Source organism: Megascapheus bottae, chromosome 6 (genome assembly GCF_031878675.1).
Source record: "Megascapheus bottae isolate mThoBot1 chromosome 6, mThoBot2.hap1, whole genome shotgun sequence".
Lineage (NCBI taxonomy): Eukaryota > Metazoa > Chordata > Mammalia > Rodentia > Geomyidae > Megascapheus > Megascapheus bottae.
Genome location: NC_143514.1, coordinates 19,187,215 through 19,256,271, shown reverse-complemented (window position 1 = coordinate 19,256,271; position 69,057 = coordinate 19,187,215). Strand labels below are relative to the sequence as shown.

The following is a 69,057-nucleotide window of genomic DNA, read 5'->3' as shown; positions in this document are numbered from 1 at the left end:
CAGAGGAATGGTCCATGGAAGTCTGAGGCCACGGACTATGTGGTAGAGCACTGAGTTTGGAAGTGGTAACTGCAGCAGCTAGCACTCTAGTGGGAACAGCACAGTTAGTTCCATTCCACAAGAAAGGAGGGAGGGAGGAAGGGAGGGAGGGTGGAGACTCAGTAAACTGTCACAGAGAGATAGAGGAAAAACAAATCTCACAGAGCGAAATGGAAAATCAAAGATGCTGAGAGAGAAAAACTAAGAAGAGAGAAGTCAAGCTGGGCCTGGTGGTTCATGCTTGTAATCCTAGCTACTCAGGAAACTCAGGGTTCAAAACCAGTCCAGGCAAAAAACGTCTGAAACTCTCATCTCTGGTTAACCAGCAAAAAAAAAAAAAAAAAAAAGAAAAAAACTGGAAGCAGAGATTTGGCTCAAGTGGTATAGCACCAGCCTTGAGCAAAAAAGTCAAGTGAGAGTGCAAAACCCAACTTCAAGCCCTAGAGTACCCACAGAAAGAGAGAAAGAAAGGAAGGAAGGAAGGAAGGAAGGAAGGAAGGAAGGAAGGAAGGAAGGAAGGAAGGAAGGAAGGAAAACAAAACAGAGATCAACAAGGAAACAAGCCATAAACCAGGTTTCCTTTTTCTTTTTCTGGTGGGTTTTTTTTTTCAGTTGTAGAGTTTGAACTCAGGGCCTGAACACTATTCCTCAGCTTTTTTACTCAAAGCTAGTGCTATACCACTTAGAGTGACAGCTCCACTTCTGGTTTTCTGGTGGTTAATTGAAGATAAGAGTCTCACTAACTGTCCTTCCCAGCCTGGCTTTGAAGCGTGATCCTCAGATCTCAGTTTCCTGAATAATTAGGATTATAGGCCTAAGCCACTAGGGCTCAGCTCTGGTGGTGTTTTTGTTTTTGTGCCAGTCTTGGACTACAACTCTGCATCTAGAGCTGTCTCTGAGCAATTTTGCTGAAGGCTAGTGCTCTACCACTTGAGCCACAGCTCTGAATTCCTCCCTCTCTCTCTGACTCTCTTTCTCTCTTTTTTTGTGGGGAGGGTGGTGCTTATTGGAGATGAGACTCTCAAGGACTTTCCTGATCGAGGTGGCTTCAAACAGGGATCCCCAAATCTCAGCCTCCTGTGTAGCTAGGATTACAGGCATGAACTACCAGCCCATAATCCAAATTTTCTAGTGAGTCTTGCCTCAGACCCAATTCCTTTCAAGTCATTCAATTCAGGCAACTGAAAGGAGTTTGCCTAGTTTGTTTGAAGATAAGAATTAACTCAATGCAACCTATTTATTACAGTGGTAGATTATACATAACAAAAATCTACTGTTTTTAGTCTATAATTCAGGAATACTCAGTATATTAACCATGCTTTGCAGCCAACAACCATTATGTATCTCCTGCTCATCCTTATAATTCTAAGCTGAAAATTATCATTAAATAATAATTCCTTACCCCTCTCTCAGGGTTATCTCTGTTTGTACTATATAAATTTGTCTAGTCTGGGGATCTAATGTAAAAATCAAACATTATTTATCATTTTTGACTGGCTTATTTCACTCCTTGTGTCCTTCCCTTTTATGATCATTGGCTAGTTGTGCCACACTTTATCCCTTTATTCATCAATGGATAGTCTACCCTAATGTGATCTTTTCTATGTTGTTCATTTGATAAAAATTATAAACATGAAATAATTTATGGATTCTGAATCTTCCATCTCATGTTCAGCTGCTCAGAAGTCAGTGTGGAGTGAGCCCTGACATCTAGCCAATAGTAACAAGAGAGGAAAAGCAAAACTTTTGCAGTGGACTTTAACAAGAAGGTCTCAAATACATTCACATTAAAGAATTGTGTTAGATGTATCATTTTTTGGTCCCAAAATTTCATCTGAAGCCAGGCTCCAGTGGCTAGCACCTGTAATTTCTAAGCTACTCAAGAGGCTGAGGTCTAGGTCTGAGGACCACGGCTTGGTGCCAATCCATACAGGAGAGAGTCCATGAAACTATATCCAATTAAACATCAAAAAAAAATACTGGAAGTGAAGCTGTTGCTCAAGTGGTAGAGTGCTAGCATTGGGCACAAAAGCTCAGAGACAGTGCCCAAGCCTTGAATTCAAGCCCCAGGACCAGTACAAAGAATCTGAGACCTTAAAAAAAAAATGGATCCTATTGGATGCTGGTGGCTCCCACCTGTAATCCTAGCAGCTCAAGAGGCTGAGATTTTGCTGGTTAATTATAGATAAGAGTTTCTATGGCTGAGTCAATTAACCAGCAAAAAGCCAGATGTGGAGGTGTGGTTTAAGTGGTAGAATGTCAGCCTTGAGTGAAAAAGCTAAGGAACACTTATCCAGGCCCTGAGCTCAAGCCCCAGTACTGGCATGTGTGCATGTGCATACACACACACACACACACTTCAAAGAGAGAAAAGAAACCAAGCTCGACACACTATTTAACTAGAAAGACAGAGACTTAAAACAGGTTAGAAAAATGTCTCAAGGGGCCTACAATTCTGGCCCTAATATTCTGGCACCCAAAATTTTCATTGTAATCTCCAGTGAGGGGAATAAAGTATCTGCTATATTACTGGGGAGTAATGCAAGGAAGTAGCTGAGAGGGACCCACAGATGCCTGCACTGTGATACTTAGTCATGCTTAAATGTTTGTTCCTTTGCTCCTTTATGGCTGTAAGGCCTTTCATCTGTCTACATGGCCTTTGCCCTCATTATCGCTAGATGATCTGTAGGCCTATGCCTTCTTGTCCCTTCCCCTTCCATGTCCCCAAAGTCTCAGCTTTGTTCTTCCCCCAGGGATGACTGGACAGGCATTGAGCCCCCACCTTACCAACCCACATTCTATGATGGCTGGCAGCCTCCAGAGCCCTCCTCCCTGGTAAGAGACCCTCAGCATGGAGCCTTCCAGGTCTAAATCCCAATCATAAGATTAAGGGTTTATGTGGAGGAGGAAGGGTGGGACAGGAGGTAGCTGTGTAGGCTTGGGATCTGATTGCTCTCTCCCTATCACCATCCTGGCTGCCTCCCACTCTCACTCTCTGTTTTTGTCCCTAGCAGGCACCCTTAAGACACCAGGACTCTTTTTCTAGGTAAGCCAGAGCTTACTGGGAACTGCATGGCCATGGGAGGAAGGGACAGGAAGTGCCTTTGGGATCTCAGACACCCTCTGTGCTCTCTTGTAATGAGACACAGACATCTGAAAAGATATCTTTCCCCTCACTGGGTACAAAAGCAGCATTTTTTTGAAACCACCTAAGCTCCAATCCCTTCTGAATGATACTACCCACACAGCTCTGTCATAAACTGTTCAGAGCAGAGCTCAGAGTTAGAAAATTGCTCTTTTGGAAATGTTTTCAGAGACCAACAATATTTCAGACCCCTTCTTTCCTCAGAGTCCCCCATCCCCAAACACCACCAAACACTGCTGTCATCCAATTCTGGGGGATCCCCAAAGTTACCACCAGATTTCCGGCAGGAGACATCAGGAGTTCTTGAGGACTGGGACTGGGGCTGATACTGGGGTGTCAATTCTGGGGCTCCTTCCCCAGCCATCCTGACTTTCCTTCCTGATGAAAGGCCTAGGTTAGGGAGCACCTCCCACTTTGCTCAGGAGGAGATAAACAGCCATGGTTCTCAATTTGGGGACGTCAACCTCAATGCCAGACCTGCCAAGCCTGTCCTGAAGATGCAGGTGCTATATGAATTTGAAGCAAGGAACACACAGGAACTGACCGTGGTCCAGGGAGAGGTGCTAGAGGTGAGGCCAGGGCTCCAATCAGCCTGGAGTGGGTGGTCTGGCTAGGGGGTTTGCCAGGCTGAGTGGCCTACAGAGGAGGAAGGAAAGTGGGAAATGAGCTGGAAGGGTCAAAGCTTTGGTTGGGGATGGGGTGCGGGGAAGGCTGCCAGGACAGAGCCTCAGATGACTAAAGCAGTGACTCTTGACAGGTCTTGGACCAGAGCAAGCGGTGGTGGCTGGTGAAGAACGAGGCTGGACATCGTGGCTACATTCCCAGCAACATCCTGGAGCCCCTACAGATGGGGTTCCCTGGGAGTCAGGGCCAGTCACCCCCTCGGGTACTACATACACTAGGCTGTCTGGAAGCCCTGGGTCCTGAGTCAGAGTAGGGGGAGGAAGTGGGCAAGGAAGACTGTATGACAAGAGGAGGGGATTGCTCTTATGTGATTATTGATTATTGATCAGAATTATTGCATACTTATGGGGTGCCAGGTTCATCACAGAGCCACAGAAGAGAACAAATCAGATGCCTGCCAGACCAGAACAGCAGGGGATAACATGGACCTGGTGTGGGGAACTATGAGATGACATGAGCCTCTGAGCCTCAGTTTCCCTCCTCCTTTTCTAGGCTCCAATGCTTCGACTGAGCTCAAAGCCTGAGGAAGTCACCGCCTGGCTGCAGGCAGAGAACTTCTCCACTTAGTGAGTGGCTAGTTCCATGGGGTGTGGAGGGAGAGCTTTGTGAAGGACTCACACTATTACTGCAGATACACAGAGAGCTAGAGCACACAGTCCAGCCCCTTATTGTACATGACAACCCCATCCCAGGCTACAGAACACAGAGAGAAGGGCTCATGCCAGCCAGTAGTGGCTCACACCTGTAATTCTAGCCACTCAGGAGGCTGAGATAGAAAAGCCCAAACTGGTGCTGTGGCTCAAGTGCTGTGGCACTAACTATTGTGCCCAGAAACTTGAAGCCCCGCCCCTGATAGCCAGAGACCAAAGATCAATGCAAATTGCAATGAGTCGTTTATTGATGAGCTCGAGCACGGGTCTCTGCGCACTGATAGTCGAGTGCAGACCAGAGGCCCCGAGCACAAGATTACAGCCCCTTTTATACATTTTTTGGTAGGGGGAAGGCCCCAGCAAAAATAGCAACAAATCAATACGCCACGCGGGAAATTTATACTATAATTCCATTAAATGATTGGTGCAATACAAAGCAGGAAAGGGGTCGTGGCTAATCATTGGTCAGTCTAGCTGGCTGTCATTTTAGGAGGATGGTTTTATGCCAGATGTGAGTCTAGGGGGATCTCCATGGTAACGGACTTGTGATTGGTTGACATCTGCCCTAGTTTGCTGGCCCTTACAAGTCCGACCTTGTAGGTACCAGATGGCTACTATCTCTAGCTCCCGGCTTGGAATGTGTATACTCCCTGCTAGAGTGTAGCTCAGTCTGGGAACCAAGGACAAATGGGTGGTTGTAGATTAGCCACAAGGACAGCAGTTGCATTTCTCAGGGTTGTAGCAAGCAGATATACAGAAGCAGAAAGGCAAGTTAAGGAAATACAAGTATAACCATCCAAATGAATACAAGTATAAAAATACAAATGGCTAACATAGGTTTATAGAAAATATATAGATATTTTCTATGCTCCTCACTAACCTTGAGGAAAAAGCCCAAGGACAGTGCTCAGGCCCTGAGTTCAGTCCCCAGGATCCTCAAGGATCGTGAACTTAGAATCTCGGCTGCTGGTTCAGCTACCTCTTCCTTCCAGAACATTCTCTTCTGGAGCACTTCTGTCTTCAAACCTGGGAGTCCTGAAATAGGTTGAAGCCAAACCAATTGGCTCCTTTACCAGTGTGTGTGTGTGTGTGTGTGTGTGTGTGTGTGTGTGTGTGCACGTGTGCCAGTCCTGGGGCTTGAACTCAGGGCCTTGGCACTGTCCTTGGGCTTTCTCAAAGCTAGTGCTCTACCACCTGAGCCACAGCACCACTTCTGGTTTTTTTCCATGTATGTGGTACCAAAGAATGTAACCCCGGGCTTCATGCATACTAGACAAGCACTCTACCACTAGGCCACACTCTTGGGCCCCAAACCAATAATCTCCTTTGCTTTTGAATACTCAGTTCCATGAATGTTTCTGTAACCACACTCTCCAAAACCAAAACAGCCCCTACTCTACCCAAATATGCAAGCCTAGCATCCTTTCCACTTCATTCCTGGGTGGTTTCAGCTAGTTTTGTTCCTAGCACGGTGAAGACTCTTGGGACTCTGATGGGAAGCCAGTTACTTCGCATGCGACCTGGAGAGCTGCAGATGCTGTGTCCCGAGGAGGCCCCAAGGATCCTAGCCCGGCTGGAGGCTGTCAGAAGAACACTGGGAGTAAGTGCATCCTGGGATTCTGACTGCCATAAGGAGGAGCTGGTCCCCCAGGACAGGAGAAAAAGTGTGGCATAAGCAAGTCAGTGGCCCCACTTGGGGTGGAAGTGAGCGTGGCAGGTGTTTTGGCAAGGGATATTTCTCTGGGGGACTGCCTTTTTGCACTCAGGTGTGACTTGAAGCACCATCTTATGGTAGTAAGAGCTTTGGGGCTCCCTCAGCTGACACCAGCCCCACTGGAATCCTTTTCTTCCCTCAGATAAGTCATTAGGCAGCAGCTCAGACACCTCCAAGACTCTCAGATGCAAGATGGAGCATGCGGTACCCTTTAGAGCCCCAAGAATTCTTCTTCTGGCTTCCCAGTTCGTAGCAAACCACACATTTCAGCAAAAAGATGACCAGATCCAGATACTGCAGCAAATGATACCCTTCTTGCTGTGCTGGGAGCCCTCCTCGATTACTACTTATTTATTTTGCCCCTAAGCCTGGCTCATGTATGCCCATGCTTGTCAAAAGTGTGTTCAGTCTCTCTTCCCCAATAAAAAGCACCTTCAAACCTGTTACAGCTTCTCTTGGGCCTGATGGGAGGCAAAGAAGGGAAGGGTAGGGGAGAGACATAGCATGTAGCACTTGAACAGCAGCAACTCTACTCTCTAAGCAGACCACTCTCTAAGCAAACTCCAGACAAGGCTCTGCTCACCACCTGTATCAGCATGGCTGAGTGCTGCACTTCAGGACAGCAAAGACCATGTGATCCACCAGGCTGTACTGGACAACTTCTTTCAATGGGGCTTTTGTCTCCTTGGGTTCCGTGAGCTGAATTTCCTCCTGGTGGAAATTAGTGGCAGAGCAGAAGGCACATGACTAGAAAGGGAAAAGTCAGCCTGCTCTGGGAATTCAAGTGTTTTCCATTCCTTGGTTTCCTGTCCTCTCTAAGGTTAAGGGGATATTTTTGGATTGTCTGTGGCTTTTAACATTTTTTAGTGAAGATAGCTGACTTTCACCTCCAAACTTTCATGGAATGACCTCCCAGCTCCACATAAAAGGATCTATGCTTTTATTAATAACATCTATGAAGTTTGTGGTACTTATGGATTTCAGGGCCCCTTAAAGGTTTGGATTTTTTTAAGTGTTCCCTTAAGTATCTCTTAGTTAAATTGCTACACAACCCTAAGGTTGTGTGGGGTACAGAGTGACCTAGATTTAGGTTGCTTATGTCTTTCTGCCAAAAAACTGTCTCTTGCAGCTAGGAGCACAGAATAGGAAAGCAAAATTTCCCCTCATCAAAGAGAAAAAGACTCTTAAGGTATGACTTGAATAGATCAAATTTAATCAAAAGAAAGATTATAGAAGAACATAGAACTTGTTATCCCAGGGCCTCTGGGAGCTGGAGCTAGAATCAAGGACACCAACAAGACCAGAAAAAAATAACAGTATTTAATGTAGTATTCCCCTCCCACCCAACCCAGACTCCACAGAAAAGATTCAGATGAGGCGAGGGGCTGTCAGTACGGCCAAGTTAAGTGGGCTGGACAGACAGACCTCAGTCTGAATGCAGACTCTTCAAGGAAACTTGAGCAACACCCAACTTTCCTGAGCCTCTGTTCTTTTAGATAAACAAAATGGACAAAATACCTACTTTACAAACTTGTTAAACTGAAATTCTAATAAATTAGGCAAATTACAATTCTTGCCTAATATATCACAGGTGCTCGCCTCAGGTGACTGTGTAAGTGGCTTTTGTTATGTTAGAAGGAAAAACCTAGGCATTTTAACTACATGTGTCCCTATGTTGGCATTTGTTCCCTTTGTTCTTTTTATAAATTCCCAGCAGGATGCAGTGGGTCAAGCCTGTAATCCAAGCTATATGGGAGGTGAAACAAGGGATAACTGTTGGAGGCCAGCACAGTCAGGAAAGTTTGTAAGACTTCATCTCAACCAGTTGTCCCGGCCAGCGGGACATCAACTAGGGCCAAGAACCTAGAGGAAGGACAGGAGACACGAAGAAGGCAGCAAGACAAGCGTTCTGACCAAGCTGCAAATTTTATTTTTCACACAGGGGTTTATATGCCTCATTCAGGAGAGGCAGGAGGGGAGGTAGGGTAGATGAGTAACTTCAGGAACTGCTTGGATAAGGTCCAGGTGGTAGGATGTTTGCACCAGATCAAGAAAACCGTCTGTGTAAGCACAGAACTTGCTGCTTCTATCAGACTGTGTCAGACGGTGCTTCCTGGGGTGTGGGACCCATGCAGGCCCATTTCTGAGCCAATAGTTCAGGGGGAGGAGTTTGCGCTCCCGACAACCAGTGATTGGCTACCATTTGGTATTGTCCCAGGAGGACTGAAGCCAAGACAGCCAGGGCATAAAATGAGATCCTATCTCAACAAATAGCGAACACAAGCTGGGTACAGTTGCTCACATTTAGTTATTTGGGATGTAGAAAATCTGGAGGATCAGGGTTGAAAGCCAGCCTAGATTCTTTGGAGAGTCTATCTCCAAAGGAACCATCAAAAAGTATGGTTAGGGGCAAGATTCATGTATAGCTAAACAAACAAGCCAAGCTAGTGAAAGACTTTGAGTTCATACTCTGAACAAAGGCAATACTAATGGTAATTATTATAATGACAAGCCAGGTGCTGGTGGCTCATGCCTGTAATCCTAGCCAACCCAGGCAGGAAAGTCCATGAGACTCATTTCTAATAAGCCACCAGAAAACCTGGAAGTGGCACTGCGGCTCAGAATGCTATAGTGCTAGGTACGAACAAAACAGCTCAGGGACAGCGCCCAGCCCACAACTACCACCACTACCACCACCACCAACAACAACAACAAAAAGAACAATAACAATAACAAATACTAAAACAGGTCTGGTAATGGTTCAGTATTATAGCACCTGCCTAGAAAGTGCCAAGACCTGAGTTTAAATCTCAACACCTCAGCAACAGAAGTTCCCTTCTAAGTGCTGGTGGCTCATACTTGTAATTCTACCTCTTCAGGAAGCTAGGACCTGAGGATCCCAGTTTAAAGCCAGCCCAAGCAGGAGAGTCTGTGAGAGTCTTATCCTCTGATTAACCACCAAAAGGCCAGAAGTAGAGCTGTGGCTCAAGTGGTACATTGCCAGCCTTGAGTAAAAAAGCTAAGGGATAGTGCCCAGGCCTTGAATTCAAGATCCAGTACTGAACCAAGTAAGTAAGTAAGTAAGTGCTTAAGTAAAGATTTGCTTCGGCTGAACTAATGGGAAAATGTGATTTCCCCCTCCTCCCTTAGAGAGAGGCTGGGAGTCCTACAAGGTCATGCTGTAGAGGCTGCATACCCTGCCCCCTCCCCCCTAGTCAGCTCACAAACCCTATCTCTAACCACCCAGCATGACAATGTTACAACTTGGCAGCCCATTTTCCATTCTCATGGCCTCTGCATAAACACAGAAGCTAGCTTCTTCCCAAGATTGCAGGGACTCCTACAGATGGCTTGTTTATTCAAGGTCACCCTTTTGCCCACATTGCTAAATCCAACTGCTCTTAGGCTTCATCTCACTGGATCTTTCAGCCATATGTGATGGCCTAGCTCATTCCCACCTTCAAATGTCTTCCCTTGGCTTCCAAGCACCTGTTTTCCTCCCACAGCACTGTCTACATTTTTACAGCGACCACCTTGGTTTGTTCATTATCATTTCCTGACTTCTAAATGCAAGCCTTCGGAGCTCTTTTTCTTTCTACTGATCTCACTTCCCTGTCCAAATTTAAACCTGAGTTCGAGATCTCCCAACCCAAAACTCCTGAATTCCACACATCAGATTCTGCCAACTTGCCCCCATATGCCAAATAAAGAAACCAAGATGAAAGACAGAGAACAGAGGTTTATTCCATAGCACAGACAGCTATGTGAAAACAGTACTTGAGTTCACCTTCAGCCAACTGTGGAGTACACTCAGGAGCTTTAGCTTTGAGTAAACAAAGAACTTGGGGAAGGGAAAGAGAGAAAAGCATAGCTGTTACACATTCCCATTGTCTCTGCATTGATCTGGTGGGGCCTGGTTAGACCATTATCTCAGTCCTGTTCTCAGGCTAAGGAGACATTATTACCAGCATCACCACTTAAGGAAAGCAAGTTGGTTCCCATGAGATGACTGCCTGCTCTAAGGTGCAGCCTTGTCATTATAGATAATTGTGCTGGGGAGAGGGGGTAGGGAGAGGAGTGGATTTCTGTTTGCCAGATCTGTTTCTTAGCTTCTGTCCCTTTTTCTGAAGATGTTTTCGATGTGCTTCCTAGAATTGAGATGATTACAAAATAAATAGCTTAAAATAAAGGCCATGTATACAAAACTGAGGTTAGGATGACAGTATACTTTCAGTTAATTCATGGGCCACAGTAAGGAGTCAATGCGTCACAATTTCACCTGGTTTCTAAATACTGTCTGCCCAGAGATGACTCTCTCTACTGTTGCTTGCTCTGCCTAGACTTCTCCCGAGTTTTCTGTAACACTATGGCTGGATTCTACAATCGCTTCAGGTCTTTGTTTAAAGTTAACATCTTGGGCTAGGTGTTTGGCCTAGTGGTGGAGTGCTTGCCCAGCATGCAGAAAGACCAGGGCTCAATTCCTCAGTAGCACATACTTAGAAAAAAACTGGAAGTGGTGCTGTGGCTCAAAAGGTAGAGTGCTAGCCTTAAGGAAAGCCCAAGGACAGTTCTCAGGCCCTGAGTTCAAGCCTTAAGACTGGCAAAAAAATATTTAAGTTAAAAAAATAAAGTTAGGGCTAGAAGTTTGGCCTAGTGGTAGAGTGCTTGCCTAGCATGCATGAAGACCTGGGTTCGATTCCTTGGTACCACATACATAGAAAAAAAAAGCTGTGGCTCAAGTGGTAGAGCTCTAGCCTTGAGAAAGCCCAAGGACAGTGCTCAGGCCCCGAGTTCAAGGCCAAGGACTGGCAAAAAAAAAGTTAACATCTCTGCCTGGCACTGATGGATCAGGCCTGTAATTCTAGCCTCTCAGGAGGCTGAGATCTGAGAATCACTGTTAGAAGCCAGCCTGGGACGGGAAAGTCCATGAGACTCATCTCCAATTGACCACCAAAAAAAGCAAAAGTGGAGCTGTGGCTCAAGTGGTAGCACACTAACCTTGAGCACAAAAGATCAGGGACAGTGCTTAAACCCTAAGTTCAAGTCCTAGGACACACAAACACACAGGGAGACACATACACACACATTCCTTTAAAAACACGACTTTCCTTCCTAACCCAGCTCTCATCCTGCCCCCATTCCCATTCCCTGGAGCTCTTCTCTCTTTTCTTTCTTTATATAGGATTTGCATAATTCTTTGACTTATTGTAGCATTCTTTTTTAATTTTTTGTTATTATAAAGCTGATGTACAGATGGGTCACAGTTACATAAGTCAGGTAGAAAGTACATTTCTTTTTGGACAATGTCACCCCTTCCCTTGTTCTCTCCCAGTTTTTCCCCTCATCCCCACCCACAAGTTGGATAGTTCATTTTCAATAGTGTCTAGTGAGTGCCACGGCTGTATTTATTCATCCTTTGTCCCTCCATTTCTGTACCCACTCTTAACCCTCCCAAAGACAAGACAAACAGAAAATAAAATCAACAACAAATTAAAACAACAACAACCCTTGTTTCCATTATAACAGATTCTTAAATGCCCTTTTGCTGAGGGGCACTGCCTCCTTACTTGGATCCAAGAATTAAGTGAAAGCAGGAGAATAGCTTATCCCAGCCTCCATTATTGTAACTGTGTCTACTGCTCTGAATCATTCTCTCCTACAACCACTTTACATTCAGCTTAGAACCCAGTAACAACTAGATTACCTGCTAGGTGACAATGACTCATTATAACAAGGTCCCACTCAACCAATCCTGGATGGTGAACTACCAGACCACCTATGACTACTTCTGCCACCTGTAACCACTGGGATACACCTGTGGCCAGGTTTGTTTATGCATCCCCCTCATCCCTCATTCCTGCTATTGAAACCTAAGACAGATGTCTGTTGAGAAAATACGGCTGAAAATGAACTGAAGTTCTGTCTTCCCATGACAAGTCCATGCCATGACCTCCTTTTCCTTTCTCTGCCCTTTGCTATGTTACATTAATTGGAATACAGAATGGAGTAGTAGGATGTGACTTGTGGAGTTCCAGGAGTTTGAGTCTGGGGTCCAAAAGTCCGGTTTCAAAATCACTGTGAAGTGAGGGCAGCAGAGAAGAGATGAAGTCTGCAGGTTCAGGGTGCTGTGACATAACTTTTAGAAATAGGGGAATAAGAAAGAACAAGAAGAACCTGAGAACACTCTAGCTTCATTACTACAGATTTGTTACATACTCATTTGTTTCTGCCTCTATGTGCTGGAATGTAAATTTCCTGAGGGTAGAGTGTTTGGTGAGTTGATTTCAGTTCTATATCCCCAACACCTAAAACAGTGTCTGCATGTTAACAAACACTGCTGTATAGATGAATAACTGGAGAAATGAGAATATGAAAAATATGGCAGTATCCTTCCATACAACTCAGCACTGATTAGGGTCATTTCACTAGCGGGCTCTGACAAACAACTAATCTCAGCAAAGTATACGAACCTATACTGTTCAACAGACCAGTCAAAGCTGCCTGGAGCCTTCCCTGAGAAGTGTAAGACACACACTGTGTGTGCGCATGCCTGAACTAGCCAGTACTGGGGTTCACATTCTCTCTTTTTTTTTCACTACATCTGGCACTGTACCACTTGAACCACACCTTCATTTAATGATTTTTGGTGCTTAAGTGAAGAGTCTCAAAGACTTTTCTGCCTATGCTGGCTTTGACCACAGTCCTCAGCCCTAAGCCTTCTGAGTAGTTAGAATAACAGGCAAGAGCCCTCAGCACCCACCAATACCAGTTTCCTTTGATTAGAAACAAAACATTTTTAAAATCACACATGTGGCACGCCTATATTTTCTATTAAAGAGTGTGATCTAGACATTTTCCACAGTCTCTTCTCTCTGCTGGTCCAAGTCTTCCACAACCTATTGGCCAAATGCTGTTCCCACTGTCACTCCTCACAGCCTAACCCAATTTTAAGTATGACTATTTCTTTTTTTTTTTTTTTTTTTTTTTTGCCAGTCCTGGGCTTCAGCTCAGGGCCTGAGCACTGTCCTTGGACTTTCTCAAGGCTAGAGCTCTACCACTTGAGCCTCAGCACCACTTCCAGCTTTTTTGTATGTATGTGGAACCAAGGAATCGAACCCGGGTCTTTGCGCATGCTAGGCAAGCACTTTAACCACTAGGCCAAACTCCCGGCCCAAGTATGACTATTTCTGTACATATTTATGCGCTCCATATTCCACTGACCTTGGTCGATGCCTGTCTCCTTCCTCTGCTTGGCCGGAAGTGATCTCCTTTCTTTATAAATTTCACATGATGCTTTCCCCACATCACTTCCTACCTTAGTTTTAAGGGTTTAAACCATTCACGAGTTTTTCAGGTGCGTGTCTGTGTACATGTGACCAACGTCACTCTGACTGTCACCATTAGTGAAGCTAGGTCCCCATCAGTAGGGAAAGCAGAGCCTCAATGTGGGCCGTTGCCACGCCCCCGCTGCGCCCAGCAGGCCCCCCCCCCCCTCGCCTTGGCCCCCTCAACTGAGCAGAAGTCCGGCGAGTGCATGGGATCCTGTGGACTCTCAGAGCGTAGGGCTGAGGACGCGGCGGGGGCGGGGCCAGCGCTCGCGGCTTGGCCCCGCCCCCTCGGCCCCGCCCCCAGCGGAGTATAAGGCCTGCGCCACGCTCTCTCTCGCACCCGTCTTCCGTTCTGCAAGACTTGCAGACAGCCTCATCATGTCGTCCAAGTCGTCGTCGATGGTTCTGGGGTACTGGGATATTCGCGGGGTGAGTGAGGGCCCTCTCCACGGCCCAGCTGCCCGGGTCGGACAGATAGACGCAGAGGGGGCCCAGGCTGGGGGGGGCTGAGGTCTCTGGGAGCAGCAACCGTACCAGGGTGGTCCCTTGGCCGACTCGCACCAGCTAAAGCTGCCGGCCTCGGAGGCCCGAGTAGCCTAGGCCCCACAGGCAGGGTCCGGAGGAGGGGGAGGACTGCACGCTGACGTGCCCCAGAACTTAACGACTATGCTGGTAGGATGCCGGAGCCCTGGCGGAGCCGGGGGACGTTGGCGGGAGGGGGTGGGGGGCGGTGGGAGCCGCGCAGGCGCTGAGCCCCGGCTGCCTCCCCCTAGCTGGCGCACGCCATCCGCCTGCTCCTGGAGTTCACCGATACCTGCTACGAGGAGAAACGGTACACGTGCGGCGAAGGTAAAGTTCCTGGGGGTGTCCGGGCGCGCCTTCGGGCGGGCTGTTGCTCTAGCTGCCCCAGTTTCTTGGGAGCTCTTCTTCAGTGTCCTGGGTGAGGACAAGGGGATAGATCCGTTACTTTGTTCATGGCACAACTCTGCCTTAATACATAAGACAAAGACTGCGGAGTCTGAAATGGTTAACCTGTGGAGGCTGGGAATTGGGGGGAGAGGGGCTAAAACATGTTTTTGTTTTTGTTCTGTCTTTCCCACAAGTGGAAAGAAAGTAAAGAGATTGCTTCCCACTTCTTTCTTACAGCTCCCGACTATGATCGAAGTCAGTGGCTGGATGTGAAATTCAAACTCGACCTGGATTTTCCTAATGTAAGTGATTCTAGTAGATAAGAGGAGTGGGCAAGTGGGAAGGCCTTCAAGTATACCTAATTTTGCTTCTTCCCTCCCTGGTTTTCCGAGGATCTTGGCATGGACAGAATAGTTAGAAGTGGGAGGGGGGGGGGATGTCACGTGTTCATTAGGTGAGGACAAAGGATCTTCCACTTATTATTTTTATTAATTTTATCTATTGCATCTTCTCTCTTACTTAGTACCTCACCATTGTCTTCTTTCCCAGGAGACAGAAGGAGGCAAGAGAGGTTTTTCACTTGTCCTATTCTTTTCCTTCCAGCTGCCTTACCTCGTAGATGGGCGGAACAAGATCACCCAGAGCAACGCCATCTTGCGTTACATAGCTCGCAAGCACAACATGTGTGAGTAGGGGAGAGCTGATGAGGGGGGGTCCTACGTGATTGCCCAGCTGGAGTAAACAGTGATGGTCATCCCTAGAGTAATTGGTCATAATTTGGAGTTCAGGTGGTGATACCGAAGAAGAAAAGATTCGAGTGGACATCATGGAAAACCAAATAATGGACTTCCGCATGCAGCTGGTGAAGATCTGTTACAACTCTGACCACGTAAGTTTCCTTAGCAGGCATTAGCCAAGCAGAACAGTCAAGAAAAGACCCATTCAATGCCAGGTGCCTCCCACTTATAATCCCAGTGACTCAGGAGATCTGAGGATTAAGGTTTGAAGCCAGCCCTGGAAGACAAATCCAAGAGACTGATCTCTCATTGGCCAGAAGAAAAGCTAAAAATGTTCAAGTCCTACAACTGACAAAAAAAAAAAAAAAAAAGGCTAAAAGTGGAAGAATATGGCTGGGAGTGTGGCCTCATGGTAGAGTGCTTGCCCAAAGCCCTCAGTACCACATGCACAGAAAAAGCCAGAAGTGGTGGTGTGGCTCAAGTGGTAGAGTTCTAGCCTTGAGAAAGCCCAAGGATAGTGCCCAGGCCATGAGTTCAAGCCCCAGAACTGTCCAAAAACAAAAAAGTGGAAGAGTAGCTTAAGTAATAGAGTGCCATCCTTAAGCAAAAATAAAGCCAAGCCCAGAGCACAAAGCTCACTTTGAGTTCAAGCCCCAGTATGACACAAAAAAGAGAAAGGAGGAGAGGTGGAGAAGGGAGTGGAGCTGAACATTTAAAAACCTAAGTTATTTCTGCTTCCTTCTGCTACTGCCACCTCCCACAAACTATCAAAATAGAAAGCAAAACTAGTTTGTTTTTGAATGTTTACTCATGTCATTGTGGTACTAACTCTTCCTCCTTTCCAAAGCTTTTCTTCCCATCTTGTTTCTCCCAGATGAAGGCAAGAGAGGTCACCCTGACTGGCCTGTGCCCTGATCATAAACTCTTACTTTTTTTTTCTTTTCAGGATAAACTGAAGCCTCAGTACTTGGAGCAGCTACCTGAACAACTAAAACAATTCTCCTTGTTCTTGGGGAAATTCAGCTGGTTTGCAGGGGAAAAGGTAAGAGGAAGAGAAAAAGAGAGGATCTCTGCCTGTCAGAAATTAGTCATAGACTTTCCAGACCTGACAATCTCACTTTTCTTCCTCTTCCCAGCTCACCTTTGTGGACTTTCTCACTTATGATGTCTTAGACCAGAACCGGATGTTTGAGCCCAAGTGCCTGGATGAGTTCCCAAATCTGAAGGCATTCATGTGCCGCTTTGAGGTAATACCTCTGTTCCTTTCTCTTAGGAAGGGGCTACCCGAGCACTGAGAAGCTCTATTGGGATCTAGATTCTTGCCCAACACCAGCTTTTTGCTTAATATGGTCAATGATTGCATACCTCTGGGTAAGTCCTGTAAAGGGTCTTCTACATCCCAACTTACATCCCAACTTCCTACAGAAAGTGGAAGGAAGGTGGAGATAGGAACATATAAATGTTGCTCCTTCCCTGCAGGACTATCAGGCTGGGCTAGGGGCCTAATACAAGTTTCGTATGCTTTTCTTTCAGGCTTTGGATAAAATAGCTTCGTACATGCAATCTGACCGCTTCTTCAAGATGCCCATCAATAACAAGATGGCCAAATGGGGCCACAAATGTATATGCTGAGCAGGGACAGGCTTTCTTGAAAGCTTTTGTACTGTTTTACTCTGCTCTTTTTAATAAATACCATTTATGTTACTGGTGTCCACCTGGATTTCTCTTGGGTAGAAAAGCCAAAGGCAAGAACAGTTGAGATGAGAATTCAGTCACTGTGATGTTGGCATTCCCTTACTCCCTAACTGAGATCAAAGACAATACCTTTGTGTCCAAGTCTTAAAAAGTGGGTACTGGAGAGAAAGGCAGTATATAGCTGGACAGAGCAATGTTTTCAGTGGACCAGGGGCCTCTATGACCCTGCGAAGAAGTCAAGTAAGTTGTGTGGTTCTGATTAACTGAAGTCCAGCAGATCCATGTGTATGTAGGAATTTGGTGTGATAAAGGCAATATTTCAAATGGATAGACTAGAGCCCATAGAGGTAAGATAATAGCTTATTCACTAAAAGCTTTAGAACCTTATGCTTCACTCAGATAAGCTGTTAAAGTCTTGATTTAAAAAAATGCAAAAATGTGTGAATAGGGGTAGGAAAAGATTTTTTGTTAAGGAAGGGTTTACTAATTGAACAGTACCAAATGCTAAATCTTTTCCATGATAAGGCACAAATAAGCAAACTCAAATGACAAGTGAGACAAGGTATTCCTATAAAAATCTCAGCACTCATGGCTCCTCTTTCCTAGCTACTCTCAGAAGACAGGCCTGAGGAACAGAGTTTGGGGTTTGAAGCAAGCCTAGATAGACAAATCAGAAACTCTTTATTTCCAACTATAACCAGCAAAAATCCAAAAGTAGAGATGCAGCCTTGAGCCAAAAGTCAAGCAAGAGCTTGAGACCCTGAGTTCAACCCTCAGTACCAGCGCACCAAAGAAAAGGGATTATTATTATTTTTTTTTTTTTTTTTGCCAGTCCTGGGCTTGAGCTCAGGGCCTGAGCACTGTCCCTGGACTTTCTCAAGGCTAGAGCTCTACCACTTGAGTCTCAGCACCACTTCCGGCTTTTTTCTATGTATGTGGTACCGAGGAATCGAACCCGGGTCTTCATGCATGCTAGGCAAGCACTTTAACCACTAGGCCAAACTCCCGGCCCCGAAAAGGGATTATTTTTAAAAATTTAAATCAGGGTCAGTGGTAGAGTGCTTGCCTAGCATACACAAAGACCTGGGTTCGATTCCTTGGTACCACATACATAGAAAAAAAAAAGCCGGAAATGGTGCTGAGGCTCAAGTGGTAGAGCTCTAGCCTTGAGAAAATCCAAGAACAGTGCTCAGACCCTAAGCTTAATCCCAGGACTTGCCAAAAAAAAAAAAAAATTGAGTTCTTCTAAATGGGGCAAAATATATAGTTTGCAGACTCTATTATTATAATGAAGAAAATTTACTCTGTGTAATTTGTATGACACAAAAGTAGTAGAGTAAGATCACCTCGGCTTCGATGGGCCAGGGTCAGCTTAGCTTTACTGGGCAATGGTGCTTACATCAGAAAACTGAAAGTCTCTGAGTTTGAACTTAAACCCTAGCAGTAGAAAAAAAACAAAAAACAAAAAACTGGGCTCATTCAACAGAGTTACAATCCCACTTTAAGATTTAAAGATTCATTAAATGAACTCCTGAGTTCATCTGGTTATTGAAAGCATTCATAATCCTTATCATACTGGATGGAGAGCCTCTATTTCTAGCTAGAGGCCACTTCTCCTTGTACCAGAGGCTTTCAAGACAGACAATAGGTCTGTCCCTACTCAAGGAAATGGGATTATATAAGGATGACCACTGGGAGAAGCAGATCTCCTTACAACATGAGGGCTTACCTGGCTTTAGTCCGTCCCTTACTCTAAACATAGGCCAAGAAAAAAAAAAATGCTGCCTCAGTAGCTACCTGCAAGCAAGGGACAGGTTCCAGGGAGAATGAGAAGGCACAAGCTGTTACTCCTTAGACATCTAAATATCAAAAATTCAATACACTAGCTATTAGTATACAAATTACCTTGTAAGTAAAAAGTCCCTATAACAGGTACACTCAGTTCAGTGGAGTAGTTCCCTGAAAGTATAAGGGAGACTCAGTTGTATTTGTTGAAGGTGGGAAGCTGGGTTAAAGCATTTCCCAGACTGATAGAAATAGCTTAGGGGAATTAAAAGAAAATGCCTTGTAGGGCAGGTTCATGGCTGCAATGGAAGGAGAATGGACACTGATACCTATAGACTTCAAGCTGCCTTAAAAACCAGCTTAAGGGGGTATGGGAACACCTGGCCTTTGTATAGCCATTACACATTCTGTCTCAGCTTCAAGACAGGTGGCTCAAATAAACCTTGATGAAATAGACTGAAAATTGACAGTGAAAAAGAGAAATTGAAATGTTTCAGTTTTCATTTATTTTGTGTACACCTGCACAGCTTCTGGAGCTTGAACTCAGGGCCTGATTGCTGTCCTTGAGCTCAAAGCTAATGCTATGCCACTTTGAGCCACAGCTCCACTTCCAGCTTTTTCTTTTTTCTTTTTCTTCTTGGTTGTTAACTGGAGATGCATCCCTTCCAAGGCTGGCTTTGAAACTTGATCCTCAGAGCCTTCTGAGTAGCTAGGACTACAGGCATAAGCCATCAGTGTCTGACCAGAAATTGAAATTTAACCAGTGCCTATTCTTTTCTTCTTTCTTTCTCATTCTTTTCTTTCTGTCTTTCTTTCTTTCCTTCCTTCTTTCTTTCTTTCCTTCTTTCTCTTTCTTTCTGTCTGCCTGTCTTTCTTTCTTTTTTGTTGGTGTTGGTGGAGGCAGTGGTGATAGTGGTAGTTGTAGGGCTTGATCTTGCAGCTGGATGCTATCCTTGAGCTTTTGGGCTCAACGTTAGTGCTCTACCACTTTCAACTACAGCCCCACTTCCAGTTTGCTGGTGGTTATTTGGAGTCTCATGGACTTTCCTTCCCAAGCTGGGTTTGAACTGTGATCCTCAGATCTCAGCCTCCTGAGTAGCTAGGATTATAGACATAAACCACCAGTACCAGCCAACCAGCCCTTTTTCTAATGTGCAATTAACACATAGCTCCTGACTAACCAGTTGCTTTATGGCCTCAGGAAAACAAATTTGCCTCTAGTTACCTCCCAAATGATCTCTGTTTCCTTTCTGTCTTCCTCTCTGGCATATGTCTCCCACACCCCCCCCCCACACCCAGTATACATGTTCAGAGTTCAGCATTTCTCAGTTTCCTAGGAAACAGCCAAATATGAATGGGAGAGACCAGCTGCTAGCCTCTCATCCTGGTTAGCTCTGCCAAAGTCAGTATCTCAGTCTTCACTGATCAATAACCCACGCACAAGTTGTTCTGAGTATCAAGTCAATGTTTCTAGAACCCTTGGGACAATGCAACGTTAAATAAATTTATAAAATGAAATTATCCCAGAACATCTTGTTCTTGTTTATATTTTCATATTTCTGGTTGCATTGCTCAAATTGCCTCTTGATCTCAACCCATACCCTGTCCCGTTTTGCCTAATGCCACCCTCCTCTAACCCAAGCCTTAAAGTCACATCTGATAACCTCTAGGAAGTCACCAGTGATTGACAGTCATCAACATTTCTGATTTGAGGCCATCTGCCAGTACAAATTCATTTTCTCTGCCGATTAAAGAATTAAAAAGGTAAGAAAGTGATCAAAGCAGATCTGCTGTATTTAAAAGTGAAAGTATGGAGAGATGTAGCTATAAGAGAGAAGGGAGGAGGATGTAGCCAAGAATTCAATGTATAGACTACAAAATTAAGAAAAGGAAAGGGGTATGTTAGAAGGGATGGATATGAATATTAAAAGGGGTGGCATTAATCAAGATTCATCATATTCATAAATTGCTTTGTTAAATGGCAACTCCTTTGTAGAACCATTTAAAGATAATTTGGGGGGGGGAATGTTGGTACAGGGGCTTGAAATCTGGATTTGGGCACTGTCCCTGAGCTTTATGCTCAAGGCTGCTGCTTTACCAGTTGAGTCATAGTTCCGTTTCTAGATTTTCTGAGTAGTTTATTGGAGATAAAAGTTTCACGGGAGACTTACCTTGCCCAAGCAGGCTTCAAACCTAGAGCCTTAGATATCAGTCTCTTAAGTAGCTATGATTACAGGCATGAGCCACTAGTACCCAGCCTTAAAGATAATTTTCTTTTTTTAAGTAAAAGTAAAGCAGAGGAGAAAAACAAAGCAGTGAACTAGAGTCTACAGAGAGATGCCTCAAAACTCCAGTCTAAAGGAGTCCTCACAAAGAGCAACTCTTATCCTATGGGGTTCCTCCAATATCTTCCTTGTGCTTTGTGCTGATTGCTTAATGACTTGTGCATGCCACCCTGGAACCAGGTTTTCAGACTCCAAACCTGAAGCCCAGAAGTCCCAAGTTAGATCCAGTCACCTGCCCCCATATTCCAAATAAAGAGGCATGGTGAGGGCAGAGAAGGGAGATTTATTACATGGCAGCCATGGGAGGACAGCCCTTCAGTACATCTTCAGCAGTCTTCAGAGGTACAGTTATTGGCTTCAGGTTAAACAAGGATAGTTGGGGCAAGAGATAAGAAACGTATGTAGAGTTAGAACAGAACAATGCCAGTCATACTTATGACCTTGTTAACCATTAGCTCAGTCTTTGTCCTTGGGAGAGTTCTGGAGAAGTTGAAACTATTTCACTATTGGAACAGAACAGGAACAAAGTGGTCTCCTGTTTTTGCCCTTTTACTTTAAGTTGATAAGAAGAAGGCATTGTTTTTTGTTGTTGTTTTGGATTTTTTGCCAGTCCTGGGCTTGGGCTCAGGGTCTGAGCACTGTCCTTGGACTTTCTCAAGGCTAGAGCTCTACCACTTGAGCCTCAGTACCACTTCCGGCTTTTTGCTATGTATGTGGTACTGAGGAATCGAAACCGGGTCTTCATGCATGCTAGGCAAGCACTCTACCACTAGGCCAAACTCCCAGCCCGAAGGCGTTGTTTATTTGAGGGACAGCATGCTTTCCACACAAGATGATTGTTTGTATCTTCTCTTTGCTCCTGAAAACAGGTAATTGCAGCAGAGAATAGCTCAGGCCAAAAGGCATAGATACACTGGGCACCGTGGCTCACATTTGTAATCCCAGCCACTCCAGGAGGCTGAAATCTGAGGATGGAGGTTGGAAGCCAGCTCCTGCTCCCATGAGACTCTTATCTCCAATTAACTACTCAAAAGCCAGAAGTGGAGCTATGGCTCAAAGTAGTAAAATACTAACCTTGAGCAAAAGCGTTCAGGGACATCACCCAGGTCCTGAGTTCAAGTCCCATGACCTAAAAAAGAAAAAGTTGAAGTGAAAGCATCTTTTAAGTTGCTTCTTTTAAAACCCCAGTCTTTTTCCTTGGTTGAGTGGCCACAAAGCATTACAGAAGGAAGCATTTGAGTGGGAGCTCATGCGAGAAAAAGCACCCAAATGCCTTCATCTTAGTAAGATAATTTTCCCTGGAAATATTTGCTTTTTATTTCAACTCTAGCTATTATCTGTACTGTTTCTGACCAGTAGCTATTGGAGGAATATGAGCCTTGTATAGAAGGAGTTAAAAGAATAAACTAATTATCAGGTGTGCTACTTGTGACCAGGTAGTCACGTTAGGGAGATAAATCTTTGTCGATGGAATTAAAAAGAATAAGATCCCATTTTGAGTGGGAGCTTTCTACTGACTTCATCAACTTCCTCCAACTGTATCTGCCAGCTATCCTATTCCCAATCTTACTTCAGCCACCTGCGATTTAAAAAACAATTGTAGGCTGGAAGTGTGGCCTAGTGTAGAGTGCTTGCCTAGCACATACAAAGACCCAGGTTTGATTCCTCGGTACCACATACACACACACACACACACACACACACACACACACACACACACACACACACACAGAACCAGAGGTGGTGCTGTGGCTCTAGTGGTAAAGCTCTAGCTTTGAGAAAATCAAAGGACAGTACACAGGCTCTGAGTTCAAGCCCCAAGACTAAAAAAACAAATGTGTGAACTTTTGGTAAGAATTAAACTATAGCCACCTTTCTAATCTTGGTAATCAATTATATTTAGAATGTGAGCCTAACTCCTTGACTGGAAGGAAGGACACTTTGATCTGAGATATAATTCTAGTAAATTGTGTCTGCCTGGTGTGCCTGCCGAGCTTTGGGTAGAGTAACAGTATTGTACTCTTTTGTGCAAAATTGCCTTGATGAAATGTCCTATGTTTCTTGTGCCTATTCATTTGTACACCAAAGATTCAATGTGTGTTTCTAATTCACAGGATATTATGAGAAGAGGCACCATGATTGGCCATCTGTTGTACACCAAAGAGTCAATGTGTGTTTCTAATTCACAGGATATTATGAGAAGAGGCACCACGATTGGCCATCTGTTGTCTGACATGGGTCATGTCCACCATTTTTTTTTTGCCAGTCCTGGGGCTGAACTCAGGGCCTGGCACAGTCCCTGAGCTTCTTTTTACTAAAGGCTAGAACTCTACCACTTGAGTCACAGCACCACTTCTGGCTTTTTCTATATCTGTGATAGTAAAGAATTGAACCCAGAACTTCATACATGCTAGGCAAGCACTCTATCACTAAACCACAGTCCCAGCCCAATGTCCACCAATTATTTTTATCCCTAGCTATCTATCTGAGAAGGCCCAACTCTCCTCACTTCCCAATGAGGACAATTCTCCTAGCCTCTCAAACTTTAACCTCATGCTTTGGTCAACTAAATACAGAAATTGCACACATTTTCCAAGTGGGACCATAAAGAGCCAGTGTGTACATGACCATATGGGCCTCCCACCACGTGTGTTCATGAGTCTAGGATCTTGGGCTAAAGCACCCAGTGACATGAGAAGTAAGAAATGCCTGTATATTAAACCATTCAAATTTGGGTTATGCCAATGAAACTCCACTCTACCTCTCCAAGGGTGGTTCAAATGCATTTCTTTTCTTAAAACAATTTTCTGTTCCCCCAGAATTCAGTGATCAGCCCTTAACACAATATACTTGGATGGCTTATTTAAATATCTGTTTCTATCACTAAATCTTAAGTAGCCTGGGAGCAGGAACATGAAGGAGCAGGCACATATTTCTATGTACATCTTCATGGAGGCTGATACAAAGCAGGTAACGAGGCAATAAGTCCACAAGCTAATAAGAAACATAAGAAAAACATTAGTTTCAGGAAAGTGCTTAATGCCCTCGAGGAACTTCTAAAATTCACTATGTTCTTGTTGGGAGACAGAATAACTCAAAGAGGAATGTGCTATTTCTTGGGGTAGAGTTCAAGTAGAAGTGTTTGAAGTGTACTCTGTTCTTACATAGAGATAGTTCAGGTAGAGATGTTTGAAATTGGCTCAGCTTCAGGAGGTCCCAGAAGTCGATGGAAAGCTCTGGAACTCTAGAATACTTTAGTTAATACTCTTTGCTCAGGTCTAGTTGGAATTAAATCCTTTTGAAATCTGAGATAGGCTCAGATAACCTCTTCAGTGGTTTTTGATGGAAATAATCAAGAATGGCTCAAATATGGGACCAAAATACACTAGAAAAGATTAGATGGAGGTGTGGGTATTTTGATTTTGGGTTTCTTGGGGTAATTTTTCTTTTTTCCAGTACTGGAAAGTTTAAGGAGCAGCCTTCCTGCTCTGTGTGCTTGCTTGCCAGATTTTTGGCTGATGGTGTACCCTTCTTGCCAAGTTCCTTTTGAGTTAAGTGCCCAACATCCTGAGCCACTTCTAATAAGTAGACTGCTGGCCTTGAGCAAAAAACTAAGGACAGCACTCAGACCCTAGTTCAAGCCCTAGTCCCAGCACTTAAAAAAGAGAGAAAAGAAATAACTAAATCTTAATCCACTTTTTCTCCTCCCACCACCCCCACCCCATACCAGGGCTGTTACACAATAATAGTTTCACAAATTCAGAATACATCCTTAAATCATCCCATTTTCTGTTTTTGATTTTTTAGTAGACTTGTCAACTGGAATTCTCCCTAAGGGGCAAGACGGACTTAGCGATTTTCATTCTTAAGCCAATTGTAACAGAGACCTCCTTAACACCTAGATCCTCATACTTCACATATCTTTAAAAGTCCCTGTCACAAAGGACAAGGAAATTTTACCGATTAGTTGTGAATTGTTTCCAGTTTTCCTGTCTAGAAAGAAATGGCCTTAGCCCAAATAGTTCAAAAGAACTCAACAAAGAAATGAGGCAACAACCACAGGATTTCAAATTTTCTTGCCAAAGAAAGCAGCCTATTCAAAAACCGAGAAAAACAAGGCCCAATTATTCACTATTGGAGAGGATTTAACCAGGGACCCAAAAAGCCCTCCAATTTGATTTGTTTCTGTCACCTGTCACCAAATGGTGTTTTAAAAAAAAAAATTGATGATGGTCCGAGCGACATCATTATAAGAAGAGTGTCATTGGGGGCCAGGAGTTTGGCCTAGTGGTTAAAGTGCTTGCCTAGCATGCATGAAGACCTGGGTTCGATTCCTCGGTACCACATACATAGAAAAAAGCCAGAAATGGTGCTGAGGCTCAAGTGGTAGAGCTCTAGCCTTGAGAAAGTCCAAGGACAGTGCTCAGGCCCTGAGCTCAAGCCCAGGACTGGCCCAAAAAAAAAAAAAAAAAAAAAAGAAGAGTGTCATTGGTGAGAGGCACAAATTCCATCTCTCCTTTCTGTCCCATGTCAACTAGCTGTCAGTGGCTATAGCTTCAACAGGACATATTCTTTTGATTGACTAACCAAAGCTTAAACCAGATTTTAGAGCCTGGCTTTTGGGCTTGAACTCAGGGCCTCATGCTTTAACTGGGCATTTTCACCTCAAAGCTGATGCCATACGTCCATTTCTGAACTCTTGACCTGGATATTTGTATCCTTCTTGAGGATTGGGAACGTTCATGTTATTATCTCTTAACATTTTCTATCCTTTAGGCATTGTCAAGCCTTTTTGAACCTCAATAACTCAGATATTTGTTCTTTGGATGCTGGCTCAAGTCCCCATATAGTTTCTTCATTCTTATTTTTTTCTTTTTTCCTCTATGTTCAAATGGTTTATCTCCAAGTTTTCAGATTCTTCTGTTTACTCATTTTGACTTTGATGCCTGCAATTACAATTCGCTTTGAGTATTTTTTTTGGGGGGGGGGTCAGCTGTAGGACTTCTATTCTGGGCGTGGGCATTGCCCCTGAGCTCTTCAGCTCAAGGATACCACTCTACCCGATGCCTCACAGTGCCACTTCCTGTTTACTGAAGGTTAATTGAAGATGAGAGTTTCGTAGACTTAAGTGCCTGGGATGACTTTGAACCCGGAGCATCAGATCTCAGGCTTCTGAGTAGCTAGGGTTACAGGCATGAGCCACATTACCCAGCTAGAGTATTTTTTATCTTGAAGATTGCTAGGTCTTCTTGCTTGCTTGCTTGCTGGTTTCTTCCATCAGTCCACTAAGTCTTTATATTAGAGAACTGTTTCTCCATATTCTCTTAAAGTTCATTTACTGTCCTTAAACAGCAGTTTCTACATGCAAAAGTTCACCTATACTGCTCACTTTATGTCCATTTCTGGTGCATATCTTTGACCATTAGATGAGGTCAAGATTTGCTGAAAGTAGCTGATATTGGTTGGTATGTGACATCATCTGGATATTAAAAGCTTAGGTACTTAATCCAGTTTGTGTAATGTGGCTTTGTCTGTGTTAGCCTTTCCAGAAACTTAAGCAGGCTACTATGTTTTAGGGGTATGTTTGTTTTTTAACTTTGAGACCATGGGCACTCCTCTATTTCTGGAGTAGGTGAGGACCTAAGCCCAGGCTGGCCGTGGGACCACTACTCATGACTTACTGATAGTTGCTCACTAGCAAATAAGGGAAGCCTAGAATTGTCCCAGACATGTACTTTGTGTGCTGTGCAGGGTGAAAAAGCTAAGAAACAATTCCCAGGCTCTGAGTTCAAACACCCAAAACTGGTGGATGTACAAATACACACACAGAGAGAGAGAGAGAGAGAGAGAGAGAGAGAGAGAGAGAGAGAGAGAGAGAGAGAGAGAGAGAGAGAGAGAGAGAGAGAGAGAGAGAGAGAGAGAGAGAGAGAGAATTGAACTCTGGCCTAGTTGTTGTCCCTGAGCTCTTTCACTTTGAGAGACAGCTCTATTTTGGGTCTTCAAGTGGCTAATTGGAGATAAGAGTCACAGATTTTCCTGTTTGGACTGACTTTAAACATGGAACCTCAGATCACAGATTACAGGCTTAAGCCACCAGTGCCTGGTATAGAGATAAATTTTCATCACACAAGTTTATTAAGTTTATAGTCCATGACTTCTCACCAGTTTTGTATATTTCACAAGGCATTGTTTTCCACAGTGACTTCTAACATGCTGCCTCAATTCCCTTGAATTTTCACATCAGGAGACAAGGCAGCAGAAGCCCATCAATGACACAATGAACAAATGCCCATCAGGCCCCTCCTTGGATCTGCTCCATATTATAGCAGGGTCTCAGGCAGTGTCTGACCAAGGCCAGAGCCCAAGATTCAAACTGCTGTTTGCCCACCACATGCTTCTGCCATGAATCCCACTGATGTAAAGCTCCAGCACCTCAGACCACACACCTCTGTGCTGGGGCTGCATACACTGGCCAGTCCACCTTGAATCACACTCTTGTTAGAGCAATCAGGGCTTCAGTGTTGGTAAGAGAAAGAGCTCCTCAGACTCTAATCTCTTACATGTATAATCTTATCCTCCTTAGGGCTATGATTATATATATTTCCAGAGATCGAAACTCCATAATGACAATACAGGGTTCTTGTGGGGGGGGAGGGTAACTTTCAAATTTCTGAATTTCCTGAACATTGGCCATATGCCAGGCACTGTCAAACATATAGGAGATGAAATGTACAACAAGGTTTGGATTCCCTCCTAAATCAAATTATCCCTGAATTGAAGGAAAATACACACTCCAGCTATAAATTGGCAGGAAAAGTTTATGTGCAAATATCTTCAGAAAAAAGGATGACCTCCAGATCAGAGAAGGCTCCAAGAAGGTGGTTGGCCCATGGTGTTTGAGGCCCCACTGGGAAGCATGATGCAGACTGGGCATGGCCATGGAAAGAACCATGTGCTCCTGAGCCAGTGAGCTCCTGGCACAGAAGGAGCATCTTCTGCAGGAAGCAGCATTTGGACACAGAGACATAGAAAGAGGACGGCAATGACCTCGACACAATACATCTCCTCCCCCAGCACAGCTGTGGACAATGAAACAAGGACCCCAATCTCAGGAACACAGCCAAGAGGGAGTGACAGGGTTGGGCAGCCTGCACACTGGGAATCAATCAAGTTCAGGAACTTCAAAGGACTGGGATCAGTCAAGCTTCTCTCAGTAGACAGAGGCTATGTGGTTAGATGCAGTGCAAGAACAAGTAAGTGGAAGAGTTTGTGGAAGAAACAGGGATCTGAAGCTTCCAGAAGCTCAACTGCAGGAGGGTCTGATTATAAGGAAATAGTAGCCCTTGCAGAGAAGACAGAAGAAAGAACAAAGGATTGAGAAGATTGAGGCAGCAGTGCTGGTAGTCAGGCCAGAGGGTCACAGGTGCAGACAGATCCTGCCTGTGAGCCTTGCCATTATGGGGCTCTTACTTGTTACCCCAGGTGGCCAGTTTTAAAAACAAAGGCTTTCTGATACAGCGGTTGGTCTTCATGTAGGCAGAAATCTTCTTCAGTCCCTGAATTGGGAAAGAAAAGCAGAAGCTCAGGTCTGGGGATCACTGATCCAAGCAACTGCCCTCCAGAAGAAGCCTATGCATGGGAATCAAGCCCAGCCTGCTCAGCTCCCCAGTTCTGGGCAGGGAGCACTGGAGTTTCCTGCAATGAGAGGGAGGCTGGACATTGGGCAAGGTACTGTACATGCAACATCCCCTAAAGGCTCACAAAATCCACTTGAGCCATGAGCTGGTGACTCAACACCTGTAATCCCCTTTATTCAAGAGGCTGAGATCGTGATTTGAAGACATCCACCTATGAAAGTCCCCAAGACACTTATCTTCAATTAATCACCAGGAAAACAAGAAATGGAGCTGTGGCTCAAAGTGGCAGAGTACAAGCTTGAGCAGAAAAATCTCAGGGACAGCACTGGGAAACTGAGTTCAAGCCCCATGACTAACAAAATGAAAACAACTAAAACAATCCGCTCAACATTCCTGCAGGATAAAACCTGTCTTCATCACTAATCAGAAAAGAACCTAAGGTCTATAGAGATCAAACAACTCCCTTCAGGGTACAGAGCTATCTGTCTGTCACTGTGCTTTCTGTGCTCATTCCTCTTCCCTTCCCACAGGGAGGTTCTCCTTTACAAGTAAGTTTCTGCACATCTGCATCTGCACACTGGAGAAAGGACCTAGAAGAACAAAGGAGCTGAGAACTTGTCAGCATTGCATGGAAGAGAGACAAGGTCTCACCCCCCAACCCAGCAAACCTTGAGTGAAAGTGTTGAAGGTGGAAGAAGACCTACAAGGAAAGATAGAACAGGCTCCTGACCAGTCCTCTGAGAGCAGAATGTTCAAATTTCTCTACCTAATACGTGAATCCAATCTCACTGTGCCTCCACCCGACCTTATAGCCAGCCATAATACAGGGACTGGGCCAAATGACAGTTAGTTAGTTGTGTTGTGTGACTACTTAACCAAGGTTCAGCTCCCAGGTAATTCAAAAGAATTCAGAGATACAAGGACTGCCTAGACCCAACAAGCCAGACCCAGAAGACCATGCTGCAGCTATCCCTCTCCCAAGTCAAGCTAACTCTTAAACAGCCCAAGGTCAAGCCTGGAACAGAATTGAAGTTGATAAGAACTTGCTGAGAACAGAACTCATTTATCAGAGGGGAGGACAGGAGAATGGATTTTGAGCAGACACAATTGTTACAAAGATGCCTCCAACTCCCAAATCTCTATGAAAGTAGGCTTTGTTTGTATTAAACTAATGAACTCTGAGAATATCATTATTAACTGTTGCCTGAGCTTTAGACTGTGCTGTCAGAACCCAGGTGGTGTTTCTGGCACTTTCTTCTATACTTATTTTCAGATTAGGGCGAGAGAGCTCTTTATATGTTGCATTAGGCCTGACCTAGTGTCTCATTCACAGGAGAAGGCCAGAAAATAGAAAGGAAATTTAGCCAGGTGTTCACATTATTGTATTCTTAGCTACTAGAGATACTGATATTGGAGGGTTAAGATTCAAAACCAGCCCAGCAAGAAAGTCTCTTACTTCCAATCAACTCCCAGGAAACTGGAGGTGGAGCTGTAGCTCAGAAGTGGTACAGCACTAGCCTTCAGCAAAAAAAAAGCTCAGTTCTCAGGCCCTAAATTCAAGCCCCATAAGCCAAAAAAATAAAATGTGTGTGAGCCTCTCAAGCAACATAGGAGCAACAGAAGAGCGACAAAAAGTCCCCACCAGAAAAACTGAAGATAAATTCCTTCACCAAGAGCCCCACATAGATCCTCAGTCAAGCAGCAACCACAGTGCCTCCTTATTGGTGGAAATAACTGTGTGAAAATCCTCCTGCAGAGTAACAGTGACAATTGTCCATGTTGCTTGATACTTCTCATTTGATCTCAGCTTGTCTCACCCTACTAAATGACTCCTGCATACACTTTTGTTCTCCTTCTCCAAGGACCTGTGCAGGAAACCCGGGCTGCATAAGGCCTTCTACTACAAATGAGGGACAGCCATTAACTATTACCCTAGACTAAGCCTGAGGCTCACCACAGCCTCCCTTGGCAATGGCGATTTTGAATGAGTTCACCCTCTACAGCCTCAGGATCCTAATCTGTCCAGTGAGATAGATTTCTCTACCACCCGACAGAGATGCTGTAATGATAAACTTGGCTCAACAGATGCAAGCTGCCAAGCACAGGGACTGGCAAAAAGCCAGCACTCGGTAAACCCTCATTATTTATGGATTTTCCAATCCTGGGGCTTGAACGAAGGCCTTGGACTTTCTCAGGGCTAGAGCTCCACCACTTAAGCCACAGTGCCACTTCCAGCTTTTTTTATGTATGTGGTACTGAGGAATCAGATCCGGGTCTTGGTGCACGCTAGGCAAGCACTCTACCACTAGGCCAAACTCCTGGCCCCTAACCTCCTTATTTTTCACTCAGCTCCAAGACTAGGGAAGCAGTGGGGAAAGGAGGAAGGGAAGTTCATCCCTGAGGAAGGAGGATGGGAGCCATCACCTCAAAGCGGGAAATGAAGTCCTTCAGGTTGGGGAACGCATCCAGACACTTGGGTTCAAACACTCGATGAACATCAAGGACATCATAAGCCAGGAAATCCACAAAGGTGATCTGCAGGAACAGAGAGTGGGTGAAATCTCAAAGTGTGTGAAAGTAGACAAGCGCTCCTCCCTGTGACCCCCTTCCTTACCTTGTTGCCTGCAAACCATGGCCGCTTGCCCAGGAACTGTGAGAGGAGCTTCATCTTGTCAGGAAGGCCCTCCAAGAACTCAGGCCTCAGCTTTTCCTGAGGAAGAAAACAGCTGTCAGGACCCTTACACCAAAGTCCCTCCATAGGGCATTGTTGTGTGTGCCAGCGTTAGAGAATTAAGAAGCAAATACTAAAAACCCCAGGAGGGAAATTCTATCTAGTGGGTGGCAAAAGTATTGGTGAATATTGGCATATTTTCAGGAAAGTTGGAGATGTTTTGAACTCCATGTGTATGTGAACACAAAGGCTTGCCAGCACTGGGTTTGAACTCAAAGGTTAGTTATTGTCCCTTAATTTTTTACTCAAGACTAGCACTCAACCTCATGAGCCACCGCAGCTGCATTTCCATGCTTTTGAGGTAAACTGGAGATAAAAGTCTTTACAAAGGGTCGGGAGTTTGGCCTAGTGGTTAAAGTGCTTGCCTAGCATGCACGAAGACCCGGGTTCGATTTCTTGGTACCACATGCATAGACAAAAGCCGGAAATGGTGCTGAGGCTCAAGTGGTAGAGCGCTAGCCTTGAGAAAGTCCAAGGACAGGGCTCAGGCCCTGAGCTCAAGCCCAGGACTGGCAAAAAAAAAAAGTCTTCACAAGCCAGACACCAGTAGTCCTAGCTATTCTGGAGGCTGAGATCTGAAGATCATGGTTCAAAGCCAGCCCAGGCACAAAAGTCCATGAGACTCTTATCTCCAGTTAATCACCAGAGAACACAAGTGGCATGAGGTCTCAGGAAGAAGAATGGTAGCCTTGAGCTGATAGGCTCAGGGAAAGTACCCAGGCCCAGAGTTCAAGCCCCACCACCAAAAAAGAAAAAAGTCTTCCCTGGCTTCCTGCTGGCTCTAACTTCAAACTACAATCATGAGATCTCAGCCTCCTGAGTAGTAAGCTATAGTCATGAGCAAACAGAATGATTGCTCTTAGGAGGAAGAAAGAAAGGGGATTGTGATCCTCTGGCTGGCCCTGGGATGACCGTTCAAGACAATGGTCTTTATTCTTACTGGTTTAAGGGCACAGCTCTGGGAAACAGTTGGATAAATGGCTGAAGTCCAGAGTGCATTACTTTCCACTGCCATGTTCTCTTTTTAATGATTTGAGTTTTCTTATTCCAAAAACAGAAAGATAAAAAGAAAGGGGCAGGGAGAAACACACTTGGGAGAGCCCATTGCACAAATAACGTTCACAGATTAAAGGGATTCTAAATACAAACTCTAAAGTCAAACAACCGAATTTCAAAACTTCTGAGTCGAAGCTATTCCTAAGATTGGGCAACTGATTCTGTTGATTTGACCCAATTTGGGGATCATGATGGCCAATCCATGACTGTAGTCAGAAATGATAAGGAGTTCAGATGACAATGTGCCAGTGTTTGGATATAGAGATCCCCTCTGGAATACTTGTGTGTTAAACATGACATTTGAAAAATGATGTAAAAATCGAAGTTAATGAATTATTTAATTTTTTTAAAAAAGAGTTCAGATGACAAATAAGATCAGCATGCATGTGAGCCCAGTTTAAATCCTGTGGCAAACTCTGCCAGATGCAGCACAGTTGGGAAACTCACATAGTCAGGATTGTAGCAGAGCTCGACATGCTGAATGCGGATGTCCCAAACCTGGTTCTCCAATATATCTATGCGAATGTTCTCCTCTTCTGTCTCCCCACCTGCAACCACGGAGAGGCATCCTCACCATCCTGCCCCAGCCAAGCCCATACACCCAGCAGCCAGCCCCGCCCCCCCATACACCCAGCCCCCCCCATACACCCAGCAGCCAGCCCCACTCACACAGGTTGTGCTTGCGGGCAATGTAGCGCAGGATGGCGTTGCTCTGGGTGATCCTGTGAGCTCCATCAATCAAGTAGGGCAGCTGGATGACAAGCAGGGAAGATCACTAGGGGGCCCAGGACCTAGCAGCCCTTCCCACATAAACATGGTGAGCCCACATAAACACACTGCAGAATGAATGCAAGAGCTGGAGCACAGGGCATCACAGAAGACCACAGAGAGCCAGGAAAGAGAGGAGGGGAGCAGAAGCACTGATCCTAGAAGCTCTGGGCTGGGCAAGCAGAGGAGGGAAGGAAGGAGGGGGAGGCCACCCTTCCCTAGACCACCCCTTCCCCTGCACCTACATTGGGGAAGTCCAGGCCCAGCTTGAATTTCTCACTCAGCCACTGGCTTCTGTCATAATCAGGAGCTGTGGTGGACAAGATCAAGTGAAAACAAACCTCCCTCAGTCTAGCTTTCCTTCCCCAGGACCCCTGAGGCAGTGGATTTGAGTCTGACCAGCTCTGGCCCACATTCCAAAGCTCTGGGGTGGGAGGTAAAGGATGCTGTGGGTGCTGAGGGATCCCTGCACCAGGTTCACAAAAGGTTTAGGCCAGTGCTAGGCAACTCCACCCAACTGCAGACAAAGGGGCCCCAACCCTCCATTCTCAGCCCCTGGTAATGGAATACCAAATCGCCCCCTCCAGGGTTTAGGAAGGGACAGGCCCTAGGTGCAGGTGGAGGAGCCCTGCAGAGCTGATCAACAAGTGGTCACAGAATGGATGGCTGGTTACCAATGGGCAAGAGTTTGGTAAAAGGCTGTCCAAGAAGTGTCCTTACCATCTCCCATGGTGTATAGCTTCTCCTCATAGCTTGAGTCTGTGTATTCCAGGAGCAGGCGGATGGCGTGAACAAACTGGGAGAGTTGGCAGGTGACAGAGGTCAGCAGGGGGTCTATGTGCCATCCCCTCCCCCAGGTGTGCATAGTCTACACCTACAATCACCTGCACTACACATGCGTGTGGTTGTATGTATGTAAGAGAAAGGGAGAGAGAGAGAGAGAGAGAGAGAGAGAGAGAGAGAGAGAGAGAGAGAGAGAGAGAGAGAGAGAGGACTTGTGTGCTGAGGCGTACAATACTGAAATCCAGAAAGCCTTCAGAAAATCTGGATCTAGAATCTACCCACTCATCTCATCTTTCGCTGTGTCTTGCTAAGAGCCCACCCATGCAGAAGTAAGACAGCACGCGGACCCCTTACCCCGCGGATGTCCCAGTAACCCAGCGTCATGGGCATGGTGCTGCTTCCACAGGTACTGTGTCTAAGCCTAGTGCTCTCAGCAGGACAGGGCTCTGACTGCCTCTGAGCACCACCAGCCAGGGCCTGGGTCTAGGGACAGACCTGCCCTGCTTCCTGGCCCCTCCTCCCCATGCACTGGCCCTCCTCTTGAAGCCAATGAACCTCTTGGATAGGAAACTAGGAAAGTAGCCAGTGACTTCTGCTGTCTCATCATCCAGAGTTCAGGGAGCCAAGCGTGGGTGTCCAGAAGCCAAAGGCACAGGTTACCTGGCCTGCTCCCCAAAATCCTGACAGAGACTTCCCCAAACCCCAGCCCCTTCCTTCCCTGGCCCCATAGGGACCTAACAGCCTTTTGAAGACTGGCAAGATGCATAACAACAAAGCATTCTCACCTTAACCCTTTCCAGTTGTTTGTTCATTGCTCTAACCTGGAGAGATTCCTTGGGCAGAGCTGCTAAGGTTTAGTAAAATAATAATAATAATAATAATAATAATAATAATAATAATAATAAAGGGCATGCCAGGCAACCTGAGGAGAGGGGTAGGTTGGGAAACATGAAGGAGAATGATGGAAGGTATGGCCTTAACATATATACTACTCAGAACTGCCATGTTATATTGAAACTCTCTTGAATACACTTAAAGATAATTTAAAGGGAGGATATCTCTAACCTGAGAATTTAATTCAGCATCTATTACTAACAGAATAAGAGTTTAACCAATCAGAAAGTTTTTTATTTATTTTTGTTTTTTACAAACCATGAAAAGAATTTGAAGTGACACCACTAAAACTGGAATATAATTTGCTTAATGACTATTATTGAGGTGGTCAGAGGATATTCTAGGTATTAAAGAAATACTTGTAACACTAATGAACAAGAAGGACTGTGAGGTGCTCCCAGCACCAGGGACTGAAGTCAGCTGACAGAATCTCACCCTGGCAACAAAGTGTCCTGGGGTGCAGAGCTCACAATCCAGTTGTGAGCTACCCTGGAAGATCTTAAGAGCTCCTGGGGCCAGACTCCTCTTCTCCTTCTAAGGATGTCTCTCTGGCCAGAAGAGTGCCTGTAGGTAGCACACAGAACCACAGGAAGACCAGGGTCAGACTCTCAGCTGTCTAGGTCCTTGGGTTCCAGCCCTGGTCCAGATCCCTGACCTTCTGTGCTTTTCCTATGGTGGGTGCAGGTGAGGGGGGTTCAAATATCCTTTATGTCTCTGAGATGTCAGACCTAGGATAAAACCTCCACAAGCACATTATCTTAACAAGAACATTTCTCTATCTGCCAGCCTCCTTTCAAACAGAAGCTTGTTTCAAAACCAAGAGGTATGCGATCAATTGTCTGGGGTTGGCTTTGCCTTGCCTCAAAGAACTTAATGGCTAGAAGAACCTGTAATGCCCAAGTCTCGGGACGACCACCAAGGAGACCACCAAGAGTCAAATGTCCCGAAATGCAAAAGCAGGGCTTTATTCATGCGGGCTATAGCTTGGGCCCCCGTCCTACACACCCATACAGTGGTAGCTTAGGAGGAAGCCCTGAGCTAAAATTTTACAGGGCTTTTAAAGGCAAAGACCACAGATTTACATCAACACAGCAATCAGCTATTTGAGTGAGATAAGGTGGGGGATAGTGACATTTCAGAACCATGGGAGCTAAGGGAGTCCTTATTAGCTGTCTGCGGGTAGTTTTATGGATTAGAAAACAAATGCCCTCCCTGAATTTACACGAGTTCTGATTAATTTTAACACAGACAGTTCAGTTTCTGGGAATTATGGCACCACAATTCTCTTTCTTTAATTTATGTGCGCTTTAGGGTCACTCATAGTTTATATAAACATCAAGATGGTTATGATGGTTGCTGCCTCAGAATTGGGGCACTTTTTAGCTCATTCCCCACTTTTTCTTTTTTTCTTTTTTTGCCTAGTCAAACCCTTGTCTCATTTACCTGAGTATAAACGGGGTTATACCAGGTGTGTAGGATTATCAATTTTGTAACTCTGATCCTCTTTGTTTTACTAAGGACATCATTGCATTAATTACACACTGGCCAATTATCAGTAACATTAAAATAATCACCAGAGGGTCAATAATGGCTGAGGATTAGGGAAGTTGGCCTGGGGGACCAGTTTTACAACCTCTCATATGATCCTTGGGACTCCTGTCTCTCCCTTTCTCACTCATCTAGTCTCCTCTTTACAGCTGTCAGCCTATGTTTTATTACTCCAGTGTGGTTTGCTCAAAAGCAACATTCTTCTTCTAGGGTGACACTCAAATATTTAGGAACAATATATCTAGTCCTCATCTATTCAGCTAGGGAGCGCAGTGAGTCCGTGAGCTTGTCGATTGATTTATGCATACATCTTAGGTCAGCGTCTGTTTGGGACCCAAGAATGTCCATTTCTCTGGGAGTCTGAAAGTCCAGAATCCTCACAAGCTGTCTTCACCTAGGAGTGATGAACCCAGTAGCTCTTTCCTGCTACCTTCCCAGTGGTTGGATGGGAATCACAGTGTAAGTTCACTTGAGTGCCAGGGTACTGGAAACCAGACGATGAACATGTCTCCAGATCAACTTGTAAGGCCTGTAAAGACTCTAGGCTGTTCAGCACTGGATGGAAAATTCCCTTCACCCATCCAGAGTCACCATAAAGGCTGCAAAAACCTAGGGGACTTTGAACTTAGCAGAGACAGATTGTCCTACCACCAAGGGTTTAGTTCCAGTCCTCTCAGGAAGAGACTGTGGGGTGGTGGTGGCATCAGGCAGGACAGAATGTGTAGTAGCAGCCTCATCTCTCAGCAGCTCCAATGGAACGTCACACCTCCTGCTGGTCACCTGCAAATTTCTGCACAGACTGGTTAAAGAAGCTTCACCTAAGGCCTGACTTTGCCAGTGATTCCCTGGTTGCTTTACCTGAGCACACTCATTTTTGCAGGCTGGCACCCCATTGGTTTTTAGGACAAGATAGGGTTGAGATTCCAAAGTAATACCAGGGTGACAACTTTTACTAACCAGATTTCCTTTAAACAAGGCTAGGATTCTCTAGACAGGTACAGGAGACTTGAAACTGTAAACATTTTCCGTAAGTGCAGATTCTACTCTTGCACATCTTTTAATGCTCTTTCCCATGCCTCTAACTTATCCTGTCTTACTTTCCAAAAATGACTCTGATCCCTTCATCTTAAGGGGTTGATGGATGAAGATACATCTTCTGTAACTTCTTCCAGCTGACTCAGGGACGTTGTTTCTATACCTAGCCAGGGATGCTAAAACCTTAGCCTATTTACCAAGAGGTTGCCAAGATTACATATCAGGAGCAATATTTTACTCCAAATTGGAGATCATATAAAACATTTAACAACTGCACTAACTTTTTCTTTGGCTACAACAATGTAGTTTGTTTAGAACCCATTTGCAAAGGCATTTTCCTGATTGTCCGGGGAGCTTAATCTCTGTGACTCTAACTATGCTTCAGTTTCCAGTATAGGCCTAGACAGACCAATAGGGACACAGAATCAGGTCCACAAACTTTCCTGTATTTGTGGCTGGTGTCAAGTCAAAATTCGCTCACTTAGAGCTTTGAGCAAATACGGGGGAGGGTTGGGGTCAAGATTGTAAACAACCCACTATTACAGACGATTGACAAGTTCCTGCTCAGTAGACATGGACATTAGTAAGGCATGCTTACAAACTATTCCATGACCTCCTGAATCTGATTAATTTTGAATGGCCAAGCACAAGTGACTCTAGGATCCTCTAGGATCTGACACCATCTCTGCCATCCAAGCAGTGGCTTAATGCATCTGGGTGCTTGGAGTGTCTCTTCACACAAGATTAAATGTGCCATTGGCATTTCACTTGGTTGGTTGCTGGACTTGAACTCAGGGTCAGTGTTGTCCCTTAGCTCTCCAGCTCAAGGCTAGCACTCTGCCACTTTGAGCTCCAAGGCAACTCTGCCTCACTAGCACTCTGCTGCCAGATTAGATGCCACAGTATCACAGGGACTTTGCTTTGCCCGGGCTGGCTCAGAACTGCCTGGGCTGGCTCAGAACTGCAGTTTTCCCATCAATGAGTCCTACAAAAGGCCACTTTACTCCAATTAGAAGGAACAAGGTGATCAGCACAGAAATAGTCTCTAAACATGTTCTTACCTGGAACTTGGTAAGGGCCAAAATTACATCTGATTAAGAATCTGCTGTCCTTCTCCATAGGCCAGCTGGAAATTGCTGTGAAGAGACTTACAACAGAAGCTAAAATAGCAATTAAGCAATCATTTTGGTAGTCCTAATTTTCCTTTTTTCTCTTTCTTGAAATAAACATTTAGGACAACTTCACTTTCAAATTTTGTTCAGAAACCCATTTCTAATTTTCTTTAAAACTTTTGCTGATATTTGCTTAAACACTTAACACTTTAGCCTTTATTTGCATTTGAAAAACCTTTAAGGGCTCAACACACTCCCTTTGCCTCCAGGCCTCCTTTTAGAAGAGGCTTTTTTTTTCTTTTCTGCAGTTTAGGTCACTGCCTAGAATTCCAACAACAGTTTAAACTCAAATAAGTTTTTCCTTAATGCAAGAACTGCAAACATCATCAGTGTACCAAAAGTCCAGACTTAGTTTCCTTCTTTTTCTAAAATGCATCCAATTGCAATCCAGTAGCATGAAACCAAATCATAAGGAGATACACCTTGAAACATTCCTTTGAAAACCCTTTGCCCCAATTTAATGTATTTTAGGGGGCAGTTTAAGAAATACTAATCACATCACCTACATTTTACCATCAGATTTCCAGTGTCAGTCTGCAAGGAAAAAGGATGAAGAGGGTCCACTCAGTCCATCTGACCAGGCTTTGTGCCAGCTTACGTCTTCCACCATGCGTGGACCCTCTTTTAGGGCCTTTTCCACCATGGGAACCCAGAGCTGCACCTTTTCCAGTTCACCTCTCACCCCCAAAGATGGCCACACAGGACTATCCTAAGTTTTCCCTGTCCTTTCTCTTGGCATTTGATTACCTAAACAGTTTGAAAAGATAGACAGGCAATGTTTCTGACATTGATAAACAAATTCACATTTAAATTTCTGGTACTTGTCTCTAAACTTTAACTCAAGGTATTAAATTCCAAATTCCCTAATGCCTCTAGGCTAAACAAGATACAATGTTTACAATGTAAACAGCTCTATGCATTACAATTAAACCAGATCTTTTTTTAATGCAGATTTCAGAATCTTTAAAAAAAAAAAACCCTATTAACCAGTTCCTCTTTAAAATAATGCAATAATCCCTTGAGATGTTGTAAAGCATTCAAACCTAATAATTTTCCTGAAGTTTAGACTTAGATTTACCCAATTGCCTTTGTGTTTCAAGTATGAGCTCATCCATTGTTTTACATAGCATGCTGACAATTTAACCTTGAACACACACACACATTCATATTCAAAGATCTTAAAGAGCGCAAAATTAACATCGGCCATTCATTTTCCAGAAGCTTTAGTGTCAAGAGAGTTTTGCCAATCTTACTCTTGCAGGTGAGAACCAGGTTCAAAACAAAACTTTTTTCAAGGCAACTTAATTATATAAGGAATTTAACAAATGGGGGTAGGGACAGAGGCAGAATCATAAAGGGCGTTGAAGAAATTCCAGTCCCTAGAGAGACTGGGAGAGAAAGGGCTGAGGGAATTAGTGGCTGTGGCAGAGAAAGTATATAATTAAAGAGAAACTGATGAACAACAATGCTCTTCAGCAAGAGCTATAGATAATCAAACTTTTGCAAAAATTCAACATCATCCAGGTCAGTTAATAGATCAGTCTGGAGACTAGGAACAATGTGTGTGTGTTGGGGGAGGGGGGGTGTCCATACATTATTTCAAAAGGAGTAAAGCCTAGCAGATAGGGAGAATTTCTAAATTGAGCAAAAGGAAGAAGTGACACCCAGTCCACGCCAGTCTCTAAGGACAATTTGGTTAAAGTCTCTTTTAGGGTCCGATTCATCCTTTTTACCTGTCCTGAACTCTGGGGTCGGTAAGCACAATGCAATGTCCAATCCTTCCCCAGTGCAGCAGCTATTCCCTGACTTTTGAGACAAAGGTTGAAAGTCCTTCCTTCTATTCTTGGGGCATTTTTTGGCCCAGTGCCCTTCTTTCCTACAATAGGCACATTGGTTTTTCCCTAATTTTAGTCTTCTATTTTTATCCTCTGGCTTGCCAATGGTGGCTAGGAGCGCCTGCTCCATTTGCCTTTGCTGTCCATCCAAAATTCTTTTTATCTGTCTTTCCTGCCTCCTATTTCTCCTATCTTTTCTTTCTTGTCATTGGTCATCAATTTCTCTTTCATTATATACTTTCTCTGCCACAGCCACTAATTCCCTCAGCCCTTTCTCTCCCAGTCTCTCTAGGGACTGTAATTTCTTCCTGATGCCTGGTGCCACCTGGTTGATGAAGGCTAATATGACCGCTTGTCTGCTTTCCTCTAGCTCAGGATCATAAGGGGTGTACTGCTTGAAGGCTGTCATAAGCCTCTCTAAATAAGCTGCTGGACTCTCGGTAGTCCCCTGTCTTACATCATGAACTTTGGCAACATTAGTAGGCTTGTGAGCTGCCGTCTTGCGACCTGCCAACAGACCTGGCAATAGACCCGGAGCTGCTCCTTACTGTGTGCTTCATTGTAGTCCCAGTTGGGGCGTTCAGAAGGGAAGGCTATTGCAATCTGGGTAGGGTCTGTGATGGGGTCTCCCGTGGGGCCCGGGACTAGTTTCCTGATGTTTCCTAGGATCCCATTCTGTTCCTCGGTGGTGAACAGAACTCCCAGGAGCTGCGGGCAGTCATCCCAGGTTGGCTGGTGGGTAAAGAGGACAGTTTTCAAGCAAGCAAATTAAATCCTGGGGTTTCTTAGAAAAGGGGGCATTCTGAGTATGCCAATTGTAAAGATTACTAGTAGCAGACGGCCAGTAATGGAACTGTTGTCGACCATCTGCATCCTCAGGACCTATAGGGCATATTGAATGCGATTTTCCACCATCACCAGTGAGGTGGAAACAAAAGGGGGAGTCTTTGGAAATACTGAACATGTCTTCATGGTTTCACATGTCCAAAAGAACTCAAGCAACAAAGAAATGTGGAAAGAACCACAGGATTACAAATTTTCCTGCCAAAGAAAACAGCCAATTCAAAAGACAAGTAAAACAAGGGCCAATTATACACTACTGGAGAGGATTTAACCAGGGACCCAAAAAGCCCTCCAATTTGATTTGTTTCTGTCACCTGTCACCAAATGGTGTTTTAAAAAAAAATTTTGATGATGGTCCAAGTGCCATCATCACAAACAGAGTTTCAGAGCAGAGGGGCACAAATTCCATCTCTCCTTTCTGTCCCATGTCAACTAGCTGTCAGTGGCTATGACTTCAACAGGACATATTCGTTTGATTGACTAACCAAAGCTTAAACCAGGTTTTAGAGCCTGGCTTTTGGGCTTGAATTCAGGGTCTCATGCTTTAACTGGGCATTTTCCCACTCAAGGCTGATGCGCTGCAATTTGAGCTAAACCTCCAATTCTGAACTCTGGACCTGCATATTTGTATCCTTCTTGAGGTTTGGGAACATTCATGTTATTATCTCTTAACATTTTCTTTTCTTTTTTTTTTTTTTTGCCAGTCCTGGGCTTGGGCTCAGGGCCTGAGCACTGTCCTTGGACTTTCTCAAGGCTAGAACTCTACCACTTGATCCTCAGCACCATTTCCGGCCTTTTTTCTATGTATGTGGTACTGAGGAATTGAACCCGGGTCTTCATGCATGCTAGGCAAGCACTCTACCACTAGGGCAAACCCCAGCCCTCTCTTAACATTTTCTAACCTTTAGGCATTGTCAAGCCTTTCTTGAGCCTCAATAACTCAGATATTTGTTCTTTTAATGCTGGCTCAAGTCCCCATATAGTGTCTTCATTCTTATTTTTTTCTTTCTTCCTCTATGTTCTAAAGTTTTCAGATTCTTCTGTTTATTTATTTTGACTTTGATGCCTACATTTACAATTTGCTTACAGAATTTTTTTTTGGGGGGGGGGTCAGCTATGGGACTTGAACTCTGGGCCTGGGCATTGCCCCTGAGCTTTTCAACTCAAGGATACAGCACTACCTGTTGTCTCACAGTGCCAGTTCCTTTTATCTGGAAGTTAATTTCACAGACTTAAGTGCCTGGGCTGGCTTTGAACCCGGAGCCTCAGATCTCAGCCTGCTCAGTAGCTAGGATTACAGGCGTGAGCCACCTTGTCCTGCTAGAGTATTTTTTATCTTGAAGATTACTAGGGCTTCTTTCTTGCTTGCTTGCTTGTTTCTTCCATCAATCCACTAAGTCTTTATATTAGACAACTGTTTCTCCGTATTCTCTTAAAGCTCATTTACGTGCCTTAAACAGCTGTGTGGGGCACGTCACATCAAGGAAATGGAAACCTATGCTGTAAAAAGAGGCATATCTCCTGGCCCACTGCTCATTCTCAGTCTTGGGACCACACCTGGCTGAGATGGTGGCTGCAGCCTGGTTGGAAAGCGTGGCTGTGGTTTGTGAAAGTAAGGCTACCTCTGGGATTGACCCTTACATCCTCTTCGACTAAAAATCCCAACAAGCTGTTTCTGCATCCAAAGTTCACCAATACTGGTCACAGTATTGTCCATTTCTGGTGCCTATCCTCGACCATTAAATGAGGTCAAGGTTTGCTGAAAGTTGCTAATATTTGTTGGTATGTGACATCATCTGGATATTAAAAGCTTAGGTACTTAATCCAGTTTGTGTAATGTGGCTTTGTCTAGGTTAGCCTTTTCAAAAACTTAAGTGGGCTACTTTGTTTTTACGGGTGTGTTTGTTTTCTAACTTAACTATGGGCACTCCACTATTTCCACAGTTGATGAGGACCTAAGCCCAGGCTGGCCGTGAGACCACTACTCATGACTTATTGATATTTGATCACTAGAGAATAAGTGAAGCCTAGAATTGAGCCAGATATATACTTTGTGTGCTGTGCAGGGTGAAAAAGCTCAGAAACAATTCCCAGGCCCTGAGTTTAAGTCCCAATACTGACCCCCCCCCAAAAAAAAAGAAAAGAAAAAGGGCCAGAAGTGGAGGTGTGTCTTGAGTGGCAGAGCAATAGCATTGTGCAAAACCACTCCCCCCAAAATAATGAAATGCCCTGAATTCAAACCCCCAAAACTGGTGTGTGTGCAAATACACACACACACAAACACACACACACACACACAGAGAGAGAATTGAACTCAGTGGTAGTCATTGTCCTGAGCCCTTTCACTTTGAAAGACAGCTCTATTTTGGGTCTTCAAGTGGCTAATTGGAGATAAGAGGCACAGATTTTCCTGCTTGGGTTGACTTTAAACATGGAACCTCAGATCACAGATTAAGGCTTGAGCCTGGATTAGAGGTAAATTTTGATCACACCAGTTTATTAAGTTTCAGTCCATGACTTCTCATCAGTTTTGTATATTTCACAAGGCATTGTTTTCCACAGTGACTTCTAACATGCTGCCTGGATTCCCTTGCATTTTCACTTCAGGAGACAAGGCAGCAGAAGCCCATCAATGACACAATGAACAAACGCCCAACAGGCCCCTCCTTGGATCTGCTCCATATTATAGCAGGGTCTCAGGCAGTGTCTGACCAAGGCCAGAGCCCAAGATTCAACTGCTGTCTCAGAGTTTGCTCATCACCTGCTTCTGCCATGAATCCCACTGATGTAAAGCTCCAGCACCTCAGACCACACACCTCTGTGCTGGGGCTGCATACACTGGCCAGTCTACCCCAAATCACACTCTTGTTAGAGCAATCAGGGCTTCAGTGTTGGTAAGAGAAAGAGTTCCTCAGACTCTAATCTCTTACATGTATAATCTTATCCTCCTTAGGGCTACGATTATATATATTTCCAGAGATCTAAACTCCAAAAATGACAATGCAGGCTTCTCCAGGGCAGGAGATAACTTTCAAATTTCTGAATTTCCTGAACATTGGCCATATGCGAGGTACTGTCAAACATATTGGAGATGAAGAGTCCAACTAGGCTTGGACTACCTCTTAAATAAAATTATCCGTGAATTGAAGGAAAATACACACTCGAACTATAATTTGGCAGGAAAACTTTATGTGAAAATATCATGAGAATAAGGGATGACCTCCAGATCAGAGAAGACTCAGGAAGGTGGTTGGCCATGATGTTTGTGGCCCCACTGGGAAGCATGATGCAGACTGGGCATGGCCATGGAAAGAACCATGTGCTCCTGAGCCAGTGAGCTCCTGGCACAGAAGGAGCATCTTCTGCAGGAAGCAGGATTTGGACACAGGGACATGGAAACAGGACGGTAATGACCTAGACACAATACATCTCCTCCCCCAGCCCAGATGTGAACAACAAAACAAAGGACCCCAACCTCAGGAACACAGCCAAGAGGGCCAAATGCAATAAGACAAGACACCAAGCAAGTATGGCTCAGGCTTTACTGGGGAGTGACAGGGTTGGGCAGCCTGCACACTGGGAATCAGTCAAGTTCAGGAACGTCAAAGGACTGGGATCAGTCAAGCTTCTCTCAGTAGACAGAGGTTATGTGGTTACATGCAGTGCAAGAACAAGTAAGTGGAAGATTTTGTGGAAGAAACAGGGATCTGAAGCTTCCAGAAGCTCAACTGCAGGAGGGTCTGATTATAAGGAAATAGTAGCCCTTGCAGAGAAGACAGAAGAAAGAACAAAGGATTGAGAAGATTGAGGCAGCAGTGCTGGCAATCAGGCCAGAGGGTCACAGGTGCAGACAGATCCTGCCTGTGAGCCTTGCCATTATGGGGCCCTTACTTGTTACCCCAGGAGGCCTGTTTTAAAAACAAAGGCTTATGGGTTAAGCGGCTGGTCTTCAGGTAGGCAGAAATCTTCTTCAGTCCCTGAATTGGGAAAGAAAAGCAGAGGGTCAGGTCTGGGGATCACTGATCCAAACAACTGCCATCCAAGAGAAGCCTATGCATGGGAATCAAGCCCAGCCTGCTCAGCTCCCCAGTTCTGGGCAGGGAGCACTGGAGTTTCCTGCAATGAGAGGGAGGCTGGACATTGGGCAAGATACTGTACATGCAACATCCCCTAAAGGCTCACAAAATCCACTTGAGCCATGCGCTGGTGACTCAACACCTGTAATCCCCTTTATTCAAGAGGCTGAGATCGTGATTTGAAGACATTCACCTATGAAAGTCCCCAAGACACTTATCTCCAATTAATCACCAGGAAAACAAGAAATGGAGCTGTGGCTCAAAGTGGCAGAGTACAAGCTTGAGCAGAAAATCTCAGGGACAGCACTGGGAAACTGAGTTCAAGCCCCATGACTAACAAAATGAAAACAACTAAAACAATCTGCTCAACATTCCTGCAGGATAAAACCTGTCTTCATCACTAATCAGAAGAGGAGCTAACGTCCAGAGAAATTAAACAACTCCCTTCAGGGTACAGAGCTATCTGTCTGTCACTGTGCTTTCTGTGCTCATTCCTCTTCCCTTCCCACAGGGAGGTTCTCCTTTCCAAGTAAGTTTCTGCACATCTGCATCTGCACACTGGAGGAAAGACCTAGAAGAACATAGGAGCTGAGAACTTGTCAGCATTGCATGGAAGAGAGACAAGGTCTCACCCCCCAACCCAGCAAACCTTGAGTGAAAGTGTTGAAGGTGGAGGAAGACCCACAAGAAAGATAGGGCAGGCTCCTGACCAGTCCTCTGAGAGCAGAATGTTCAAATTTCTCTACCTAATATGTGAATCCAATCTCACTGTGCCTCCACCCGACCTTATAGCCAGCCATAATACAGGGACTGGGCCAAATGACATTTAGTTGTGTTGTGTGACTACTTAACCAAGGTTCAGCTCCCAGGTAATTCAAAAGAATTCAGAGATACAAGGACTGCCTAGACCCAACAAGCCAGACCCAGAAGACCATGCTGCAGCTATCCCTCTCCCAAGTCAAGCTAACTCTTAACTCCAAGGTCAAGCCTGGAACAGAATTGAAGTTGATAAGAACTTGCTGAGAACAGAACTCACTTATCAAAGGGGAGAATGGATTTTGAGCTGACACAACTGTTACAAAGATGCTCCCAACTTCCAAATCTCTATGAAAGTAGGCTTTGTTTGTATTAAACAAATGAACTCTGAGAATATCATTATTAACTGTTGCCTGAGCTTTAGACTGTGCTGTCAGAACCCAGGTGGTGTTTCTGGCACTTTCTTCTATACTTATTTTCAGATTAGGGCGAGAGAGCTCTTTATATGTTGCATTAGGCCTGACCTAGTGTCTCATTCACAGGAGAAGGTCAGAAAATAGAAAGGAAATTTGGACAAGTGTTGGGAATTCACACATGTATTTTTACCTACTAGAGAGACTGAGATCTGAGGGTTAAGACTTAAAACCATCCCAGCAAGAAAGTCTCTTACTTCCAATCAACTCCTAGGAAACTGGAAGTGGAGCTGTGGCTCAGAAGTGGTACAGCACTAGCCTTCAGCAAAAAAAGCTCAGTGCCCCGGCCCTGAGTTCAAGTCCCATATCATCCAAAAAAATAAAACGTGTGTGAGCCTCTCAAGCAACATAGGAGCAACAGAATAGAAGCACAAGGTCCCCATCACAGAAAACTGAAGATAAATTCCTTCACCAAGAGCCCCACATAGATCCTCAGTCAAGCAGCAACCACAGTGCCTCCTTATTGGTGGAAATAACTGTGTGAAAATCCTCCTGCAGAGTAACAGTGACAATTGTCCATGTTGCTTCATACTTCTCATTTGATCTCAGCTTGTCTCACCCTACTAAATGACACCTGTATACACTTTTGTTCTCCTTCTCCAAGGACCTGTGCAGGAAACCCGGGCTGCATAAGGCCTTCTATTACAAATGAGGGACAGCCATTAACTGTTACCCTTAGACTAAGCCCGTTGGCAATGGCGATTTTGAATGAGTTCACCCTCTACAGCCTCAGGATCCTAATCTGTCCAGTGAAATACATTGCTCTACCACCCGACAGAGATGCTGTAATGATAACCTTGGCTCAATAGATGCAAGCTGCCAAGCACAGGGACTGGCAAAAAGCCAGCACTCGGTAAACCCTCATTATTTATGGATTTTCCAATCCTGGGGCTTGAACGAAGGCCTTGGACTTTCTCAAGGCTAGAGCTTCACCACTTAAGCCACAGTGCCACTTCCAGCTTTTTTTATGTATGTGGTACTGAGGAATCAGATCCGGGTCTTGGTGCACGCTAGGCAAGCACTCTACCACTAGGCCAAACTCCTGGCTCCTAACCTCCTTATTTTTCACTCAGCTCCAAGACTAGGGAAGCAGTGGGGAAAGGAGGAAGGGAAGTTCATCCCTGAGGAAGGAGGATGGGAGCCATCACCTCAAAGCGGGAAATGAAGTCCTTCAGGTTGGGGAACGCATCCAGACACTTCGGTTCAAACATTCGATGAACATCAAGGACATCATAAGCCAGGAAATCCACAAAGGTGATCTGCAGGAACAGAGAGTGGGTGAAATCTCAAAGTGTGTGAAAGTAGACAAGCGCTCCTCCCTGTGACCCCCTTCCTTACCTTGTTGCCTGCAAACCACGGCCGCTTGCCCAGGAACTGTGAGAGGAGCTTCATCTTGTCAGGAAGGCCCTCCAAGAACTCAGGCCTCAGCTTTTCCTGAGGAAGAAAACAGCTGTCAGGACCCTTACACCAAAGTCCCTCCATAGGGCATTGTTGTGTGTGCCAGCGTTAGAGAATTAAAGAAGCAAATACTAAAAACCCCAGGAGGGAAATTCTATCTAGTGGGTGGCAAAAGTATAGGTGAATATTGGCATATTTTCAGGAAAGTTGGAAAATGTTTGAACTCTGTGTGTATGTGCACACACAAGCATGCCAGCACTGGGCTTGAACTCAAAGCTTAGTTACTATCCCTTAATTTTTTACTCAAGACTAGCACTCAACCACATGAGCCACAGCTGCATTTTGGTGTTTTGGTGGTAAATTGGAGAAAAAAGTCTTCACAAGCCAGGCACCAGTAGTCCTAGCTATTCTGGAGGCTGAGATCTGAAGATCATGGTTCAAAGCCAGCCCAGGCACAAAAGTCCATGAGACTCTTATCTCCAGTTAACCACCAGAGAACACAAGTGGCATGAGGTCTCAAGAATAAGAATGGTAGCCTTGAGCTGATAGGCTCAGGGAAAGTACCCAGGCCCAGAGTTCAAGCCCCACCACCAAAAAAGAAAAAAGTCTTCCCTGGCTTCCTGCTGGCTCTAACTTCAAACTACAATCATGAGATCTCAGCCTCCTGAGTAGTAAGCTATAGTCATGAGCAAACAGAATGATTGCTCTTAGGAGGAAGAAAGAAAGGGGATTGTGATCCTCTGGCTGGCCCTGGGATGACCATTCAAGACAATGGTCTTTATTCTTACTGGTATTAAGGGCACAGCTCTGGGAAACAGTTGGACAAATGGCTGAAGTCCAGAGTGCATTACTTTCCACTGCCATGTTCTCTTTTTAATGATTTGAGTTTTCTTATTCCAAAAACAGAAAGATAAAAAGAAAGGGGCGGGGAAAAACACACTTGGGAGAGCCCATTGCACAAATAACGTTCACAGATTAAAGGGATTCTAAATACAAACTCTAAAGTCAAACAACCGAATTTCAAAACTTTTGAGTCGACACTATTCCTAAGATTGGGCAACTGATTCTGTTGATTTGACCCAATTTGGGGATCATGATGGCCAATCCATGACTGTAGTCAGAAATGATAAAGAGTTCAGGTGACAATGTGCCAGTGATTGGATATAGAGATCCCCTCTGGAATACTTGTGTGTTAAACATGACATTTGAAAAATGATGTAAAAATCGAAGTTAATGAATTATTTAATTTTTTTAAAAAAGAGTTCAGATGACAAATAAGATAAGCATGCATGTGAGCCCAGTTTAAATCCTGTGCCAAACTCTGCCAGATGCAGCACAGTTGGGAAACTTACATAGTCAGCATTGAAGCAGAGCCCAACAAGCTGAAAGCGGATGTCCCAAACCTGGTTCTCCAATATATCTATGCGAATGTTCTCCTCTTCTGTCTCCCCACCTGCAACCACGGAGAGGCATCCTCACCATCCTGCCCCAGCCAAGCCCAGAGGCTGAGCATTGTGCCCCGCCCCCCATACACCCAGCAGCCAGCCCCACTCACACAGGTTGTGCTTGCGGGCAATGTAGCGCAGGATGGCGTTGCTCTGGGTGATCCTGTGAGCTCCATCAATCAAGTAGGGCAGCTGGATGGACAAGCAGAGAAAGTCACAAGGGGCCCCAGGACCCAGCAGTCCTTCCCTGGTTAGGACAGACATGGTGAGCCCACATAAACACACTGCAGAATGAATCAAGAGCTGGAGCACAGGGCATCACAGAAGACCACAGAGAGCCAGGAAAGAGAGGAGGGGAGCAGAAGCCCTGATCCTAGAAGCTCTGGGCTGGGCAAGCAGAGGAGGGAAGGAGGGAGGGGGAGGCCACCCTTCCCTAGACCACCCCTTCCCCTGCACCTACATTGGGGAAGTCCAGGCCCAGCTTGAATTTCTCACTCAGCCACTGGCTTCTGTCATAGTCAGGAGCTGTGGTGGACAAGACCAAGTGAAAACAAATCTCCCTCAGTCCAGCTTTCCTTACCCAGGACCCCTGAGGCAGTGGATTTGAGTCTGACCAGCTCTGGCCCACATTCCAAGGCTCTGGGGTGGGAGGTGAAGAATGCTGTGGGTGCTGAGGGATCCCTGCACCAGGTTCACAAAAGGTTTAGGCCAGTGCTAGGCAACTCCACCCAACTGCAGACAAAGGGGCCCCAACCCTCCATTCTCAGCCCCTGGTAATGGAATACCAAATCACCCCCTCCAGGGTTTAGGAAGGGACAGGCCCTAGGTGCAGGTGGAGGAGCCCTGCAGAGCTGATCAACAAGTGGTCAGAGAATGGATGGCTGGTTACCAATGGGCAAGAGTTTGGTAAAAGGCTGTCCAAGAAGTGTCCTTACCATCTCCCATGGTGTATAGCTTCTCCTCATAGCTTGAGTCTGTGTATTCCAGGAGCAGTCGGATGGCGTGAACAAGCTGGGAGAGATAGCAGGTGACAGAGGTCAGCAGGGAGAATGTGTGCCATCCCCTCCTCCAGGTGTGCATAGTCTACACCTACAATCACCTGCACTACACATGTATGTAGTTGTGTGAGAGAAAGAGAGAGAGAGAAAGAGAGAGGGGGGAGAGGACTTGTGTGCTAAGGCATACAATACTGAAATTCAGAAAGCCTTCAGAAGATCTGGATCTAGAATCTACCCACTAATCACACATCTTTCGCTGTGTCCTGCTAAGAGCCCACCCATCCAGAAGTAAGACAGCACGCCGACCCCTTACCCCACGGATGTCCCAGTAACCCAGCGTCATGGGCATGGTGCTGCTTCCACAGGTACTGTGTCTAAGCCTAGTGCTCTCAGCAGGACAGGGCTCTGACTGCCTCTGAGCACCACCAGCCAGGGCCTGGGTCTAGGGACAGACCTGCCCTGCTTCCTGGCCCCTCCTCCCCATGCACTGGCCCTCCTCTTGAAGCCAATGAACCTCTTGGATAGGAAACTAGGAAAGTAGCCAGTGACTTCTGCTGTCTCACTGTCCAGAGTTCAGGGAGCAAAGTGTGGATGCCCAGAAGCCAAAGGCACAGGTTACCTGGCCTGCCCCCCAAAATCCTGACAGAGATTTCCCCCAACCCCAGCCCCCTCCTTCCCTGGCCCCACAGGGACCTGACAGCCTTTTGAAGACTGGCAAGATGCATAACAACAAAGCATTCTCACCTTAACCCTTTCCAGTTGTTTGTTCATTGCTCTAAACTGGAGAGATTCCTTGGGCAGAGCTGCTCAGGTTTAGTAAAATAATAATAATAATAATAATAATAATAATAATAATAATAAAGGGCATGCCAGGCAACCTGAGGAGAGGGGTAGGTTGGGAGACATGAAGGAGAATGATGGAAGGTATGGCCTTAACATATATACTACTCAGAACTGCCATGTTATATTGAAACTCTCTTGAATACACTTAAAGAAAATTTTTAAGGGGAGATATCTCTAACCTGAGAATTTAATTCAGCATCTTTTACTAACAGATTAAGAGTTTAACCAGTCAGAAAGTCTTTTTATTTATTTTTATTTTTTACAAACCATGAAAAGAATTTGAAGTGACACCACTAAAACTGGAATATAATTTGCTTAATGACTATTATTGGGGTGGTCAGAGGATATTCTAGGTATTAAAGAAATACTTGTAACACTAGTGAACAAGAAGGACTGTGAGGTGCTCCCAGCACCAGGGACTGAAGTCAGCTGACAGAATCTCACCCTGGCAACACAGTGTCCTGGGGTGCAGAGCTCACAATCCAGTTGTGAGCTACCCTGGAAGATCTTAAGAGCTCCAGGGGCCAGACATCTCTTCTTCCAAGGATGTCTCTCTGGCCAGAAGAGTGCCACACAGAACCACAGAAAGACCAGGGTCAGACTCTCAGCTGTCTAGGTCCTTGGGTTCCAGCCCTGGTCCAAATCCCTGACTTTCTGTGCTCTTCCTATGGTGGGGTGGATGGTAGGGGAGGTTCTAATATCCTTTAAGTCTCTCTGAGATCTCAGACCTGGGATAAAACCTTCACAAGCACATTATCTTAACAAGAACATTTCTCTACCTGCCAGCCTCCTTTCAAACAGAAGCTTGTTTCAAAACCAAGAGGTATGTGATCAATTGGCCTGGGGTTGTCTTTGCCTTGTCTCAAACAACTTAAGGGACATAATGGCTAGGAGAACTGATAATAGAACTTAAAATGGAAATGAGTTTACAAGGGCCAGATTGTTATCTTCAGGCAACAAATCTGAGGAATTAGTCCAGCTAATGCTTTGTTAGGACTGCAGACTCTGAACCCCTTGTATCAATAATGGTTTTGACTCTTCAAACCATGATTGGGCTGAGAATGGAGGACAGGCAGGGCGGTCCTCTCATAGGTGTAGAGTCACGCAAAGCACATACTCTGCTGGTCTCTGAAGAGATCAAGTCATGAGGACTGACAGAATCAAGTACCCATGACAAATATTATATCTGTCCTCAGACATGGTCAGTCCTCCAGCTCTTACTATTAGACTGGATGTGAGCTGATGAGGCAGCCTCCAAGGAAATTCTTATCATCTTGCGCGGCCATGCTACCATGACTGTGTGAACATGCACATACACAAATATATGAGCCTTTGAGTTATGATAGCTTTCATCATATGTCAGTTACTTGTCCTTTTTTTCTTCATCAGTTTTGACCATGAACAAAGAAAATTCTAGATTAAACTGAAGAAATGGGTTTTGAAAACTATAACATTAATTTGAACATTGATTTGGAAAGTTAGGTACATTAGTGTTCCCCCATCTGGTCCTTCCTTTACTGAAGATCTACATATTGAATATAATTTTCCACATTACAAGTGAGGTGGAAACTACAGGGAGACTTTGGAAACATCGGACATGTCTTCATGGTTTTATACCCTAAGAGGAGTGGACAGGGAGGAGGAAGGCCGAGTTAAGGAGAGGGAGGCCATGCTGGCCAGGACAAGGACTCTCAGGAGTTGGGAAGGTGGAACCCAGTCACAGAACCTTTCAGGATAACAGCTTTGCAGAAGGAGAGGAAGGAAGGGCCAGCACACTCTCAAAGACAGGGTCCCCACAGCCAGGAGGGACGTCCAGGGATGACCTGGGTCTCTGAAAAGGGGAGCAGTCAGGATTATAGGTGCTTCATAGTGGCCTGAAGCAGAGGACTATAGTCAGTGACCTCACAGAAATTTACTCCATGGTTGCTGGGTTTTCTGAACATTTATGTGTACTGTTGCAACCACACAAAGTAAACAAGTTCTGATTGTTTAAAGGAACACTCTGCAAATTAAAATGGATTGGATACAGATTGACTTCTGGACTCTATAGTTCACGTGCTAACATCCTTGAGACATATCCATAGCAATTAAATAGGATTGTGTCAGGCACTGGTAGTTTAAGCCTGTAATCTTAGCTACTCTCAGGAGGCTGAGATATGAGGTTCAAAGTTCAAGCTGACCTAAGCAGAACAGTTCATTAGACTCTTTATGTCCAGTTGACCAGCAAAAAAGCCAGAAATGGAGCTGTGGCTCAAGTAGTAGAGTATCAGCCTGGAGCAAAAGAAGCCAAGTGAAAGTGTCCTGGCCCTGAGTCCAAGCCTCAGTACAAACACACACACACACACACACACACACACACACACACACACACACACACACACACAGATAATGGAATTAATATATATTTTTTCTATTAAACCATGTTTTAATGGGTCTCAAAATTCTGCGACAGATTTTTGGTCATGTTGTTTCCATTAAAAAGTACTGATTTTTAAAAACTAATAACTTAAAACTGCCACACACACAAAAAATGGTCCACAAAACCTTCCTTTCCTTCTGAAGGTTTTCGATGCATTGTTATCATTAACCAGTCTTTTACTATTAAACTTAAATGGCCAATTGAGATACACAGCTCTGAGACCGTTCTTCCACCACTGGTGAAGACTAAAGTGGCAGGTGTTAGGGGTGATACTCATTTAGCCTTCTGAGCTGTCTGGGCAGACGTGGTGAACTTGCCAGCTCCGGCAGCCTTCTTGTCCACAGCTTTGATGACACCCACAGCAACAGTCTGTCTCATATCACAAACAGAAAAACGACCCAGAGGAGGGTAGTCAGAAAAGCTCTCCACATACATGGGCTTGCCTGGATCCATGTCGACGATGGCGGCATCACCAGACTTGAGGAATTTAGGCCATCTTCCAACTTCTTACCAGAACAGGGGTCAATCTTCTCCTTCAGCTCAGCAAACTTGCAAGCGATGTGAGCAGTGTGGCAGTCCAGCACAGGGACATAGCCAGCACTGATCTGGCCTGGATGGTTCAGGATGATCACGTGAGCAGTGAAGCCAGCTGCTTCCACGGGCGAATCATTCTTGCTGTCACCAGCAACGTTGCCATGGCCGGCATCTGTGACTGACGCGTTCTTGACGTTGAATCCCACATTGTCCCCAGGAAGACTTCACTCAAAGCCTCGTGATGCATTTCAACAGACTTCACTTCAGTTGTGACATTGACAGGAGCAAAGGTAACCACCATGCCAGGCTTGAGGACACCGGTCTCCACTTGGCCCAGAGGGACGGTGCCAATACCTCCAATTCTGTAGACATCCTGAAGGGGCAGGGGCAAAGGCTGTTTAGTGGGACGAGTTGGTGGCAGAATGCAATCCAAAGCCTTGAGCAAGGTGGTTCCACTGGCACTGCCATCTTTACAGGTAACTTTCCATCCCTTGAACCAAGGCATATTGGCACTTGGCTCCAGCATGTTGTCACCATTCCAACCAAAAATTGGCACAAATGCTACTACTGTGCCAGACTTGTAGCCAATTTTCTTAATGTAGGTTCTGACTTCTTTAATGATTTCCTCCTATCTCTTCTGTAGGGTGGCTCAGTGGAATCCATTTTGTTAACACCAACAACGATCTGTTTCACACCGAGTGTGTAAGTCAGAAGGGCATGCTCACAGGTCTGCCCATTCTTGGAGATACCAGCTTCAAATTCACCAGCTCCAGCAGCAACAATCAGAACAGCACAATCAGCCTGGGATGTGCCTGTCATTATGTTCTTGATGAAGTCTCTGTGTCCTGGGGCATCCATGATGGTCACGTAATACTTGCTGGTCTCAAATTTCCACGGGGAGATGGTGTAATGCCCAAATCTCAGGACGCCCACTGAGGAGACCACCAAGAATCAGATGCTCCGAAATGCAAAAGCAAGGCTGTATTCAGGCAGGCTGCAGCTCAGGCCTCTGTCCTACACACCCATACAGCAGGAGCTTAGGAGGAGGCCCCGAGCTGAAATTTTACAGGGCTTTTAAAGGCAAAGACCACAGATTTACAGTAACACAGCAACAAAGTGTTTGAGTGAGATAAAGTAGGGGTCAGGGAGCTAACAGGAAGTTCCCATTAGCCATCCCTTGAATTTATGCGAGTTCTGGTTAATTTTAACACAGACAGGTCAGTTCCTGGGGCTTAATGGCATCACAATTCTGTTTCTTTAATTTATGTGCACTTTTGGTCACTCAGTTTATATAAACAACAAGGTGGTTACTGCCTCAGAATAGGGGCACTTTTTAGCTCCTCAATAGCAATGCTGATACCATGCTCACATTCAGCCTTCAGTTTATCCAAGACCCAGGAATACTTGATGGAGCCCTTTCCCATGTCAGCAGCCCCCTTCTCGAACTTCCCAATGCTTCTCTTGTCTATGCCACCACATTTGTAGATCAGGTGTCCGGTGGTGGTGGACTTGCTAGAATCAACATATCCAATGAAATGTTGATATAGGTCTTTTCCTTTCCCATTTTGGCTTCGATATATATATATATATATACAGCTTATGCCAGGTATGATGAGGCAGGTTTGTAATTCCAGTTTTAGGAAGTAGATATTAGGAGGATCACAGTTCAAGTCTCATCAGATTCAAAATATTAACATATATGAAAACACTTACAGGACTATATGCAATATATGCAATCAAACTGACTAGAGTATAGACGGATGATCACATACCTGGCTTCCCATGGAGTCCTTAGTAGTTCGTTTCAGGGCCAGGCAGCTTGCCTCATGACCATAGATATGAAGATACGTTGTCTGCAAAAATGAGGAAGCAAGAAAGCCTGTGATGTCAAAACAAACTAAGTCTGTCAGCCTCACATGGCAATAAGGGATGGGGGTGATGGTGTAAACCAAAAGCAGATAACCCAGGCCCAGAAGTGAGTGCCCCAGTCAGAAAAAGCCAATCTATACCCCTTCTACTTTCATTCTAGGTCAGCTCTGATGCCCACCTATGGCAAGAGCAGATCTGCACACACTCATTCTATTCATCAGAAGGCTAACCTTTTCTGGAAACACTAAAATTAGGTTTTCAAGGCTATGTGGTCATCTCTTAGCCTAGTCATGATGACATAAAAAAATTAACCTTCCAGTTATATAACAGAAAGCCTAGACTAGAATTACAATTTATAATGCTGCACCTTTAGAGGAGAAATGAAATTTTGATTAGATCATCTTTTAGCAGTATAAAGAAAAACAAAAGAGACAGAAAGAAAGAAAAAGAGAGAGAGAGAAAGAAAGGAATGGAGGGAGGGAGAGAGGGAGGGAGAGAAGATGAAGAAGAAGAAGAAAAAGAAGAAGAAGAAGAAGAAGAAGAAGAAGAAGAAGAAGAAGAAGAAGAAGAAGAAGGAAGAGGAGGAGGAGGGGGAGGGGGAGGGGGAGAAGGAGGGGGAGGGGATGGAGGGGGAGGAGGAGGAGGGGGAGGGGATGGAGGGGGAGGAGGAGGAGGGGGAGGAGGAGGAGGGGGAGGGGAGGAGGAGGAGGAGAAGGAGAAGAAGGAGAAGGAGAAGAAGAAGAAGAAGAAGAAGAAGAAGAAGAAGAAGAAGAAGAAGAAGAAGAAGAAGAAGAAGAAGAAGAAGAAGAAGAAGAGATGAAAGTAGGGAGGGAAGGAAGGAGGGAGGAAGGGGGAAACTGGCCAAGCCACAGGAATATAACAGAATGTTACACAGAGAGATTGATAATGATTCATGAGGTGGAAACAAGTACAAGCAGTAACAATTATCAAAGGATGGAGGTAGAAACCATTAAAAAATCATTGTGACCTTTAAAGCTGTCATAAAATAGAACCATAAAGTTTGCATGCCTTAGTACATCTAAAAGTCCATATAAAAGTCCATGTATTTTCTTGGCCTTGCTCTCAATAGGTTCTCACAGGAAAATTGTCAAATAATCTATTCTATTAGTGGTGTATTACTTTTCTTTTCCCTTTGACTGGCACCCTTTGGGACTCATCTCAAAATGTAACAGGAAAGAGAGGAAGCAATAGTTTAAAGACAGTCTTATTAATCCAGGAAGGCAAAGAAAGAAGGTCTCTAGCCAGGCACTAGTAGCTCATGCCCACAATCCTATCAATTTAGGTAGCAGATATCTGAGGATTAAGGTTCAAATTCAGCCCAGTCAGAAATGTCTGTAAGATTTATCTCCAATTAATCAGCAAAAAAGAGACAGAAATAGAGTGGCTTAAGGAGTGGCAGCCTTGAGTGGAAGAAAACAAAAAGAACAGAACAGTACCTAGGCACTGAGGTCAAGCTTCAGTACCAGAAAAAAAAATCCCAATAGTATGTGAATAGGCAAACATTACTTTATCTGCAGGAATGATAGGTAATGATTAAATATTATATATGTTTAAATAGTATATGGGAGTGGAGTTTGGGGATGCACAGGATTTCTTTTTAAATATAAAGCTTAGTTTTATTTATTTTATTTATTTAGTTTTATTTCTTGCAATTATTTCTGGTGCTGGGAATTAAGCCTGGGGCTTGGACATGTAGGTAAACACTCTCCAACTGAGTAACATTCCTAGCTCTAATATGACTCAAGTAAAATTATTAAAGAAAAAAAAAGGCTGAACCATGGCAGGGTGTTTGGCCTGGTGGTAGAGTACTTGCCTAGCATGCACGAAGACCCAGGTTCAATTCCTCAGTACCACATACATAGAAAAAAGCCAGAAGTGGTGCTGTGGCTCAAGTGATAAAGCTCTAGCCCTGAGAAAGCCCAAGAACAGTGCTCAGGCTCTGTGTTCAAGGCCCAGGACTGGAAAAAAAAAGCCAGGTGCAGTGGTTCACACCTGCAATCCCAGCTACTCAGGAGGCTGAGATCTGGGGATCGAGGTTCAAAGCCAGTCAAGGCACAAAAGGACCTGAGACTCTTATCTCCAATTAACCTATAGAAACTGAGAAGTGGGGCTTGGCTCAAGGGTAGGGTGGTAGCCTTGAGCTAAAGAGCTCAGGGACAACACCCAGGCTATGTTCAAGCCCCAAGACCCACAAAAAAAAAAAAAAAAAAAAAAAAAAGCAAGCAAGAAAGCTGAGCCAAATGAAACACACACACACACACACACACACACACACACACACACACACCAAATTTACCTACTCAAAGAAGCAGTTATCAATAAAAGTCAAAAGAATTTGAAGTGACACCATTAAAATTGAAATATAATTTGCTTAATAATTATTATTGAAGTGGTCAGAGGATGTTCTAGGTGCTAAAGAAACACTTGAACAAGAAGAAACAAATACATATCCTTTTGAAATGAGTATCTTCTGAGAGGAATCAGATGAGAAACACAGAACAAACACACCAATAATATAATATGTGGGTATTCTTTTGTGTGTATGCTGACTGGGGAGTCAGAGCCTCATGCTCTTACTTGGCTCTTCCACTCATGGCTGTCACTCTACCACTTGAGTCACACTTCCACTAAAGTACAACTGACCGGCAGTATGCACAAAACTCATTAATGAACACTTGCATGGAGTCTGAGATCTGCAACCCTCATGTAATCACCACTCAACTCAAGATAAAGCTTATTCCCAGCAAGCTACAAGTTCCCTTCCATAGGCAACTTTCCACTCCCTAAACTCTGTGCTCACGATTTTCATGTAAATGGAATAAAATAGTATGTATTTTGTGTCTTTGTCCTTTTCCTGATTAATATGGATGTGAGTCTCACCTGTGTTGTAATGTAGTATTAGTACATCATTGTACTGTATTGTAATAATACATTATTTGAATACTAAAATGCTATTTAGAATCATCGTTTATTTATCCAGTCTTCTGATGTTATTTAGCTATTTAGAATGGAATTGCTTTCAATATTATTACACAAATCTTACATGTCTTTTTGAGAGTAGCGTGTGTGTGTGTGTGTGTGTGTGTGTGTGTGTGTGTGTTGCTTAGTACTAGAGCTTGAACTCGGAGCTTCTCACTCTGTTTCTTTTCCCCTTAAGGCTGGTGCTCTACCACTTGAGCCACACTTCTATTTCCTGCTATTTGCTAGCTAGAGAATTGAGATAAGAGTCTCACAAATTTTGTGTTCTAGGGTGAGCTTTGAATGAACAATGATTCTTAAAGCTCTACCTCCTGAGTAGCTAAATACTATATGTCTTTAAGAAGATTTAAAAACACAACAACAAAACCCAGGCCAGGAACATGGCCTAGTGTACAGTACTCGCCTCTCTCATGAAGCCCTGGTATGACATACACAGAAAAAGCCGGAATTAGTGCTATGGCTCAAGTGGCAGAGTGCTAGCCTGGAGAAAACTCAAGGACAGTGCCCAGACCCTGAGTTTAAGCTCCAGAACTGGCCAAAAAAAAAAAAAAAAAAATACCACTCATTCTATTCAGCTCTGGTGGCTCACATTGTAATCCTAGCTACTCAAGCCAGGAAATCTGAGGCTCAGAGTTCAGGCAGCATGGACAGCAAAGTCTGTAAGACTCTTATATCCAGTTAATCGCCAGAAAAGGTAGAAGTAGAACTGTGGCTCAAAAGATAGAGTGCTAGCCTTTAGCAATAAAGCTTCAGGCCCCAGGACCAGCACAAAAATAACAACCATTGAGATGATTGTGTGATTTTTCATCCTTTATTCTGCTTATTTGTTGCATTATATTTATTGATTTGTATGTATAGAAATATTCTTGCATCTCTAGAATAAAACCACGAGGGCTTTTTTTTTTTTTTTTTTTTTTTTTTTTGCCAGTCCTGGGGCTTGAACTCAGGCCTAAGCACTGTCCTTGGGCTTTCTCAAGGCTAGCGCTCTACCACTTGAGCCACAACACCACTTCTGGCTTTTTATGTGTATGTGATACCAAGGAATCAAACTTGGGTCTTCAGGCATGCTAGGCAAGCACTCTACCAGTAGGCCAAACTCCCAGCCCTCGACTAGGGCTTTACCTCAAGCCCTTACACTCTTTCTCAGCTTTTTCACTCAAGGTTGATATTCTACCACTTGAGTGGTAATTTTGGCTTTTTGCTGACTAACTGGAGATAAGAGTCTCACAGATTTGTGAGCCCAGTCTAGCTTTAAGCAGTGGTTTTCATGTCTCATGCTACTAAGTAGCCAGGATTATAAACATGAACCATAGACGTGTTATTAAATCAATATTATGGAGAATTTTTGTGTCTATATTTAACAAGGAAATTGGTCTATAATTTTCTCTCATTTTTCTGTCTCATACTCTCTCCTTGACTTTCCCTTTTCTCTTCACTTTTCTTTTTGTCCTTATTGCATTTGTTGTTCTGTTTTGGGTGGGGGTTTTCTATTTGTTTTTTGTTTGTTTGTTTGTTTGTTTGTCATGGGGCTTAAACTCTGGGTCTGGGCCCTATCCCTGCACAATTCAGCTCAAGGCTCTCACTCTGCCACTTGAGCCACAGCAGCACTTCTGGTTTTCTGGTGGTTAAAGATAAGAGTCTCACAGACTTTTGTGCTTAAGCTGGGTTTGAACCACGATCCTCAGATCTCAGCTTCCTGAGTAGCTAGGATTATAGGCATGAAACACCAGCGCCTGGTTCCTTACTCTGTTTTGATATCAAGATTATATGTCTTCATAAACTGAAGAAAGACACAATGAATTTCTATTTTGTGTCAAATCATTTGAGGAGTGTTGTATTATTTCTTCTTTATAATGTCTAGTCTAATTCAGCAGTGAATGCATCTGATCCTGGTCTTTCTTGAGAGATTCTTAATGATCTCTTTGATTGTTAGCTTCTTATAGATCTAGAAGTTTATCAATTTTTCTAGACTTTCTGGTTCATTAGAATATAAGTTTATATATATCTTGCTCATCCTGTGGATTGTACTCAGGGCCTAAGAACTGGCCTTGAGCTTTCTCAGGGTTAGCACTCTACCCTTAAGCCATAGCACCACTTCCAGCCCTTTTCATATATGGTACCAAGGAATCGAACCCAAGGCTTCATGCATGCTAGACAAGTACTCTACCACTAGGCCACAATCCTGGCCTAGAATAGGTTTTGAAAGCATTTCCTAGTGAAACTGTAGCAAACACCCGTCAGGATGCAAATTCCCAAGGCAGGTCCCAGTGCTTTCAGACCTGGCCTGGTATGTGTCCTGTGAAGATTGCATGATTTGAAGGATCAGGGCTCTGAGTGCTTTCATTCATAAGGTCCAGGAGACAGCCTCTGGAAGCCTAATACTATGCCAGCTACAGACTCAGTGCTTTGTTTCTGCTATGATACTCAGATGATGGGACTTATTTCACGCCAGCTGGCCTCCAACCAATGTGCCCTTTACTGACAGAACTCTTCCTGGCTTGAACTTCTCTATAGGACCATATCAGGATTTCTCCCTTACTGTGACACCAGTGTTCTGGGACTCCCTGGGCCATAATCGTTTCTTGTTTTCAAGCCCCAAGATTAATTCAGTTCTACACAATAGTTCTTCTCTCAAGATGACATTTTTCTATAGAGCTTCATGATCCAGAGGGCAACAAAGTATCATTCTCTGCCAAGGCTAGCTGTTCATACAAGAGCAGTCACTGCCTATCCAATTCACTCACTAGCTTTAGGCTTGCAGCTAGAATTGTTAGCCTATCACCAGGGCCATCCATTCATTCGTTGCCAAACATTTTGACTAATTCCATACTTAACTGTGGTGAATAGTGTCACAATAAAACATGGCTATGAAGGTATCTCTGTTGTATGTTGATTTTTATTCCTTTGGATATGTACCCAGGAGTTGGATTATATGATAACTCTATTTTTAGGTTTTGAGGAAGCTCCATACAAATTTTCCATAGTAGCTAGACTAATTTACATTTCCCCATTAATAATGTATAAATGTTCTTTCCTTGTGCATGGGGGTAGTCCTGGGGCCTGAATTCAGGGCCAGGGTGCCATCCCTTAGCTTTTTGCTCAAGGTTGATATTTTACCATTTGAGCCACACCTGCACCTCTAGCTTTTGGGTAATTAATTGGAGGTAAAAGTCTCAAGTAGTTTCAGGCTTGGGCTAGCTGTGAATTGTGATCCTCAGATCTCAGCTCACTGAGTAGCTAGGAATATATACTTGAGTCATTGATCCCAGCCTAAAGGTTCCCTTATAAAGAGATTTGAGAAGATTGAAATTAGCACTCTCATCAGATATGCTATTAAATACCAGACAGTTGTTGAGAAGGCCAGTTAAAGCCTAACGGCCTTGTTTCTGAATTTTACTCCAACAAAGTATTAATTAAATCATATGGTAATTATAATAAAACCAAAGAACTTTATTTCACAAGTTCTCAGTCAATTAAAAAGTAAACAAGCTGGGCGCAATGTCTCACGCCTATAATCTTAGCTAGTCAGGAGGCTGAGACCTGAGGAGCTCCGCTCAAAGCCAGCCAGGGCACTAAAGTCCATGAGACTCTTATCTCCGATTAACTACTAGAAAACTGGACATGGCACTGTGACTTAAGGGTAGGGCAGTAAACTTGAGCTGAAGAGCTCAGGGACAACGCCCAGGCCTAGAGTTCAGGTCCCACAACCAACCAAAAAAAAAAAAAAAAAAAAGTAAACCAAGAGAGTTCTCATGGTAACTGTTTGTCAAGGGCTAAAGATGACTTGAAGGCATCTGAAAACCTAGTAGATGCAGGTTTCTAGAGACCCACCACGTACTAAGCCATTGGAAGACAACAGGTTCCTGGCACTCTGCTACAAACCTCCAAAACCCTGGAGCTTGGCTTGGCTCACTGTGACACCTGCCTGGCCTCATCTTGAGAATCTTGAGTACTTCTGCAGAGTGAATGTGATTCCAGGCCCAGAAAGGCACCTTTCACTTTCAGACAACCTCTGGGATGGCCTGCTCTGAGGGTCCTTTTCCACTCTACCAGTATCCCTGTGACCCAGCCATTTGGTACATTTAGACTTTTAGAGGTAGTGGTAAGAAACAAGTGGAGAAGCAAAACTCAGAGCAAATGTGACTTCGACTTTATTAGAAATCAGACAGGGCCCTCAGATAGGGGACAGAGCTATATACTGGCCTAACATGGATCTTCTTGGCAGAGCTCAAGAGAGTAGGACTAAGCTCAAGGGTCCCAGTTAGGCTCCTCAAAGAGGCCATTGCTGGGCAGGATGCCAGGATGCTGAAGGAAAATGAGGGGCTGAGGCTCTTTTTTTTAATGGCCTGAATGAGACAAGGATTTGGTGAAAGAAAATGACTGGTAAGGCCATAGGACAGGAAGGTCATGGAAAGAGAACGAGAGGGTGGAGTCAGGGCTGTAGTGGGTCCAGCTGCTTCTAGGGCAGGACGATTATGGCTCCCTGCCCCATCTTCTGGTCCTACTTGTCACCCCACTTGGCCACCTTTGTGAACACAGGCGTTGGGAGGAAGCGGCTGGTCTTCATGTAAGCAGAGATCTTCCTCAGGCCCTGGGAATAAGGAGAGAGCCAGAGCTCAGTCTGCTGTCCATTCGCCTGAGCAGCCCCACTCCAGGAGCAGCCTGTTCATGGAGATCCAGTGGTGGGCCCAGTCCAGCCTGCTTAGTCCTCCGGATTTTTCTCACTATTTTTTTTTTTTTTTTTTGAGATAGGAGTCTTATGGACTTTCTGGCCCTGTCCCCAGCTCTGGGAAGGGAGCTTTCAGTTTCCTGTATCAAGGCAGACTAGACACTACCAGATGCTTTAAAACCACTAGACATTACAAGATAGGGTAAATAAGTTACTCAATTGCAAAAAGTCATTCTAGCATTATCTCTTATCAGGAAGGAATTTGAAGCCCGGAGGGTTAAAAAATTTCCTGTAAGGGTGAGTGACTGAAGTCAATACTCTCTGTGTAGATGTGAAAATGAATGTAGGTAACTTAAGGAGATGAATAGGCTTGGAAAAGATGTGAAAATTATTATTATTATTATTTTGTCCATCATGGGGCTTGAATTCTGGGTTTGGGCACTGTCCCTGAGTGCTTCAGCTCAAGACTACCACCCTACCTCTGGATCTGGGAGCTCTCCCTGAGCTCTTCAGTTCAAGGCTACAGCCCTACCCCTTGAGCCTCAGCCTCACTTCCCATTTTCTAGTGATTAATTGGAGATAAGAGTCTAACAGTCTTTAGTGCCCGGGCTGGCTTTGAACCCCAATCCTCAGATCTCAGCCTCCTGAGTAGCTAGGATTACAGGCGTGAGCCACCATGCTGGCTGAAAATTATTTTTTTAAAGGTGACATACTCATAAAGTGACATGTCGAATTAAAATCTCTTTATACAACTACTTAAGGATAAGAGAAAGGGAGAAGAGAGAAGAAAAATGGGAAGGGAGAGGAAGGGATTGAGGTGAGGAGAAGAGAGGAACGGGGAGGGGAGGGGAAGAGAAAGGGAGGGAAAGGGAGGAGAGTGGTGGATTTCTTATCCACACAGCTGGTGAGAGAAACAAGGCTAAGTCAGTCCCAGCCCTGGGTCAGCTATTCTGTGCTCTCTGTGAGCTCCCCTACCCTACTCTCCACAGGAGGCCCTATGACTCCCTCTGCTCTGGAATGTTCCTTTTTCACAAGGACACTCCTGCTTTCCTGGTTTTATACAATGACAGAGGGATCCAGAACATGCCAGTAGAGCAGACCTCAAATCCTGCATAAAATGAACACATAGAGGAAGACCAAACTGACATATCTGGCTTGCTCCAATCTTTTTCCAGAAAGCAGAAAATCCAAACTTTTTACCTGATGTCTGAGTCTGATCTCACTATGCCCCAACCCATCTCATCTCCAGCCCTACTGAAGAGAACCCGGCTGAATGACAGTAGGCATATAGAGTACTTGAATGATTCCTAAAATATTCAGAGATCCTTAGCCAGGTGCCAGTTCCTCGGCTTATAATCCTAGCTACTCAGGAGGCTAAGATCTGAAGATTGCAATTTGAAGCAAGCCCGGGCAAGAAGGTCCATAAGACTCTTATCTCCAATAAACTACTCAGAAAAATCCAGAAGTGGTGCTGCAGCTCAAGTGTTAAAGCACTATCCTTAAGCAAAGGGTCAGTACCCGGGCCCAGAGTTCAAGCTCCAGGACTGGGGGGTGGGGTAAGAAAGGATCCTGAACTCACAATGCAGGCCCACAAGTCTCAAGTTCTAACTCTCAGCTCTCCCATCCCTCTGGACAGTCCAGAAAGTTCTTGTACAATCCCTAAGGCTTCATCTCAAGGACCACAACCAGAGCTGATGACCTATCTGAGAAAGTACATTTCTTGATGATGCGTGGGGGAGAGAATTGATTCCAGGAAGAAATCACTGTCCCCCTGATGCCTCCAACTCCCAAATCTGGTTTTGTTGATGCCAAACATAGAGACTGAATGCACCATGAGTAGCTGTGAAGTAAAGCTCCAGCTGGGCTCCCTGGAACCTGTATGGAACTGCCTGAACCTCACTAAGTACCATTTCTGCTTTCTGCTATACTGAGTCCCAAGATGGGTGAAGGCCTATCTTTTCATTGTCTGGCTAGAACTACATTGCGTTTCATACACAGAATAAGTAGAATATCAATCTGAAAAAGAGTATTAGTTCATTTCACAGACAAAACACATGAGATAGTAAAGAGGAATGGAAAAAGTTGACAGGGAGAAAACAAGGTAGCCACTATCAAGCAATTGAAAGAAAAAATCCATCTAGGCACTGGTGGCTCATACCTGCAATACTAGCTACTCAAGCAGCTAAGTCTGAGGATCACGGTTCAAAACCACCTTGGAAAGAAAAGTCTGTGAGACTCTTATCTCCAATTAATCACCAAAAAGCTGGAAGTGGAGCTATGGTTCAAGTGGTAAAGTGCCAGCCTTGAGTGAAAAAGTCTAAGAAGAGCAAGAGGTCCTGAGTTCAAGGCCTGGTACTAAAAGAAGAAGGAAGAGGAGGAGGAGAAGGAGGAGGAGGAGGAGGAGGGTCCTGTGGTCACAGTGCCTCCCTGATCATCCCAGTCAGGGAGCTGAACAAAGCTTCCTTCAGGTTACCCAGCACAGCTTCCACTGGCACTGAGACCTTGAATGAGTAACTCACCCTCTACAGTCTCGGGTTCCTAACCTGTCTAATGGAATAGATTGCTCCACCCACCTTGCAGGGATGCTGTAGTGATAAACTTGGCTCAACAGATACAAGCTGCCAAGCACAGGAGCTGGCAGAAGACCAGCTCTCAGTAAACCCTTGTTATTCTTCACTCAGCTCCAGGACTAGGGAGGCATCATGGGAGGGGAGAAAGGAAGAAGTTCATCCATGAGGAAGGAGGATGGGGGTGAGGGGGGTGTCACCTCAACGCGGGCAATGAAGTCCTTCAGATTTGGAAATGCATCCAAGCACTTGGGCTCAAATATTTGGTTCCTCTCTATCACATCATAAGCGATGAAATCCACAAAGGTGATCTGCAGAAAGCTAAAAATGAATAGGCTGAAATCTTATAAAATGGAAAGAAGGAAACTTTCCCTTCCTTGTTACCCTCCTCTTTACCTTGTCCCCTGCGAACCATGGCTGCTTCCCTAGGAACTGGGAGAAGAGCTTCATCATTTCAGGGAGTTGCTCCAAGTATTCTAGCTTCAGTTTCTCCTGAGATAGAAAACAGCTGTCAGTCAAGAAATCTAATAACAGATGCTCGCAGGGATGTGACCAGAAGGGAACACTGTTGGTGGGAGTGTAAACTTGTTCAACCACTCTGGTAAGCAGTGTGAAGTATAGAGCTCCCCTATGACCCAGCAATCCCACTCCTAGGCATTTACCCAAATGTCCAGAAACAAGGACATACTAAAGCCACTAGCACAAACAATCTTCATTGCAGCACTCTTTACCATAGCTAAGATATGGAACCAACCCAGATGCCCCTCAGTAGATGACTGGATAAAGAAGATGTGGTATTTATACGCAATGGAATTCTATACTGCCATCAGAAAGAATAACATCACCCCATTTGTAAGGAAATGGAAAGACCTGGGAAAGAATCATACTAGGTAAATTAAGCCAGACCCAAAGGAACATAGGCTCCATGGTTTCCCTCATTTGTAATAACTAGTACACATTGAGGATTGTCCTAGCAGAGGATCACAATAGCTCAAAAGCTATGTACATATGGCCATATAGGATGAGACTAAGTGAAATGAAATCTAGGATATGAAAACAAGACGTTTATCTTTGTGATTAGTGTTTTTAATGTACTATGTAAAGTTATTTCTTTTCTCTTTTTCCCCCTATGGTTTATCTCATATTGTTATTGTATCTGACTTTGTTACCTGGTATATTGTACATACGTTTATTTCTTTATTTGAAATAGGGAAGGGAAGGGAAAAAATGAGATGATTGGGAGGGTGGAGGAGGGAAAGTGGGAGAAAAACAAGAGAAGGGGTATCAATGTTCAAGAAGTAATGCACTCACTATCTGACAAATGTAACTGTAACCTCCTCTATACGTTACCCCAACAATTGAAATAAAATAAAATAAACAAATAAGTAAATAGAAAACAGTTGTCACCACCCTCACACACAAATTCCCAGACAGAGTCATGAGGCTCCAGTAGGCTGTGCGGGGCCCTGGTTGGGCCATGGTGAGCAGCCATCTTCCCTAAAATTGAGCCTGGCTCCAGGCTTTCATACATCAGCATTGATTGTAGACTCCTACAGTTAGAAGAAATCATGTGTCAGAGGAGATTAAAAATCAGACACAAAGTACACTGTTGTGAGTCTCATCAATGATGTTCAACCCCTTCCTTTGTATCACTCCAAGAACATGTGAGTGAGTACCTGGCAGGCTCTGGGCTCAAACTTGGGCAGAATAAAAGAAAAACTAAGAACAAAAAATGCATTCCACAAAGGAAACCCTATGTTCTTTCTAGGGTGGTGGCAGAAGAAGGTCATGAACTGATGATCTTTTTTTCAAAAAGATGGATTCCCTTCTTGAACACTTGTTTGTTAAACTTATCATTTGAAATATGATGCAAAAATCAATGTTAATAAATTCTTTAATAAAAAAGATGAATTTGAAATGATGAAAGAAAAGAGGAATAGGATAAAAGGCATTTAGGCTAACTGGGAAAATCCATCAAGAAATGACTACAGGAAAGCTGAGTGACAGTACCTGTTATACTGGCTACTCAGGAGGCTGAGATCTTACGATTGTGACTCAAAGCTAATCTGGTGGATAAATCTGAAAAAAAAATCTGTCTCTAATTAGCCAACAAAAAGTCAGAAGTGGGGGTGTGCTCAAATGCTAGAGAGCCAGTCTTGACTGAAAAAGCCAAACAAAAACTCAAGGCTCTGATTTTAAGCCCTGGTACTGGCGAGAGAGAGAGAGAGAGAGAGAGAGAGAGAGAGAGAGAGAGAGAGAGAGAGAGAGAGAGAGAGAGAGTAGCAGTGGTGTGTTCAGCCAGCTGGAGACATGGCTTAAAGGAAGCAATTGAGTCAGAACTGAGGACTCAGAACACAAACTTAACTACCCACGTACTGAATTTCTACCTAGGGGGTCTGGAATGGCTCCTAATATTTAGTGGCAGGTGATTTGCAGTTTCCATTAGAAAATACAACAGAGGTCCCTCTGTTGGTGGATTTTGTGAGGGTGTCTTTTTGTTTGGTTTTGGGACAGAATCTTAATATATAGCACAGGCTTTAGCCTAAACCTTCCATTCTCCTGTCTCAGCCTCCTGAGTGTTCCCATCATGCCCAGCTCTGTTGGTAATTGAAAACACCATTTGTGGGATGATAACACAAAGGTGTTCAGATAACTAAGTGGACAGAGGAGTTGGAAATACAAAGGAATGGTCCCTCTTCCTCTCTGTATCTCTTAGCCCAGCGGGGAACTCACAAAG

The 69,057-nt window shown here is 44.5% G+C and overlaps 6 protein-coding genes across 6 annotated transcripts in view; 2 read left to right on the top strand and 4 right to left on the bottom strand.

The window, feature by feature from the left end:
- Eps8l3 (EPS8 signaling adaptor L3) overlaps positions 1–6,412 on the top strand; it is a 14,393-nt gene extending 7,981 nt beyond the window's left edge. Inside the window, exons 13-19 of the mRNA XM_090333690.1 lie at positions 2,793–2,874; positions 3,051–3,085; positions 3,573–3,753; positions 3,942–4,070; positions 4,361–4,434; positions 5,986–6,118; positions 6,375–6,412. Coding sequence (XP_090189816.1) covers positions 2,793–2,874; positions 3,051–3,085; positions 3,573–3,753; positions 3,942–4,070; positions 4,361–4,434; positions 5,986–6,118; positions 6,375–6,386 — 646 coding nt within the window. The 3' untranslated portion in view covers positions 6,387–6,412. The remainder of the gene's footprint in view (positions 1–2,792; positions 2,875–3,050; positions 3,086–3,572; positions 3,754–3,941; positions 4,071–4,360; positions 4,435–5,985; positions 6,119–6,374) is intronic.
- Positions 6,413–13,868: 7,456 nt separating this feature from the next.
- On the top strand, positions 13,869–16,910 carry LOC150061470 (glutathione S-transferase Mu 5). Its single transcript, XM_090334376.1, has 8 exons — positions 13,869–13,989; positions 14,334–14,409; positions 14,707–14,771; positions 15,073–15,154; positions 15,258–15,358; positions 16,153–16,248; positions 16,343–16,453; positions 16,740–16,910. The coding sequence occupies exons 1-8, from the start codon at positions 13,939–13,941 to the stop codon at positions 16,836–16,838; spliced, it is 681 nt and encodes a 226-aa protein (XP_090190502.1). The 5' UTR covers positions 13,869–13,938; the 3' UTR covers positions 16,839–16,910.
- Positions 16,911–28,104: 11,194 nt separating this feature from the next.
- Positions 28,105–34,432, bottom strand: LOC150061469 (glutathione S-transferase Mu 1-like). The gene is made up of 8 exons (XM_090334375.1): positions 34,301–34,432; positions 33,884–33,959; positions 33,409–33,473; positions 33,065–33,146; positions 32,843–32,943; positions 31,223–31,318; positions 31,033–31,143; positions 28,105–28,527 (listed from the first exon to the last, which is right to left on the bottom strand). The coding sequence occupies exons 1-8, from the start codon at positions 34,334–34,336 to the stop codon at positions 28,438–28,440; spliced, it is 657 nt and encodes a 218-aa protein (XP_090190501.1). The 5' UTR covers positions 34,337–34,432; the 3' UTR covers positions 28,105–28,437.
- Positions 34,433–44,801: 10,369 nt separating this feature from the next.
- On the bottom strand, positions 44,802–54,274 carry LOC150061468 (glutathione S-transferase Mu 1-like). Its single transcript, XM_090334374.1, has 9 exons — positions 54,115–54,274; positions 51,164–51,222; positions 50,357–50,432; positions 49,882–49,946; positions 49,532–49,613; positions 49,329–49,429; positions 47,917–48,054; positions 47,727–47,837; positions 44,802–45,250 (listed from the first exon to the last, which is right to left on the bottom strand). The coding sequence occupies exons 1-9, from the start codon at positions 54,149–54,151 to the stop codon at positions 45,161–45,163; spliced, it is 759 nt and encodes a 252-aa protein (XP_090190500.1). The 5' UTR covers positions 54,152–54,274; the 3' UTR covers positions 44,802–45,160.
- A 35-nt stretch (positions 54,275–54,309) lies between these two features.
- On the bottom strand, positions 54,310–56,043 carry LOC150061467 (elongation factor 1-alpha 1-like). Its single transcript, XM_090333959.1, has 4 exons — positions 56,039–56,043; positions 55,585–55,727; positions 54,894–55,147; positions 54,310–54,588 (listed from the first exon to the last, which is right to left on the bottom strand). The coding sequence occupies exons 1-4, from the start codon at positions 56,041–56,043 to the stop codon at positions 54,310–54,312; spliced, it is 681 nt and encodes a 226-aa protein (XP_090190085.1).
- Positions 56,044–63,212: 7,169 nt separating this feature from the next.
- Positions 63,213–69,057, bottom strand: part of LOC150061466 (glutathione S-transferase Mu 2) — a 7,308-nt gene continuing 1,463 nt past the window's right edge. Inside the window, exons 5-8 of the mRNA XM_090334372.1 lie at positions 69,054–69,057; positions 66,717–66,812; positions 66,521–66,631; positions 63,213–63,675 (exon numbers count right to left, since the gene is read on the bottom strand). The exon at positions 69,054–69,057 is cut by the window's right edge and continues 97 nt beyond it. Coding sequence (XP_090190498.1) covers positions 63,586–63,675; positions 66,521–66,631; positions 66,717–66,812; positions 69,054–69,057 — 301 coding nt within the window. The 3' untranslated portion in view covers positions 63,213–63,585. The remainder of the gene's footprint in view (positions 63,676–66,520; positions 66,632–66,716; positions 66,813–69,053) is intronic.

Coding starts and splice junctions, on each gene's coding strand:
- LOC150061470 (XM_090334376.1), top strand. CDS start 13,939: ATGTCGTCCAAGTCGTCGTCGATGGTTCTGGGGTACTGGGATATTCGC. Junction 15,155..15,257: donor AGCTCGCAAGCACAACATGT/GTGAGTAGGGGA, acceptor TTTGGAGTTCAG/GTGGTGATACCGAAGAAGAA. Junction 16,454..16,739: donor CATTCATGTGCCGCTTTGAG/GTAATACCTCTG, acceptor CTTTTCTTTCAG/GCTTTGGATAAAATAGCTTC.
- LOC150061469 (XM_090334375.1), bottom strand. CDS start 34,336: ATGCCCATGACGCTGGGTTACTGGGACATCCGCGGG. Junction 33,147..33,408: donor TGGGCCTGGACTTCCCCAAT/GTAGGTGCAGGG, acceptor CTTGTCATCCAG/CTGCCCTACTTGATTGATGG. Junction 28,528..31,032: donor ACTTCATTTCCCGCTTTGAG/GTGATGGCTCCC, acceptor TTCCCAATTCAG/GGACTGAAGAAGATTTCTGC.
- LOC150061468 (XM_090334374.1), bottom strand. CDS start 54,151: ATGCCGCCATCGTCGACATGGATCCAGGCAAGCCCAT. Junction 50,433..51,163: donor AACAACTGGAAAGGGTTAAG/GTGAGAATGCTT, acceptor TATCTCTCCCAG/CTTGTTCACGCCATCCGACT. Junction 45,251..47,726: donor ACTTCATTTCCCGCTTTGAG/GTGATGGCTCCC, acceptor TTCCCAATTCAG/GGACTGAAGAAGATTTCTGC.
- LOC150061467 (XM_090333959.1), bottom strand. Junction 55,148..55,584: donor GGATAAACTGAAGGCTGAAT/GTGAGCATGGTA, acceptor TGGTCTCCTCAG/TGGGCGTCCTGAGATTTGGG. Junction 54,589..54,893: donor TCGGTGTGAAACAGATCGTT/GTTGGTGTTAAC, acceptor CTGCCCCTTCAG/GATGTCTACAGAATTGGAGG.